Source organism: Tachyglossus aculeatus, chromosome 5 (genome assembly GCF_015852505.1).
Source record: "Tachyglossus aculeatus isolate mTacAcu1 chromosome 5, mTacAcu1.pri, whole genome shotgun sequence".
Classification (NCBI taxonomy): Eukaryota; Metazoa; Chordata; class Mammalia; order Monotremata; family Tachyglossidae; genus Tachyglossus; species Tachyglossus aculeatus.
The window spans coordinates 38,486,273-38,558,361 of NC_052070.1; the positions used below are offsets into that span (position 1 = coordinate 38,486,273).

The 72,089-nt window shown below is 45.9% G+C and overlaps 2 protein-coding genes across 2 annotated transcripts in view; both read right to left on the minus strand.

The window, feature by feature from the left end:
- Window positions 1-6,543, minus strand: part of PINK1 (PTEN induced kinase 1) — a 34,526-nt gene extending 27,983 nt beyond the window's left edge. The window contains 1 exon segment of the mRNA XM_038747278.1: window positions 6,537-6,543. Coding sequence (XP_038603206.1) covers window positions 6,537-6,543 — 7 coding nt within the window.
- Window positions 6,544-9,734: 3,191 nt separating this feature from the next.
- CDA (cytidine deaminase) lies at window positions 9,735-50,877 on the minus strand. Its single transcript, XM_038746701.1, has 4 exons — window positions 50,631-50,877; window positions 31,042-31,153; window positions 13,795-13,852; window positions 9,735-10,080 (listed from the first exon to the last, which is right to left on the minus strand). Exons 1-4 carry the CDS (start codon window positions 50,800-50,802, stop codon window positions 9,967-9,969), a joined length of 456 nt encoding a protein of 151 aa, XP_038602629.1. The 5' UTR covers window positions 50,803-50,877; the 3' UTR covers window positions 9,735-9,966.
- Between the last annotated feature and the right edge of the window lie 21,212 nt (window positions 50,878-72,089).

The window sequence follows — 72,089 nt, forward strand, 5'->3', positions numbered from 1 at the left end:
GACAACAAAACAAAATGTATTAACAAAATAAAATAAATAGAATAGTAAATTTGTACAAGTAAAATAGAGTAATCATTCTGTACAAACATATATATAGGAGCTGTGGGGAGGGGAAGGAGTTAGGGCGGGGGGGGATGGGGAGGGGGAGAGGAAGGAGGGGGCTCAGTCTGAGACGGCCTCCTGGAGGAGGTGAGCTCTCCCTTCCCCTCCCTATTCATCTCTCTGTCTTTCCCCCTCCCCTCCCTCTTTCTCTCTCCCTCCCCTCCTCCCTCTCTTCCTCTCATCTCTCTCCCCCTTCCCCTCCCTCTTGATCTCTGTCTCTCCCCCCCGCCTCCCCCCTCTCTCCCGCCCTTCCCCTCCCTCTTTATCTCTGTCCCCCTCCTCCCTCTCTTCCTCTCCTCTCCCCTTTCCCCTCCCTCTTTATCTCTCTGTCTCTGTCCCCCTCCTCCCTCTCTTCCTCTCCTCTCCCCTTTCCCATCCCTCTTTATATCTCTGTCTCTGTCTCTCTGTGTCTCTGTCTTTTCCTCCCCTCCCTCTCCCTCCTCCTCCCCCTTCCCTCCCTCCTCTTTATCTCTGTCTCTGCCTCTCTCTGTGTCTCTCTCCCCCTTCCCTCCTCCTCCCCTCTCCCCCCCCTTTCCCTCCCTCCTCTTTTAGACTGTGAGCCCACTGTTGGGTAGGGACTGTCTCTATATGTTGCCAACTTGTACTTCCCAAGCGCTTAGTACAGTGCTCTGCACACAGTAAGCGCTCAATAAATACGATTGATGATGATGATGATCCCTCTGTCTCTGCCTCTCTGTGTCTCTCTGACTCTCTCCCTCCCCTTCCTGTCTCCCTCTCCGTCTCTCCCCCTTCCCCTCCCTCCTCTTTATCTCTCTGTCTCTTTCTCCCTCCTCCTCTCTCCCTCTCCTTCTCTTTCCCCCTCTATCTCTCTGTCTCTGTCTCTGTCTCCCTCCCTTCCCCCTCCTTCTCTCTCTCCCCCCCACTCCTCTCTATCTCTGTCTCCCTCCCTTCCCTCTCCTTTTATCTCTCCCTCCCTTCCCTCTCCTTTTCTCTCTCCATTCCTCCCCCTCCCTCTCTCCCTCTCCTTCTCTCTCACTCCTCTTTATCTCTCTGTCTCTATCTCCCTCACCCGCTTTCCCTCTCCTCTTTCCCCATCTTCTCTCCCCCTCACTCCTTGTTATCTCCCTGCCTCTGTCTCCCTCCCCCTCTGCCCTTCCCTCCATCTCTCTCCCCCTTCTCCTCCCTCTTCTTTATCTCTGTCTCTCTCTCCCCTCTCCCTCTCTCACTCCCCTTCTCTTTCTCCCCTTCCCCTCCCTTCTCTTTATCTCTGTCTCTCTCCCCTCCCCTTCTCTTTCTCCCCCTCCATCCTCTGTATCTCTCTGTCTCTCTCCCTCTCCCTCCTATGTCTTTGTCTCTGACCATTTCTTTCCCTTAATACCTTCCCATGTGTGATGAAATGTCCATGTGTGTTTGTGAACCTGACGTATGAAATTGTGCTCAGAGTATGACTTGTGTACCACTTGTGTGATCCCCATTTGTACGTGTGCAATGGACACCATTGACTGTTCACCCTTGGTATTTGTATTAAATACTATGTGAGAAAGACATGCGGGTTTCCTCCTTCCTCCTTCACAATCCACCACCAAAACGACATCCTTTCCCAACCTGAGGTAGTGTGGTCCAATGAAAAGAGCACAGGCCTAGAAGTCATTCATTCATTCATTCAATCATATTTATTGAGTGCTTACTGTGTGCACAGCACTGTACTAAGCGCTTAGGAAGTCCAAGTTGGCAACATATAGAGACGGTCCCTCCCCAACAGTGGACTCACAGTCTAGAAGGGGGAGACAGACAACAAAACAAAACATATTAACCAAATAAAATAAATAAAATAGTAAATATGTACAAGTAAAATAGAGTAATAAATCTGTCCAAACATATATACAGGTACTGTGGGGAGGGGAAGGAGGCAGGGCGGGGGGATGGGGAGGGGGAGAGGAAGGAGGGCGGTCAGAGGACCTGGGTTCGAATCCTGATTCTGCTACTTGTCTGCTGTGACCTTGGGCAAGTCACTCAGCTTCTCTGTGCCTCAGTTTGCCTAATCTGCAAAATGGGGATTCAATGCCTGTTCTTTCTCCTGCTCAGACTGTGGGACCAAATTATCTTGTTTCTACCCCAGTACTTAGTGCTTGGCACATAGTAAGGGTTTAACAAATACTTAAGAAAATAGTCATTATTTCTCTTGAAAAACCACCAGAGGAATGAACCCCCACCTCCCCCATCATAACATCCTTTCAAACACTCTTCACACGTCAATGTTCTATCTCTTAGTTATTAATAAATTATGTATTTATTTCATTCACTTTTTGTCATTAAAGAAGCAATTGCTTCTACATTTTCCCCCGTTTCCTCTTTATCTACCCAATTTGTGCGTGCCTATCCCCCCAACTAGATTGCATACTCCTATATACAGCGCTTAGAACAGTGCTCAGAGCTTAGAACAGTGCTTTGTACATAGTAAGTGCTTAATAAATGCCATTATTATTATTATTATTATATGGCAGGGACCATGTCTGCAGTTCTTGCTACCAAGTACCTATTACTCTGACCAGAGTAGGTGGTTAAAGAATATTAATGAATAAATGAGTGAATGAATGAATGAGTGAATGAACTAGGACGGTGTGACCATGCCTGTGATCCCTTTGAGAGACACTGTGTGCTGTGAATGTGAGAAAATACGTGACTCTGTGTTATGAGAGAAGCAGCCAGAGAAGCAGCGTGGCATATTGTGGAAAGAGCACGGGCTTTAGAGTCAGAGGTCATGGGTTCAAATCTTGGCTCTGTGAATCTTGGCTTCACTTCTCTGGGCCTCAGTTACCTCATCTCTAAAATGGGGATTAAGACTGTGAGCCCCTCGTGGGACAACGTGATCACCTTGTAACCTCCCCAGCGCTTAGAACAGTGCTTTGCATATAGTAAGTACTTAATAAATGCTATTATTATTATTATTATTATTATTATGGCTCTTGAGTAAGCAGGAGGACAAGGGGGCTTTCACTCAGCATTTGCCAAACAGACTTTCCAAAATCTGGGCACCAAAAGCACTTGTAATTAAGCGCTTAGTACAGTGCTCTGCACATAGTAAGCGCTCAATAAATACGATTGATTGATTGATTGTAATTAAGGAGGCGTATATTATGGCCGTTCTCCTGTCAGGATCACTCTTTTTTCCCCCTTCAGGCCAGACTTCAGCCTCTCAGTGTGTTTATGTTGTGAGTGAGGTAGGGGAGAGGTTGCAACCCAGCTTTATGACATCCAATCTGCATGTCTGAAACGAGGCAAGTGTGACTCAGTGAATGTGGGAGAGATAGACGTGACATAATATCCACATTGGGAAATAAATACTATATTTAGTGCTTCTGACACTGAAGCACTAAGGCTCAAAAAGTGAAAAATGGAACCTAAAATACCCAAAACTGAACCCTCTCCTCTTTTTTTCCTCATCATATCAACACTACTATTCTCTTTATCCTACATGTTTACAACTGAGGAGTCTTTTTTGACTCTTGTCTCTCTTTGCCTCCCTCATTCATTTTGTTATCACTGACTGACTTTTTTTTCTCATAATAATTTTGGGATTCTCCAGTGCCTCTCTTCTCTCTCAGAAGCCCCCAAATTCACACCGTTCACCTCCTGCAACAGCCAACTTGCAGGGTTCTTTTTTTAAATGTTATTTGTTTAGTGCTTTCTATGAGAGAGGCACTGTAGTAAGCACTGGGATAGATACAAACTAATCAGGTTGGACACAGTCTATATCCCACATGGGGCTCAACAGTCTTAGTCCCCATTTTTCAGATGAAGTAACAGGCACAGAAAGTTTAAGCAAATTGTCCAAAGTCACACAGCAGACAAAAGAGCTGGGATTAAAACCCAGGTCCTTTGACTCCCAGGCCACAATGCCTTCTCAGTGCTTCAGTTTCCTCATCCAGACAATAGGGACTAAATAACTATTCTCCCTCCTGCTTAGACTGTGAGCCCCAGGGACTTTGATCTTGTTTAATAATAATAATAATAATGGTGTTTGCTAAGCGCTTACTACTCCCCTCCTCGAAAATCTCCCGTGGCTACCAGTCAACCTACTCATCAAGCAGAAACTCCTCACCCTCGGCTTCAAGGCTGTCCATCATCTCACCCCCTCCTACCTCACCTCCCTTCTCTCCTTCTCCAGCCCAGCCCACACCCTCCGCTCCGCTCACCTCCTCACTGTACCTTGTTCTCACCTGTCCCACCGTCGAACCCCGGCCCATGTCCTCCCCATGGTCTGAAATGCCCTCCCTCCGCACATCCATCAAGCTAGCTCTTTTCCTCCCTTCAAAGCCCCTGAGAGCTCACCTCCTCCAGGAGGTCTTCCCAGGCTGAGCCCCCTTTTTCCTCTCCTCTTCCCCATCCCCTCCCGCCCTACCTCCTTCCCCTCCCCACAGCACTTGTATATATGTTTGTACAGATTTATTACTCTATTTATTTTACTTGTACATATTTGCTATTCTATTTTGTTAATGATGTGCATCTAGCTTTAATTCTATTTATTCTGATGACTTGACACCTGTCCACATGCTTTGTTTTGTTGTCTGTCTCCCCCTTCCAGACTGTGAGCCCGTTGTTGGGTAGGGACCGTCTCTATATGTTGCCAACTTGTACTTCCCAAGCGCTTAGTACAGTGCTCTGCACACAGTAAGCACTCAGTAAATACGATTGAATGAATGAATGAATAAATACTATGTGCCAAGCACTGTTCTGAGCGCTGAGGTAGATACAAGGTAATCAGGTTGTCCCACATGGGGCTCACAGTCTTAATCCCCATTTTACAGATGAGGGAACTAAGGCACAGAGAAGTGATTTGCCTAAGGTCACACAGCAGAAAAGTGGCGGATCCAGAATTAGAACTCATAACCTCTGACTCCTAAGCCAGCGTTTAGTACAGTGCTTGTCAAATAGTAAGCATTTAGCAAATACAACAATTATTCTTCTCCTGTTTAACTTGAGGAGCCCAAGTCACCTTGTTCAAAAGTCAAGCTGTGGGCCTCATTTCCTTACTCAGAAATCTTGGGTGGCTCCCAATTACTGCTTGTGTCCATCTAAAACTCTTCCCCTTCAGCTTCAAGACTCTCAATTAGCTGCCTCCCTCTTACTTCCCAAATCATGCCCAAGGCAGAAGGGACAGTGTCTGCAATCTCTTCTGCCCTCGCCTCCCTGAGCCAATTTTTTTTCAGGTATTTGTTAAGCGCTTGTTAAGTATTTTCTAGTCACTGTGCTAAGCCCTGGGGTAGATTCAGATTGGACAAAGTCCAAGTCCTACATGGGGCTCACCTCTTAAGCCCCATTTTACTAATGAGGTGACTGAGGATCAGGAAAGTTAAGTGACTTGCCCTAGGTCACACAGCGGACAAGAGGCAGAGCCAGGATTAGAATTCAGATTCTCTGACTACCAAGCCCATGCTCTCTCCACTATAATAATAATAATAATGACGATGATGATGGCATTTGTTAAGCGCTTGCTATGGGCAAAGCACTGTTCTAAGCACTGGGGAGGATACAAGGTGATCAGGTTGTCCCATGTGGAGCTCACAGTCTTAATCCCCATTTTACGGATGAGGCAACTGAGGCACAGAGAAGTGAAATGACTTGCCCAAAGTCGCACAGCTGACAATTGGCGGAGCCAGGATTTGAACCCATGACCTTCAGGAGGCCTTCCCAGAATGAGCCCCTTCCTCCCTCTCCTTCGTCCCCCTCTCCATCCCCCCCATCTTACCTCCTTCCCTTCCCCACAGCACCTGTATATATGTATATATGTTTGTACATATGTATTACTCTATTTATTTTACTTGTACATATCTAGTCTATTTATTTTATTTTAATACATTTGGTTTTGTTCTCTGTCTCCCCCTTCTAGACTGTGAGCCCACTGTTGGGTAGGGACTGTCTCTATATGTTGCCAACTTGTACTTCCCAAGTGCTTAGTACAGTGCTCTGCACACAGTAAGCGCTCAATAAATACGATTGATTGATTTATTGATTACCTCCTTCCCTTCCCCACAGTACCTGTATATATGTATATATGTCTGTACATATTTATTACTCTATTTATTTTACTTGTACATATCTATTCTATTTATTTTATTTTGTTAATATGTTTGGTTTTGTTCTCTGTCTCCCCCTTCTAGACTGTGAGTCCACTGTTGGGTAGGGACTGTCTCTATATGTTGCCAACTTGTACTTCCCAAGTGCTTAGTACAGTGCTCTGCACACAGTAAGCGCTCAATAAATACGATTGATTGATTGATTGACCTCTGACTCCCAAGGCCGGGCTCCATCCACTGAGCCATGCTGCTTCTAAGGCCATTTTACTTCTCAAAAAAATTATCCCACCCCACTGTCAGGAAGGCTCCCCCCACTTCTCCTTTACCAAATCACATCCCTTCTCTTTAAATCCCTTCTAAAAGCTCAGGTCCCATCTAAAGCCTTCCTAGACCAACGCTCCATGGTCCTGAGCTCACCATCTACTACAGTTTCTCAACACTTATCACAATGTCTACAACTAGCTACTCCCTCTGCATGTCAATTCTTTCATTCATTTATTCATTCAATCAAATTTACTGAGCACTTGCTGCGTGCAGAACACTGTACTAAGCACTTGGGAGAGTACAATACAATATACAGACACATTCCCTGCCCACAGTGAGCTTACAGTTTACTATGCAGTCAATGCACTGTGAGCCTAACATCTGATAGCTTGGATTCTTCTGTTAATATTGAATCTCTGCTTTGTGTCTTCAGGTTGCACAATTTATTTTCAGGGGAAATTGGGATTATAGCAGGGATCTTTAGGTTTCTGGATCGTGTGGGTAGAAAGGAATCCCTGTCGATTCATATTCAGGCAGTAGATTCTGTAAACACTTTCAAGCCTGGCGTGGGAAACTGCATGACTTTATTTATTTTTACACCACACTAGACAGGATGAGGAATTTGGAAATCCATACCACACACTTGTTCTCATTTGTTATGACTGTACGCTAGCCAGAACACTGGTTTTGGACCATGAGCCTCGGAGTCAGAAGGACATGGATTCTAATTCAGGCACTGTGACACATCTGCTGTGTGACCTTGGGCAAGTCACTTCATTACACCTCAGGCTGTGTGACCTCGGGCAAGTCCCTTCATTGAGCCTCAGTTACCTCATCTGTAAAAAACGTGAATGAAGAGTGTGAGCCCAATGTGGGACAAAGACTGTGTCCAACCTGATTAACTTGTGTCTAACGTAGCGCTTAGAACAGTGGCTTGACACATGCAAAGTGCGTAACGAGTACCGTAATTATTATTACAAACACCACTTCCAGAGTCGAACGCTGTCTTGAAATGCCTAGCATTTTCTTTTTTGCAGTTCCATGACCTTCACCAGTTCTAATTTTACCACATCAGCTTCTCAGGTGGCCAACTCTGTGGAGATTTCCAGGGGCTTTACAGGTGTTCCCGAACGAAGTATTCTCTCCATTTTGGAGGTGGTGAAATGGCTTCTGAGAGTGGATGTGACACGTTTGAGTTCAGTGGCAGAGCTTAGAATCAGTTATCTAGGAATCCTCACATATATATGTCTGCTGAAATGCATTTATTTTGACCACTCTAAACAGTAAATAGTATATAGTAAATTGTAAATAGTTTTAAGTTTGTCTTCCCCTTTAGGCCTTCCCAGACTAAGCCCCACTTTTCCTCATCTCACACTCCCTTCTGCATCGTCCTGACTTGCTCCCTTTGCTCTTCCCCCCTTTCATTCATTCATTCATTCAATCATATTTATTGAGCGCTTACTGTGAGCAGAGCATTGTACTAAGCGCTTGGGAAGTACAAGTTGGCAATATATAGAGACGGTCCCTACCCAACAGTGGGCTCACAGTCTTCTAGACTCCCCCTCCCTGTCCCACAGCACTAACGTTTATATCTGTAATTTTATTTATTTACTTTGATGTCTGTTTATTTGTATTGATGTCTGTCTCCCCCACTCTAGACTGTGAGTTGGCTGTGGGTAGAGATTGTCACTCTTTATTGCTGTATTTTACTTTCCCAAATGCTTAGTACAGTGCTCTGCACATGGTAAGCACTCAATAAACACAATTGAACGATTGAATAAGTTCCTTGAGGGCAAAGAATGTGTCCCTTCTTTATTCTGCACTGTCCAAGCAGCCAGCATACTGCATTGCACTGCACCAAACGGGTGCTCAAAAAACGCTACTACAATTCATTTGCAGGAACCGTGTCTACCGACTCTGTTGTATCGTTTTTTTCCCCAAGCGCTTAGTACAGTTCTCTGCACTCACTAAGTGCTCTGCAAAAACCACTGATGGATGGATTTGCAGCCCAGAAAACCCAGTAACATTTCAGCTAAGGCAAGAATGTCGCCAAGCGCTTAGTACAGTGCTCTGCACACAGTAAGCGCTCAATTAATATGATTGAATAAAATAATGTAGAAGACCCTGTTTTCAATGTTTGGTGGAAAGTTGAAGTCTAAGAATCCTGAATCTCTATCAACTTGGTGATCGGTCCACCAACAGCCCCCTGCTCCCGGCCATTTTCCCATCCTTGCTTAACACTCCTGTTTTGCAGAGACAAATTGCTGTAGTCCTCCAAGGAGACGTACGTGGTAATCTAGTCAAAAACAAAATGAGCTTGAGGCCAGCTCCTGCAGACAGGATGTTCTGTGATGTCTATAATTAGAAAGTCACTCCGAACGGACTGGGACGCACGCACTGCTGCTCGGGAAGCAGCGGCAGAAAGCCCCTGGGAGGATTTGGAGGTGAGCTCGGGAAATAATCATTCATTCATTCATTCAATCGTATTTATTGAGCGCTGTGTGCAGAGCACTGTACTAAGTGCTTGGGAAGTACAAGTCAGAGACATATAGAGACAGTCTCTACCCAACAACGGGCTCACAGTTTAGAAGGGGGAGACAGACAACAAAATAAAACATGTGGACAGGTGTCGAGTCGTCAGAACAAATAGAATTAAAGTTAGATGCACATCATTAATCAGACCCTCCAAGACAGAGGGAGAGAGATGGGGTGTCCCTTCAGGGACTCTGGGCCCTGGGGAGAAACGAGGTGCTAGGCGTGAACCCCAGGGGGAAGTGCTTGACCTGATGACTGGCATAAGAATCGCACTGGCCTCTTCTTGCCCTGATAATCCCACAGCCTTAACGTTAAGCCTGCTAACATTTACGTTTGGCTTGGCACATTCAACTCCAGGCAAGTCTCTTCAGGCAATCAATGGTATTTATTGAACATTTACTATGTGCAGAGCACTGTACTAAGCGCTTGGGAGAGTAAAATACAATAGAATTAACAGACACATTCCCAGCCCATAACAAGTTTATGCTCTAGAGGTCTCGGCCTTGGATCGTAGTGAAACTGCTCTCTCAGTTCCAATATTGCAGGACTTTGGAAACACACACATACACAAACACACACACAAATCACGCACTACCTATATCTCCCTTTCTCTCTCTTTCTCTCTCTCTATATATACATATATACACACCCACATCTTTGGAACATGCAGAGAACCTCTTAACAAGCTAGAAAGCATATTTAGCAGAGGTTTTTTTTTATGGTATTTGTTAAGAATTTACTGGGTGGCAGGAACTGTTCTAAGCACTGGAATAGATACAAAGTAATTAGGTTGGACACAGTCCATGTCCCACATGAGGCTCACAGTCTTCATCCCCATTTTACAGATGAGGTAACTGAGACACAAGAGAAGCGAAGAGAAGAGGAGACTTGCCCCCAACAGACAAGCGGAGGAGCTAGGATTAGAACCCAGGTCCTTCTGGCCTGGTTTGAGTAATGATGATGATGATAAATCCAATCCCAGGAGGAGGGAAAAGGCCTCAAGCAGACAGTCTTTCACGGCTGGTACTCAGAGAGTCTTCAGGTCTTCCGGTCCAAACGATAACGGCAGCAGCTCCTGAAGATTTTGGGTGATATAGGAACCATCTGGCTTCGTCAGGAACACAGTCCAGTCTTTCCCAAACTAGAAAAGAGGTGAGGGAATCATAAAAGAATCATTGCAAAGACTTTGTAAGAACAAGGGCCACCGTAGATTTGAGAGGCCTGAAAGGATGAAAATAGAAATAGGCTGAGGAGTTCTTAGGCAAAGCTCTAAGATGACTTGATGGCTCCAGTGTGGCCTAGTAGGTAGAGCGTGGGCCTGGGAGACAAGAGGACCTGCATTCTAATCCCAGCTCTGCCACTTGTCTGCTGTGTGACCTTGGTCAAGTCACTTCCCTGTGCCTCCGTTTCCTCAACTGTAAAATGGGGATTAAGACTGTAAGCCTTTTGATGGGACAGGGACTGAGTCCAACCAGACTATCTTGTGTCTACTCCAGAGTTTAGAACAGTGCCTAGCAATTAGAAAGCACTTAACAAATACCATCATTATTATGACCGAACAAGGGATTCTAGGGAGTACAAGGGGAAGGGGTTGGAGGGGGCCCTTCTAATGCACCCCCTCCCTCCTCACAACAATTGGCCAACTGTCGGAGAGGAGAACCTCTAGACTGTAAGGTTGTTGTGGGCCGAGAACGTCTACCAACTCTGTTTTACTTTACTCTCCCAAATGCTTAGTATAGTGCTCCGCACACAGTAAGAGCTCAAAAAATACGAATGATTGAGGTAGCTGGGTGGATGGGAAGCTGGGCAAGGAGCCTAGCCATAATCATACTAATAATAATCATTATGGTATTTGTTAAGTGCTTCCTATGTGCCAGGCATCATCATCAATCGTATTTATTGAGCGCTTACTGTGTGCAGAGCACTGTACTAAGCGCTTGGGAAGTACAAATTGGCAAATTGGTACAAATTGGTTTAGTACAGGCACTGTACTAAACGCTGGGGTGGACACAAGCAAATTGTAGCGGACACAGTCCCTGAACCTGTGGGGCTCACAGTCTCAATCCCCAATTTACAGATGAAGGAACTGAGGTCCAGGGAAGAGAAGTGACTTGCCCAAGGTCACACAGCAGACAAGGGGGGGGAGCCGGGATTAGAACCCATGACCTTCTGACTCCCAAGCCCGTGCCCTATCCACTGTGCCATGCTGCTTCTCTTGACCCATGACTCACGCTGGCAGCTCCACTTAATTGTTTCATCCTCAGCCTGAAAGTCAACCCTGGGCCTTTTCCCACTCAAAACAGGGCTCCGTTCCCAAATTCCTCTTTGAATTCTCAGAGTGGAGAATTCAGAGAAAATTGAAAAGGTGAAAGTGAGCTCCAATGATTTAAAAAAAAAAAAGAACAAAAATGCCCTGGAATAATTGTGTCTTACCCTAGGACTCCCTGTCCTACCTTGCAGAGAAAGCACTGATTGAGGTGGCGAGGGGGTGAGGAGCCCAGCCGTGACCCATGCTGGCGGATCACTTGATTGCTTCGTCCTCAGCCTGGAAGTCCATCCTGCACCTCTTCCTCCTCAAAATAGGGCTCCATCCCCAATTTCGTCTTTGAATTCTCAGAGTAGAGAATTCAAAGGAAACATGGAAGGTGCAAGGCATCTCCAATGATTAAAAAAAACCCCAAACTCCCAAGAAATAATTGTGCCATTTCTCCTGGGTTCTAACCTTTCTCTTATCCTAGGACTCCCTGTTTCCCTCTAGGGAAAGCACCCAGTATAGTGCTTGGCACATAAGAAGTGCTCAATAAATACCATTGGTTGATTTATAGAGCTGCTGTGCAGTTAATTCACATACCACTTTCCATCCAAGAGATCGATGTGGGGCTTCATCCCTCACTGAGCGGTTGTTACGCTTAGATAGTCATCTGGGTTGAGATTTATTCTTCGAGAAGGGGAACTTTTCTGTTTGGCAAGATAATCATTCTTGTAGTGGTTGGGGCAGGGCCGAGTTAGACGAATCCCACTCCCGGCTCCTGGTGGCACCTCGCTCAGAATCCTTTCCTTTTTATTCGCATTTTGGTTTCAAATTAGATTTCCCTCTTTAAAGGCGGTCTACTTATTCTCAAGCCTATGCCACGAACCAGTTTGTTAGGACGGCTGTTCAGCAACTGGAAAAGGCACAGCACTGGGAAAGAGGAGCTTAAAATTTGAATCCCAGCTCCTCCGGAGAGGTGAAAGACCAGAGGCAAAGCTGTAGGCTTCACTTTCTCCTTCTCTGGAAGGATGCTAATGCCATAGGAATGCTGCTGGAATAGGCTTGTCGATATTCAAGGCATCCAAGCTGTAGGAGTTCCAAGCACTGTACTTTTGGAGCTGGAAAATGTGCTTTGCAAAATGTAGCACAGGGCCTAGTGGAAAGAGTTGGGTTTTAACCCCAGTTTTGTCGCTTGCTGTGTGTGTCCCCAAGCCCTCATTTCCTCTTCTCCCACACCCTTCTGCATCGCTTCTTATTCTTGGATTTGTACCCTTTATTCACCCCTCCCTCAACCCCCCAGCACTTACGTACATTCCCATAATTTATTTATCTATATTAATGTCTGCCTCCCCCTCTAGATTGTAAACTCATTGTGGGCATGAAACACTTCTGCCAGCTCTGTTACACTGTACTCCTCTAAGCTCTTAGTACAGTGCTCTGCACAGAGTAAGCCCTCAATAAATACAATGGATTGGTTCATTCATTCATTCATTCAATCATATTGAGCGCTTACTGTGTGCAGAGCACTGTACTAAGCGCTTGGGAAGTACAAGTTGGCAACATATAGAGACGGTCCCTACCCAACAGCGGGCTCACAGTTGTGTGGCCTTGGGCAAGTCACTTAACTTCTTTGTGCTTCAGACTCCTCATCTGAAAAATGGGGATAATGGGGGAAAATGGGGATTATCTGTTCTCCCTTCTACTTAGACCGTGAGCCCCATGTGGGACAGGGATTTTGTTTAATCTAGTTATAGTAATAATAATGGTATTTGTTAAGCACCTACTATGTGCCAAGCACTGTTCTAAGAGCTAGAGGGGAGCGGGAGGAGGGATACAAGGTAATCAGGTTGTCCCACGTGTGGCTCATAGTCTTAATCCCCATTTTACAGATGAGGTAACTGAGGCACAGCGAAGGTAAATGACTTGATCAAAGATTATATTGTATCTATCCCCAAACTTTATACAGTAATAATAATAACAATAATAATTATGGTATTTCTTAAGCGATTCTGTGCTAGACACTGTACTGAGCGCTGAGGTGGATACAAGCAAATTGCGTTGGACACAGTCCCTGTCCCAATTGGGGCTCACAGTCTCAATCCCCATTTTACAGATGAGGCCGCTGAGGCCCAGAGACGTGAAGTGACTTTAAAGTCATACAAGACAAGCGACAGAGCCGAGATTAGAAACCACGAGCTTCTGGCTCCCAGGCCGATGCTCTATCTTTTATTCAGTGCTTGGCGCATAATAAGCTTTTAAATACAATTATGATAATGACAATGCTGAGCCAAAGGGAAATGAAGAGACTTGTGTGTATGTGCATATCAGGTGCATCAAAACCCCAAGGAAAACCAAGCTAACCCTGAAAGCCACAAAGGGTTTCCTTCCCCCTCCACGGAAAACATTTTTGATTCAAATGTTTATTTCTTGACTGTGCTGCTCTCAGCCTGTGGATTGTTTCCAGCTTGGCGAGGTGTGATGTCGACACCCATAATATGTCACAGCTCAGAAGCGTAACTCCATCTCCGGCTACGGAAGGGCTTCTCTTGGAAGAGGACAAGTGCTTGCGGAAGGTGGAAAGCAGGGAAAAAAGGAGCTGCTTACCTCTCTCATGACTTGTCTGCAGGCTCCACATGGTGCAACAAACTCATCTTGCTTGTTACTGGGGAAAGAAAGCATAAAATTCAGATTTTCTATGACATAAAAAGCGTAGGCCGTAGCCACATCTGCTCCAAGCGTTTCAAAATTGAAAGCAACACATTAGGAGCGAATCCATTAAAAGATTCATGATTCATATGCGCCGTGTCCAGATGGGAAGAAGTCCACATATCAGCTTTCTACCATAAATTTTGGAAGACTGGTGCAATGCAATTAAAAAAATAATCTTCTTGGGATAACTAAATCTCCTGGTACTTGTAGAAAAGCAAGTCACTTAGCTTCTCTGTGCCTCACTTCCCTCATTTGTAAAAGGGGGATTAAGACTGTGAGCCCCATGGGAGACATGGATGCCATCCAACCTGATTAGTTTGCATCTACTCCAGCGCTTAGTACAAATATCACAGTTATTATTATTATTTAAATCTGAACAAAAGAAGGAGGGAAGGATTTTTTCTCGTTTTCTGCTCTCAACCATAGCCTTGTGGCCCCGAAGGAAGCCACTGCCGTCAGATCTGTAGCCCCTTCCTTCCTCTCCCCCTCGTCCCCCTCTCCATCCCCCCCATCTTACCTCCTTCCCTTCCCCACAGCACCTGTATATATGTATATATGTTTGTACATATTTTTTACTCTATTTATTTATTTATTTATTTTATTTGTACATATCTATTCTATTTATTTTATTTTGTTAGTATGTTTGGTTTTGTTCTATGTCTCCCCCTTTTAGACTGTGAGCCCACTGTTGGGTAGGGACTGTCTCTAGATGTTGCCAATTTGTACTTCCCAAGCGCTTAGTACAGTGCTCTGCACATAGTAAGCGCTCAATAAATACGATTGATGATGATGATGATGATCTGTACAAGTCCTCTTCCAGGTCAGAGTAGATTGTAGGTCATTAGACTGTAATTTTCTTGAGGGCAGGAGACATATGTGTCTGGCTTCTGTCGTACTCTCCCACGCGCTTAGTACAGTGCTTTGCACTTAACCTGTACTCAATCAATCAATAGTATTTATTAAATACTTACTGTGTGCAGAATACTGTACTAAGTGCTTGGGAGAGTACAATACAATAGAGTCGGCAGAAATGTTCTCTTCCCACAATAAGCTTACTGTCTAGACGGGGAGAGACTGCTCACCAAATAGCATTCATTGAGGAGAATTCATTCATTCATTCAATGAATGAATGAATCAATGAGAAGCAGCGTGGCTCAGTGGAAAGAGCACAGGCTTGGGAGTCAGAGGTCATGGGTTCAAATCCCCGCTCTGCCAATTGTCAGCTGCGTGACTTTGGGCAAGTCACTTCACTTCTCTGCGCTTTGGTTACTTCATCTGCAAAATGGGGATTAATACTGTGAGCCCCACATGGGACAACCTGATCACCTTGTTTCCTCCTCAGGGCTTAGAACAGTGCTTTGCACATAGTAAGAGCTTAACAAATGCCATTATTATTATTCAATCATACTTATTAAGTGCTTACTGTGTGCAGAGCACTGTACTAAGCGCTTGAGATGGTAAAATATAACAATAAACAGTGACATTCCTTGCCCACAGCGAGCTCACAGTCTAGAGGGGGGAGACAGACATCAATACAAATGAATAAAATTGCAACTATATAGACATATAGTTGCAATTTTATTTATTTAAATAAATTATTTATTATTGCAATTATTTATTATTTAAATAAATAATAAATTTATTTATTTATTTACACATATATATTTAGGGACTGTCTCTATATGTTGTCAACTTGTACTTCCCAAGTGCTTAGTACAGTGCTCTGCACACAGTAAGCACTCAATAAATGTGATTGAATGAATGAATGAATGAATAAGGGTAGTGGGGCTGAATAATAACAATAATAATGATGATGGCATTTGTTAAGCGCTTACTATGCACAAAGCACTGTTCTAAGTGCTGGGGAGGACACGAGGTGATCAGGTTGTCCCACATGGGGCTCCCAGTCTTTATCCCCATTTTACAGATGAGGTAACTGAGGCCCAGAGAAGTGAAGTGACTTGCCCAAAGTCACAGAGCTGACAAGCGGTGGGCCGGGATTTGAACTCATGACCTCTGGCTCCCAAGCCCGTGCTCTTTCCACTGAACCACGCTGAATTGCGGGGGGGCGGGAGGGAGAGCAAAGGGAGCAAGTCAGGGCAACGCGGAAGGGAGTGGGAGATGAGGAAAAATGGGGTTTAGACTGGAAAGGCTTCTTGGAGGAGATGTGCCTTCAATAAGGCTTTGAAGCGGGGGGAAAGTGTGTGTCGGATTTGAGGAGGGAAGGCATTCCAGGCCAGAGGTAGGACGGAAGTCTTCTACTCCCCTACTCACTAGACTGGGAACTCTGGGAACTCGTTGCGGGCAGGGACTGTGTCTGTTTATTGTTGTAGCGTACTCTCCCAAGCGCTCAGTACAGTGCTCTGCACACAGTAAGCATTCAATAAATACGACTGAATGAATGAAATGCGCTTGGATCTGTAATAATAATGATGATGGCATTTACTAAGCGCTTACTATGTGCAAAGCACCGTTCTAAGCACTGGGGAGGTTGCAAGGTGATCAGGTTGTCCCACCGAGGGCTCACAGTCTTCATCACCTATTTATAGATGAGGTAACTGAGGCACAGAGAAGTGAAGTGACTTGCCCAAAGTCACACAGCTGGCAATTGGTGGAGCCGGGATTTGAACCCATGACCTCTGACTCCAAAGCCCGGGCTCTTTCCACTGAGCCATGCTGCTTCTCTGTACCCTTTAAGTATTACATTTAAGCATTACCCTTAAGCATTACATTAAGCATTTACAGGGTAAATCTGTACCCTTTAAGCATTTGCTATTTACCCTTCCATCAGCCCAAAAGGACTTTTATATATTTTACTCTCCCAAGCACTTAGTACAGTGCTCTGCTCATCAGCGCTTAGAACAGTGCTCTGCACATAGTAAGCGCTTAATAAATGCCATCATTATTATAAAAGTGTTCAATAAATACCATGGATTGACTTTATACCTGGCCACTTCCTCCATCTGTACTGCTTTCAATGTCTGCCTCCCTCCTGTGGGCAGGCATTATAATAATGATGGCATTTATTAAGCGCTTACTACGTGCAAAGCACTGGTCTAAGCGCTGGGGAGGTTACAAGGTGATTGGTTGTCCCACGGGGGGCTCACAGTCTTAATCCCCATTTTACAGGTGAGGTTACTGAGGCACAGAGAAGTGACTTGCCCAAAGTCACACAGCTGACAATTGGCAGAGCTGGGATTTGAACCCGTGACCTCTGACTCCAAAGTCCGTGCTCTTTTCCACTGAGCCACGCTGCTTCGCTATGTTTACTAACTTTATTGTACTGTACAATAATAATAATAACAATAATAATGGTATTTAATCACTTTCTATGTGCCAAGCACTATTCTAAACACTGGGGTAGACACAAGTCATTCATTCATTCATTCAATCGTATTTATTGAGCGCTTACTGTGTGCAGAGCACTGTACTAAGCGCTTGGGAAGTACAAGTTGGCAACATATAGAGACGGTCCCTACCCAATAGGGGGCTCACAGTCTAGAAGTGGGCTCACAGTCTAGAAGCATTCATTCATTGAATTGTATTTATTGAGCACTTACTGTGTGCATTCATTCATTCATTCAATCGTATTTATTGAGCGCTTACTGTGTGCAGAGCACTGTACTAAGCGCTTGGGAAGTACAAGTTGGCAACATATAGAGACGGCCCCACCCAACAACAGGCTCAGTCCCTGTCCCACGAGAGGCTCACACTCTTAATCCCCATTTTACAGATTGAGGCCCAGAGACTAATAATAATAATGATGGTATTGGTTAAGCGCTTACTATGTGCAAAGCACTGTTCTAAGCGCTGGGGAGGTTACAAGGTGATCAGGTTGTCCCACGGGGGGCTCACTGTTTTCATCCCCATTCTACAGATAAGGTGAGGCACAGAGAAGTTAAGTGACTTGCCCAGGGTCACACAGCAGAAATGTGGTGGAGCTGGGATTAGAACCCAGGTCCTCCTGACTCTCAGGCCTGTGCGTTCTCCGGTAACGGACACTGCTCCTCTGAGTATTCTCCCAAGTGCTTAGTACAACACTCAGTACACAGCAAACTCTTCATAAATACTATTGATGGATGGATTGATTAGGGTCTTTGGCTGATTACCCCCAGCCCGTGGAAATCCCTCTTTCCTGTCCACCTGGTCGCTCAGTTAGTAGCTGAAGGGAGGCTCACCTCCCAGGACCAGGCCAGAGGGGAATCAATTAATCAATTGTATTTATTGAGCGCTTACTGTGTGCGGAGCACTGTACTAAGCGCTTGGGAAGTCCAAGTTGGCAACATCTAGAGACGGTCCCTACCCAACAGCGGGCTCACAGTCGAGAGGGGAAGGCTCCAGCCTGCAGCCGAAGGAGCTAGCAAACACCAGGAAGATTGGATTCCCATAGGCGATGATCAAATCAGGGGTGGGGTGCTGCTACTAAGGGCCACAGAGCCAACTCTGCCTCTGCTTAGGCCTGGGGCAAGTCACTTCACTTCTCTGTGCCTCAGTGACCACATCTGTAAAATGGGGATTAAGATTGTGAGCCCCATGTGGGACGGGGGCTATAGAGAAGCAGCGTGGCTCAGTGGGAAGAGCCCGGGCTTTGGAGTCAGACGTCGTAGGTTCAAATCCTGTCTCTGGCAACTGTCAGCTGTGTGACTTTGGGCAAGTCACTTCTCTGGGCCTCGGTTACCTCATCTGTAAAATGGGGATGAAGACTGTGAGCCCCCCCGTGGGACAACCTGATCACCTCGTAACCTCCCCAGCACTTAGTGCTTTGCACATAGTAAGCGCTTTAGACTGGGAGCCCACTGTTGGGTAGGGACTGCCTCTATATGTTGCCAACTTGTACTTCCCAAGCGCTTAGTACAGTGCTCTGCACACAGTAAGTGCTCAATAAATACGATTGATTGATTGATTAATAAATAATGCCATTATTATTATTATTATTTAACCCTATTTGCTTTTATCCACCTCAATGCTTAGAAGAGCGTCTGGCACATGGTAATAATAATGATAATGGTATTTGTTAAGCACTTACTATGTGCGGGGCGCTGTACTAAGTGCTGCGATTGATACAAGATGATAGGGTCACACAGAGCCCCGTCCCACAGTCTTTGTCACCGTTTTACAGATGAGGTAACTGAGGCCAGGGAGAAGTGAAGTGACTTGCCCAAGGTCACACAGCAGACAAGTGGAAGTGAGTGCTTAATAATAATAATGATAATGCCATTTATTAAGTGCTTACTATGTGCAAAACATTGTTCTAGGCACTGGGGAGGATACAAGGTGATCAGGTTGTCCCACGGGGGGCTCACAGTCTTCATCCCCATTTTACAGATGAGGTAACTGAGGCACAGAGAAATTAAGTGACTTGCCAAAAGTCACACAGCTGACAATTGGTGGAGCTGGGATGATAATAATAATAATGCTGGCATTTGTTAAGCGCTTACCATGTGCCAAGCACTGTTCTAAGCACTGGGGTGGATACAAGGTAATCAGGTTATCCCATGTGGGGCTCACAGTCTTCATCCCCATTTTACAGATGAGGGAACTGAGGCCCAGAGAAATTAAGTGACTTGCCCAAAGTCACAAAGCTGACAAGTGGCAGAGCCGGAATTTGAACCCACGACCTCTGACTCCCAAGCCCGGGCTCTTTTCACTGAGCCACGCTGCTTCCCGTGGCTTGCATGGATTTGAACCCATGACCTCTGACTCCAAAGCCCCAATTATTATTATCATTATTCCCTTCAAACCCTGTCTCCAGGACACTGCTGATGCAGAGAGAGAGAGAGAAGAGGGCAGCCTATTTGATGGAACCATTCATTCATTCATTCAATCATATTTATTGAGCACTCACTGTGTGCAGAGCACTGTACTAAGCGCTTGGGAAGTACAAGTCGGCAACATATAGAGATGGTCCCTACCCAACAATGGGCTCACAGTCTAGAAGGGGGGAGACAGACAACAAAACAAAACAGGTGTCAAAACCGTTAGAATAAATAGAATTATAGCTCTATGCACAGCATTAATAAAATAAATAAGTAGTAAATGTGTACAAGTAAAATAGAGTAATAAATCTGTACAAATATATACAAGTGCTGTGGGGAGGGGAAGGAGGTAGAGCGGGGGGGGATGGGGAGGAGGAGAGGAAAAAGGGGGCTCAGTCTGGGAAGGCCTCCTGGGGGAGGTGAGCTCTCAGTAGGGCTTTGAAGGGAGAAAGAGAGCTAGTTGGCAGATGTGTGGAGGGAGGGCATTCCAGGATTCGAAGTCAGGTCCTTTGACGCCCAGGCCTGTGCTCTTTCCACTAAGCCACGCTGTTTATCTCCTATAATAATAATAATAATTTTGGTATTTGTTAAGCGCTTACTATGTGCCAAGCACTGTTCTAAGCACTGGGGGAGACTGAGCCCCCTCTTTCCTCTCCCCCTCCTCCCCCTCTCCATCCCCCCTGCCTTACCTCCTTCCCTTCCCCACAGCACCTGTATGTATGTATATATGTTTGTACGGATTTATTACTCTATTTATTTTACTTGTACATATCTATTCTATTTATTTTATTTTGTTAATATGTTTTGTTTTGTTCTCTGTCTCCCCCTTCTAGACTGTGAGCCCACTGTTGGGTAGGCTCTCTATGTGTTGCCAACTTGTGCTTCCCAAGCACTTAGTACAGTGCTCTGCACACAGTGAGCACTCAATAAATACGATTGGTTGATTGATATAATAATAATAATAATAATTTTGGTATTTGTTAAGCACTTACTATGTGCCAAGCACTGTTCTAAGTGCTCGGGGAGATACAATAATAATGATGATAATAATAATAATGGCATTTATTAAGCGCTTACTATGTGCAAAGCACTGTTCCAAGCGCTGGGGGAGATACAAGGTAATCAGGTTGTCCCACATGGGGCTCACAGTCTTAATCCACAGACACCCCCCCCAACATGGAGGTGCTCTGGTGTGGCCCCGGCCTCAGAGAGCAGCCCGAGGGGTCTCCTGCAGCTGCTGCTACCGCAGGACACCGCTAATCCTCTTCCATCGTAGCTTGAGAGTGACCCTAGTGCCCTGTGTTTCCTCAGTGCTTTGGTATTTTGGGGGTAGGGCCCCCCAACCTCAGGCCATATGGCTCCAAGATGGCAGACCAGGCCACGAAGTGACGATCAAAGGGGCCACCATCGGAGGAGGGACTAAGAGCAATGAACAGACACCAGTGGAGACCAAGGGATGCCAACTCCCTGCTCGATCACCGATGAGAAGATCCAGGGAACCCGACGATGGGTCAGGGAGCAATGATCATCATCATCATCAATCGTATTTATGGAGCGCTTACTATGTGCAGAGCACTGTACTAAGCGCTTGGGAAGTACAAATTGGCAACATATAGAGACAGTCCCTACCCAACAGTGGGCTCACAGTCTCAAAGGGGGAGACAGAGAACAAAAACCAAACATACTAACAAAATAAAATAAATAGGATAGATATGTACAAGTAAAATAAATAAATAACTAAATGATGATTTGTGTGGGTGGAGGCGGGGACCATCTTTGGGAGGGCTGCCCGTATCAATTTGGGGTGGGCTTAGGCAAGTGAACAGACGGGCCGAGACCCCATTGATGGGGGAAGGATTGGACTTGAGAAGCAGCATGGGCTTCAGTAGAGCACAGGCCTAGGAGTCAGAGGTCATGGGCTCTAATCCTGTCTTGTCTGCTGTGTGACCTTGGGCAAATCACTTCTCTGTGCCTCAGTTCCCTCATTCATTCATTCATTCAATAGTATTTATTGAGCACTTACTGTGTGCAGAGCACTGGACCTGTATATACGTATATATGTTTGTACATATTTATTACTCTATTTATTTTACTTGTACATATCTATTCTATTTATTTTATTTTGTTAGTATGTTTGGTTTTGTTCTCTGTCTCCCCGTTAGACTGTGAGCCCACTGTTGGGTAGGGACTCTCTCTATATGTTGCCAACTTGTAATTCCCAAGCGCTTAGTACAGTGCTCTGCACACAGTAAGTGCTCAATAAATATGATTGATTGATTGATTGGATGAAGCACTTGGGAAGTACAATTCAGCAATGAAGAGAGGCAATCCCTGCTCAGAACGGGCTCATCAGTAAAATTGGGAGTGAAACTGAGAGCCCCACGTGGTACAGGGGCTGTATCCAACCCGACGTGCTTGTATCCACCCCAGTGCTTAGAACAGTGACTGACATACAGTAAGTGCTTAACGAATACCATACTTATTATTATTATTAAGACGTCTGACTTGGAACGAGCTGTTGTCTGTGCTTTCCACATTACGTCCCTCAGAGAATGGTAGCAATGAACACTTAATGGACACCACAGTTATTCATTCATTCAGTCAGTCGTATTCATTGAGCACTTACTGTGTGCAGAGCACTGTACTAAGCGCTTGGGTTATTATTAAGGGGTTGCTCAGAGCTGACCCCAGCTGCCTCTTCAAGGGAGGCAAGTTGGATAAACACTGGGTGGGCTTCAGGGGGGAAAAGTTTTTCTTCTGTCGCTGCTGGGAACTGTCTTCGCCTTCATAGTGCACCTTGCGGTTGGACGGTAGGTCAAAATCACCCTTCTGACTTTGCCCTTCTCTGACCTGGGAAAGCCACTGACAGACTCACCAGGGTTTGCAGAGCAAAGCATAAGAATCAATCAATCAATCAATCAATCGTATTTATTGAGCGCTTACTATGTGCAGAGCACTGTACTAAGCGCTTGGGAAGTACAAATTGGCATCACATAGAGACAGTCCCTACCCAACAGTGGGCTCACAGTCTAAAAGGGGGAGACAGAGAACAGAACCAAACATACCAACAAAATAAAATAAGTAGGATAGAAATGTACAAGTAAAATAAATAAATAAATAAATAAATAGAGTAATAAATATGTACAACCATATATACATATATACAGGTGCTGTGGGGAAGGGAAGGAGGTAAGACGGGGGGATGGAGAGGGGGACGAGGGGAGAGGAAAGAAGGGGCTCAGTCTGGGAAGGCCTCCTGGAGGAGGTGAGCTCTCAGCAGGGCCTTGAAGGGAGGAAGAGAGCTAGCTTGGCGGATGGGCAGAGGGAGGGCATTCCAGGCCCGGGGGATGACGTGGGCCGGGGGTCGATGGCGGGACAGGCGAGAGCGAGGTACAGTGAGGAGATTAGTGGTGGAGGAGCGGAGGGTGCGGGCTGGGCAGTAGAAGGAGAGAAGGGAGGTGAGGTAGGAGGGGGCGAGGTGATGGAGAGCCTTGAAGCCCAGGGTGAGGAGTTTCTGCCTGATGCGCAGATTGATCGGTAGCCATTGGAGGTTTTTGAGGAGGGGAGTGATATGTCCAGAGCGCTTCTGGACAAAGATAATCCGGGCAGCAGCATGAAGTATGGATTGAAGTGGAGAGAGACACGAGGATGGGAGATCAGAGAGAAGGCTAGTGCAGTAGTCCAGACGGGATAGGATGAGAGCTTGAATTAGCAGGGTAGCAGTTTGGATGGAGAGGAAAGGGCGGATCTTGGCAATGTTGCGGAGCTGAGACCGGCAGGTTTTGGTGACGGCTTGGATGTGAGGGGTGAATGAGAGAGCGGAGTCGAGGATGACACCAAGGTTGCGGGCTTGTGAGACGGGAAGGATGGTAGTGCCATCAACAGAGATGGGAAAGTCAGGGAGAGGACAAGGTTTGGGAGGGAAGACAAGGAGCTCAGTCTTCGACATGTTGAGCTTTAGGTGGCGGGCAGACATCCAGATGGAGATGTCCTGAAGGCAGGAGGAGATGCGAGCCTGGAGGGAGGGGGAGAGAGCAGGGGCAGAGATGTAGATCTGGGTGTCATCAGCGTAGAGATGATAGTTGAAGCCGTGGGAGCGAATGAGGTCACCAAGGGAGTGGGTGTAGATTGAGAACAGAAGGGGACCAAGCACTGAACCTTGGGGAACCCCCACAGTAAGAGGATGGGAGGGGGGAGGAGGAGCCTGCAAAAGAGACTGAGAAAGAACGACCGGAGAGATAAGAGGAGAACCAGGAGAGGACGGAGTCAGTGAAGCCAAGGTCAGATAACGTGTTGAGGAGAAGGGGGTGGTCCACAGTGTCAAAGGCAGCTGAGAGGTCGAGGAGGATTAGGACAGAGTAGGAGCCGTTGGATTTGGCAAGCAGGAGGTCATTGGTGACCTTTGAGAGCGCAGTTTCCGTGGAATGAAGGGGACGGAAGCCAGACTGGAGGGGGTCGAGGAGAGAGTTGTTGTTGAGGAATTCTAGGCAGCGCGTGTAGACAACTCGTTCTAGGAGTTTGGAAAGGAATGGTAGGAGGGATATGGGACGATAACTAGAAGGTGAGGTGGGGTCAAGAGAGGGTTTTTTTAGGATGGGAGAGACATGGGCATGTTTGAAGGCAGAGGGGAAGGAACCAGTGGAGAGTGAGCGGTTGAAGATGGAAGTTAAGGAGGGGAGAAGGGATGGAGCGAGAGATTTCATAAGATGAGAGGGAATGGGGTCAGAAGCACAGGTGGCCGGAGTAGCACTTGAGAGGAGGGAGGAGAGTTCCTCTGAGGATACCTCTGGGAAGGATGGGAGAGTAGCAGAGAGTGTTGAGAGCCGGGGGGTTGGAGAAAGGGGGGAAGAGACTTTGGGGAGGTCGGACCTGATGGATTTAATTTTGTTAATGAAGTAGGAGGCCAGATCGTTGGGGGTGAGGGAAGGAGGAGGGGGAGGAACCGGGGGCCTGAGAAGGGAGTTGAATGTACGGAAGAGCTGGCGGGGGTGATGGGCATGGGTGTCAATAAGGGAGGAGAAATAGTTTTGTCTGGCAGAAGAGAGGGCTGAGTTAAGGCAGGAAAGGATAAACTTGAAGTGAACGAGGTTGGCATGGTGTTTAGACTTTCGCCAGCAGCGTTCAGCAGCTCGAGCATAAGAGCGAAGGAGGCGGACAGTGGCAGTGATCCAGGGCTGTGGGTTAGTGGTGCGAGAGCGGCGAAGGGAAAGGGGAGCGAGCGAGTCTAGCTGAGTAGAAAGGGTAGAGTTGAGAGCAGTAATCTGATCATCAAGACTGGGTAGAGAGGAGAGGGCGGCGAGGTGGGGTGTGAGGCACTCCGAAAGATGGGTGGGGTCCAGAGAGCGGAGATCTCTGTGAGGGAGTAAAATGGATTTACAGGGGAAAGGAGTGTGAGTGAGGAGGCAGGTGAGAAGATTATGATCAGAGAGAGGGATCACAGAGTTGGTGAGGGTGGACACAGTGCAGCGGTAGGAGATGATGAGGTCGAGGGTATGACCAAGTTGGTGAGTGGGTGAGGTGGGGTGGAGGAAGAGGTTGGCAGCGTCAAGGAGAGATAGAAGAAGTGTGGCCTAGTGGCTAGAGCACGGGCCTGGGAATCAGAAGGACCTGGGTTCTAATCCCCGCTCCACCACTTCTCAGCTGCGTGAGCTTGGACAAGTTACTTTGGTTTTCTGGGCCTCCGTTACCTCCTCTGTAAAATGGGAATTAAGACCGTGAGCCCCATGTGGGACAGGGATTGCGTCCAAACTGACTGCTTGTATCTACACCGGTGCTTAGTACAGTGCCTGGCACATAGTAAGTGCTTAAATAACAGTTATTATTATTATTAACTCTGTCCTAGAAACAGGTCTGCACCCAGCACATAGCAACGCCTAAATTCATCTGGTGCTTCAGTTGCTTTAAATGTCCGGAAAATGGACCGGAAAATGACTGAGAGCTTTTTGCTATTTGCGGGTCCATGGCATTTTCTACAGTTTTTCAAATCTGTGATCACAATGAGCAAATGGTCAGAGCGATAAGTGCCGAATTTCCGGCCGTGGAAAAATCAGCCCAACCCAGCAGCATGTAGGAGCCCAATTGGATGATGATTTCATGTAAAGACTTTGGCAAATCATCCCTGGAAACATTCATCTCCACACGTGATTAAGCAGCCAGAGAGTCGTCCGTTCGTAAACATCTAAACCTCACAATGCTGCCTCGCCGTTACCCTTTCTGTGACTTTGGACTTGTTTTTCTGAATACAATTAATTTCTTGGATCCGGCTATTGAAAATGCATTTTCTGCGAAGCGTAATTCGCATCCTGGTTTCAGTCCATTGGTACAAAATGTTCCCAGCACTTCCTAATTTGCTCTGCCGCAAGCCAGAGCTGACATTGAAATCCAGTCACGGACCAGGGCTATGTATAGCTGAGTTGTGTCTCCACTACAGAACATCCGGGACTTTGGCCGGTCAGAAACTCTTCAAATCGGCCACTACAGATGCTGCCCGGAGGGAAAAAAGGAAATGGTCTCTCTCAAAGCCCCACCCTTCTCCTAAGCAGAGCCCAAGAAGAGAACCAGGGAATCTCAGACTTTTGACTCCATGATGGACTCTCACTGGAGAATGGTGATTCTCAAAAGTTGCCAATAATAATAATAATTGTATTTGTTAAGCATTTTGAGAAGCAGCGTGTCTCAGTGAAAACAGCACGAGCTTTGGAGTCAGAGGCCATGGGTTCAAATCCCTGCACCGCCACTTGTCAGCTGTGTGACTTTGGGCCAGCCACTTAACTTCTCTGTACCTCAGTTCCCTCATCTGTAAAATGGGGATTAAGACTGTGAGCCTCCCGTGGGACAACCTGATCACCTTGTAACCTCCCCAGCGCTTAGGACAGTGCTTTGCACATAGTAAGAGCTTAATAAAATGCCATCATCATCATCATGTCAAGCCCTGAGGTAGATAGATGTTAATCAGGTCAGACACATGGGGCTCACAATCTAAGTTCGAGAGAGAACAGGTGTTGAATTCCCATTGTGGAGATGAGAAAACTGAGGCACTGAGAAGTGAAATGACTTGTCCAAGGTCACCCAGGAGTAAGTGGTAGTGCAGGGATTAGAACCCAGGTCCTTCCGACTCCCAGGCCTGTGCTATTTCCATTAGGCCAGACTGCTTCCTGGGACCTCCAAGCACCTATGGTTCCTATTTGAAACCAATAAAAGGTCCCCAGGTAGGAAGCGAGTTTCATATTGCTCTCAAGATCATCATCATCATCACCATCAATCGTATTTATTGAGTGCTTACTATGTGCAGAGCACTGTACTAAGCACTTGGGAAGTACAAATTGGCAACATATAGAGACAGTCCCTACCCAACAGTGGGCTCACAGTCTAAAAGGGGGAGACAGAGAACAAAACCAAACATACTAACAAAATAAAATAAATAGAATAGATATGTACAAATAAAATAAATAAATAAATAAATAGAGTAATAAATCTGTACAAACATATATACATATATACAGGTGCTGTGGGGAAGGGAAGGAGGTAAGATGGGGGGGATGGAGAGGGGGACAAGGGGGAGAGGAAGGAAGGGGCTCAGTCTGGGAAGGCCTCCTCAGTCTGGGAAGGCCTCATCCCCCACAGCCGACCGTAATCGCTTAAACAATTCCCCTCCCGGGTGAGGATGATCGCTCATCACAGGTCCTCCCGGCATCTCTGCTGGAGTGGTGGGGGAACACAAATTGGGACCCTCATTTTGCCAAGAGAGAAATGCGTTTGTTCAAAGCAGGATCAATCCTGGAAAGGGGGAGGAGACGGGGACTGGGACAAACCAGGAGTCCGAGGCTGTGGTTCTGACCCAGTCCAGGGAGGAAGTTTACGGAGAACAATAATAACAACAACAATATTTGTTAAAGCACTTACTATGTGCCAGCCACTGGTCTAAAGTGCCGGGGTGGATACAACTAAATCGGGCTCACGGTCCTAATCCCCATTTTCCAGATGAGGGGACTGCGGTCCAGAGAAGCCAAGTGACTTGCCCAAGGTCTCACAGCAGACAAAGTGGCAGAGCCAGGATTAGAACCCAGGTCTTTCTGACTCCCAGACTCTAGCCACTAGGTCATGTTGCTTCTCTATACTGGAAATAGTTAGTGCCAAGATTCTGCTCCTGAAGACCAATCAATCAATCATATTTATTGAGCGCTTACTGTGTGCAGAGCACTGTACTAAGCGCTTGGGAAGTATAAGTTGGCAACATCTAGAGACAGTCCCTACCCAACAGTGGGCTCACAGTCTAAAAGGGGGAGACAGAGAACAAAACCAAACATACTAACAAAATAAAATAAATAGAATAGATATGTACAAGTAAAATAGAGTAATAAATATATACAAACATATATACATATATACAGGTGCTGTGGGGAAGGGAAGGAGGTAAGATGGGGGATGGAGAGGGGGACAAGGGGGAGAGGAAGGAGGGGGCTCAGTCTGGGAAGGCCTCCTGGAGGAGGTGAGCTCTCTGTAGGGCCTTGAAGGGAGGAAGAGAGCTAGCTTGGCGGATGGGCAGAGGGAGGAGGGCATTCCAGGCCCGGGGGAGGACGTGGGCCGGGGGTCGACGGCGGGACAGGCGAGAGCGAGGTACAGTGAGGAGATTAGCGGCAAAGGAGCGGAGGGTGCGGGCTGGGCTGGAGAAGGAAAGAAGGGAGGGGAGGTAGGAGGGGGCGAGGGGATGGATGGACAGCCTTGAAGCCCAGGGTGAGGAGTTTCTGCCTGATGCGCAGATTGATTGGTAGCCACTGGAGATTTTTGAGGAGGGGAGTAACATGCCAGCACGTGAACCACTGGCTCCAGGAGCAGATTGGGCTGAAGTTCCCAGAAAGCGTGTTAATGCTGGGCTAGTCGAGAAAAGTCTTGAGTCCTGGGGCCCTATTTTCCGTTTCCTAGGGCTGACCCTGGCTCCAGGGTCACGAGGCATAGGAAGGGCAGAGCTGGGGTGAGAACCAGATCCTTCTTCTCTCAACCCAGGATTCTGTATCTTGGGACGAAGGGAGGTGGGCTAGCAGGGGATGAGGCTCAGGGGATATTGCAGCGAGTCCTAGTTTCTCTGGGCCTCAGTTACCTCATCTGTAAAATGGGGATTAAGACAGTGAACCTCTCAGGGGACAGGGATTGTATCCAACCCCGTTACTTTGTTTCCACCCCAGAGCTTAGTACTGTGTTCATGGGTTCTAATTCCGCCTCTGCCGCTTGTCTGCTGTGTGACCTTGGGCAAATCACTTGACTTCGCTGTGCCTCAGTTACCTTATTTGGAAAATGGGGATTTAGACTGCAAGCCCCACATGGGACAGGGACTGTGACCAACTTTATTTGCTTATATTCACCCTAGCACTTACTGCAGTGCCTGGCACATAATAATCATTTAACAAATACTGTTATTATTATTATTGTTATCATCATCATCACGGTGCCAGACACATAGTGAACACTTAAGAAATAATAATAATAATAATAATGATGGCATTTGTTAAGTGCTTACTATGTGCAAATCACTGTTCTAAGCTCTTGGCGGGGGATACAAGGTGATCAGGTTGTCCCACGTGGGGCTCATAGTCTTAATCCCCATTTTACAGATGAGGAAGATGAGGCTAAAAAGAAGTTTAAGTGACTTGCCCAAGGTCACACAGCAGACACGTGGTGGAGCCGGGATTTGAACCCATGACCTCTGAGTCCGAAGCCCGTGCTCTTTCCACTGAGCCACGCGGCTTCTCTACCATTATTATCGTTATTATTACTGAGCAGATTACTTAATAATAATAACGATGGCATTTGTTAAGCGCTTACTATGTGGGAAGCACTGTTCTAAGTGCTGGGGGGATACAAGGTGATCAGGTTGTCCCATGTAAGCCTCACAGTCTTAATCCCCATTTTCTAGATGAGGTAACTGTGGCTCAGAGATGTTAAGTGACTTGCCCAAGGTCACACAGCTGACAAGCGGCAGAGGCAGGATTAGAACCCATGACCTCTGACTCCTTGTACTGAGCGCTGGGATAAATACAAGATAATCGGGTTGGACACAGTCCCTGTTCTAGTGTATGTTAATCCCTATCAGACAGATGAACTAGTTGAGGCAAAGAGAAGTGACATAATTTCATTCAATCGTATTTATTGAGCATTTACTGTGTGCAGAACACCGTACTGAGCGCTTGCCCAAGGTCACAAGGCAGACAAATGGCAGAGCTGGAACTAGAACCCAGGTCCTGTAACTCCCATGCTATGGGCAGGGAAATGTGTCTGTTTATTGTTGTACTGTACTCTCTCAAGTGCTTAACACAGTGCTCTGCACACAGTAAGTGCTTAATAAATACGATTGACTGACTTTCCACTAGACTATACAGCCTCTCCTGGGAAGTCTTGGTTCAGGGGTGGGATTGTGCATGTAGATGCACTGTTTTTTAGTTTCTCTTTTCCCAAAGAGAAGTTGCGGGGAAATACCCCTTCAGTTGGAGAATGGTTTTAAGGGGAGGAAGAGTGGAATTTTTTAACCATAAATACATACCCTCTCCATCCAAACTGCTAACATGTTAACGCAATCACTCGTCCTATCCCGCCTGGATTACTGCATCAGCCTCCTTGCTGACCTCCCAGCCTCCTGTCTCTCCCCACTCCAGTCCATACTTCCCTCTGCTTCCTGGATCATTTTTCTACAAAAACATTCAGAATGTGTCAATCCGCTTCTCAAAAAAAATCCAGTGGCTGCCCATCCACCTCTGTATCAAACGAGAACTCCTCTTCATTGGCTTTAAAACTCTCCATCACCTTGCCGCCTCCTCCCACCTCACCTCCCTTCTCTCCTTCTACAATCTAACCCACACACTTCGCTTTTCTGGAGCCAACCGTCTTACTGAGCCTCGATCTCACCAGTCTCACAGCTGACCCCTCGCCCACGTCCTGCCTGTGGCCTGGAATGCCCACCCTCCTCAAATCCGACAGACAATTACTGATCCCCCCCACCAAAAAACAGACTTATTGAAGACACACCTCCTCCAAGAAGCCTTCCCAGACTAAGCCCCTCTTTTCCTCATCTCCCCCTCCCTTCTGCGTCGCTCTGACTTCCTCCCTTTGCTCTTCCCCCTCTCCCAGCCCCACAGCACTTATGTACGTAGCTGTAATTTTATTTATCTTTATTGATGTCTGTCTCCCCATCTGTAGACGGTAAACTCACTGTGAGAAGGGATTGTTGTATTGTACTTTCCCAAGCATTTAGTATGGTATTCTGCACACAGTAAGCGCTCAATAAATACGATTGAATGAATACCATAATAATAATAATGATATTCCCTCCTGTTTTCCATCAAAGTTACTAAATTCTACAAGAACCCAACCTTAGAACTCAACACCCACCACTCACCTTGCAACAGCCATGGCTTTGAACTCCTTGTACCCTTCTGATACGGCCTTCTGGATGGCATTGCGTTCGGCACAGATGCCCAGAGGGAAGCTGGCATTTTCTACGTTGCACCCTGGCAAATACAAAATATGCAGTTGGTCAGCTGAGTAAGAGCAGGCTCCCTGAAGCCAGAGAGGGAATCCTGTGGCTTTAATAATAATAATAATAGCATTTGTTAAGCGCTTACTATGTTCCAAGCACTGTTCTAAGTCCTGGAGTAGATATGGAAATGCTCTGGGCATGTCATTCCCCTCCTCAAAAAAATCTCCAGTGGTTTCCTGTCAACCTACGAATCAAGCAAAAACTCTTTACTCTCAGTTTAAAGGCTGTCCATCACCTCGCCCCCTCCTACCTCACCTCCCTTCTTTCCTTCTCCAGCCCAGCCCGCACCCTCCGCTCCTCTGCTGCTGCTAACCTCCTCACTGGGCCTCATTCGCGCCTGTCCCACCGTCAATCCCCGGCCCACATCCTTCCCCTGGCCTGAAATGCCCTTCCTCCGTACATCCGCCAAAATAGCTCTCTTCCTCCTTTCAAAGCCCTACTGAGAGCTCCCCTCCTCCAGGAGGCCTTCCCAGACTGAGTCCCCTTTTTCCTCTCCTCCTCCCCATCCCCACTGCCCTACCTCCTTCTCCTCCCCACAGCACTTGTATATATTTGTACAGATTTATTACTCTCCATTACTTGTACATAGTTACTACTCTATTTTGTTAATGATGTGCATATAGCTATATTTCTATTTGTTCTGACGGTTTTGACACCTGTCTACATGTTTTGTTTTGTTGTCTGTCTCCCCCTTCTAGACTGTGAGCCCGTTGGTGGGTAGGGACCGTCTCTATATATTGCCGACTTCTACTTCCCAAGTGCTTAGTACAGTGGTCTGCACACTGTAAGCGCTCAATAAATACAACTGAATGACTACAGGGTAATCAGGTTGTCTCACATGGGGCTCACACTTTTAATTCCCCCTTTTACAGATGAGGTACCTGAGGCACAGAGAAGGGAAGTGACTTGCCCAAGGTCACACAGCAGACAAGTGGCAGAGGCGGGATTAGAACTCATGTCTTCTGACACCCAAGCCCAGGCTCTTTCCACTAAGCCACGCTGGTTGCACACCTGGGTCTCTCCTCAACATAAAAAGGGAGAAAATGGGGTCATGGTGGAGGGGCCGGGTCATTACTCGTTCATGCAATTCATTCAATAGCATTTATTGAGCACTTACTGTGTGCAGAGCACTGTACTAAGCACTTGGGAGAGAGACATTCCCTGCCCACAACGAGCTTACTGTCTAACGATTCCATTTCTTCCCCCAGAGTGTTGTCTGGAGCAAGGCAACCTGGGCAGTGTGAAAAAGTGATGCTCTCAGCTCTGCCATACTTAAGTTAGGCAAATGAATATCCTCTCACAATCAGTGAGATCTTCTTTGAATACAAAGGACAATCATTTCTGTTTCTATATAGAGATAAAAAGATAGCAAGATAGATGGACAGAGAGATAGATGAGAAGCAGCACGGCCCGGTGGAAAGAGCAAAGGCCCGGGAATCAGAGGATCTGGGTTCTAATCATAGCTCCACCATTCATTCATTCAATCGTATTTATTGAGCGCTTCCTGTGTGCAGAGCACTGTACTAAGCGCTTGGGAAGTACACCACTTCCCTGCTGTGTGACCTTGGGTAAGTCACTTCACTTCTCTGCTATTCAGTTCTCTCATCTGCAAAATGGGGACTCAGTACCTGTTTTCCTTTCTACTTAGACTGAGAGCCCTCTGTGGGAACTGATTATCTTGCATTCATTCATTCAATCGTATTTATTGAGGACTTACTGTGTGCAGAGCACTGGACTAAACGCTTGGGAAGTACAAGTCGGCAACATCTAGAGACGGTCCCTACCCAACAACGGGCTCACAGTCTAGAAGGGGGAGACAGACAACAAAACAAAACATCTACCCTAGCGCTTAGTAAAGTACTTGACATATAGTAAGCACTTAATACAATTATTAATATTATTATTATTATTATATGCCTCCAGGAAGTCAGCCTTCCCATGGTTTCATTTGATTGCATTTACTGAAGGCTTGCTGTACGCAGAGCACTGTACTAAGCACTTGGGAGAGTACACTATAACAAAGAACAGACACATTCCCTGCCCATAATAAGCTTACAGACTAGTGGGGAGACAGACACTAATATAAAGAAATTGCAGATATAATACATAAATTACAGATATGGTTTCTCCAAGCCCCCTGTTTCTACTGTCGGAGGTGGAATACTGGACTGGATGGACTATTTGGTCTCAGCCAGGAATAGCATAGCTTATTTGTTGTTGTTGTTGTTGTTTTTAATTGTATTTAAGAGCTTACTATGTGCCAGACACTGTACTAAGCACTGGGGTAGACACAAGAAAATCAGGTTGTACACTCCCTCCCATATAGGGCTCACAAATCTTAATCCCCATTTTACAGATGAGGCCCAGAGAAGTTAAATAATAATAATAATAATGATGGCATTTGTTAAGCACTTACTATGTGCGAAGCATTGTTCTAAGCACTGGGGGGGATACAAAGTGATCAGGTTGTCCCACATGGGGCTCATAGTCTTTATCCCCATTTTACAGATGAGGTAACTGAGGCCCAGAGAAGTTAAGTGACTTGCCCAAGGTCACACAGCCGATAAGTGGCGGAGCCGGGATTAGAACCCATGACCTCGGGCTCTTTCCACTGAGCCACGCTGCTTCTCACGCCCACGGTCACGCAGCAGACAATTGGCAGAGCCAGGATTAGAACCCAGGTCCTGTGACACCCAAGCCTGTGCTCTTTCCACTTAGGTCATGCTATTTCTCACGAGGCCATGTTGCTTCTCATGTTATTTTGTCTTCCTATTTACATAGCTTAGATTCCTCCAAGACTCAAATTCCTCATCCGTCACAGGACTTGCGAAAATGAAATACAGGGATGGTAGGAGATGACAGAAAGAATAATGATGATAATAATTACGATACTTGGTAAGTGCTTACTATGTGCCTGCTACTGTACTGAGCACTGGGGTGGATACAAGCAAATCGGGTTGGACACAGTCCCTGTCCCAACTGGGGCTCACAGTCTCCATCCCCACTTTACAGATGAGGTAACAGGCACAGAGAAGTTAAGTGACTCGTCCAAGGTCACACAGCAGACAAGTGGAAGAGCTGGGATTAGAATCCATGACCTTCTGACTCGCAGGCCCTAGGTTCTGGCCATTACATCACGCTGTTAAGTCAAGAAGAAACCTTGAGGGGCAGAGAGGATGGCGGTATAAGGAAAAACATCAGTGCCATCTATTTCCATACGGTTGTTTTAGCAGAGGTGACTGGTTGCTCAAGAAGAAAACGAGGAACAAGAAGTGTTGCAAGATTCGTGCAATTTGTTGTCTTGCCAGAAAAGATTTCACAAAGATTGAAGAGAAACAATAAGGACACGCCAGTCGTTTCCTTCCCTTCCGGTTTGGGGAAACAGACGGCACATGGTTCAGTTAAAAACCCAGTATTTGTCCTGCAGAAAGTCAGTCAGTCTGTAGAAAGCGGAGATCTTTTTCATCATCATCAATCGTATTTATTGAGCGCTTACTGTGTGCAGAGCACTGTACTAAGCGCTTGGGAAGTACAAGTTGGCAACATATAGAGACAGTCCCTACCCAACAGTGGGCTCACAGTCTTTTACTGCCTAACCATCACCTCTAGAGTTAGATGACCCGGATTCTAGCAAATTTTAACTAGAATTTCCTGCTCTGATTCTTTGCTCATAAATTGGATGTGAACTCTAGACTGTGAGCTCGTTGGAGGACGGAATGTGTCTGTTTGTTGTTCTATCGTCCCCTCCCAAGCGCTTAATACAGTGCTAAACATACATCAAGCACTTAATACGACTGAATGAATGAACGAACTCACAGATACATTTGGTGCTTTACAGTGTTTAGGGACCATGTAGATTTCCTACTTGGCAATTCAATCATGCAGGCATCCCAAAGGCCTACACAGAACAGCCTTCTCTGTGTGTTTAAAATGAAACATTTTCACCAGTCATGTGTGAGGCACATCAGCAGAGCAAATAAGAAATTAGACATCCATTTTGAAGTTACCAATGAAGTCATTTTGACCAGAGACTCTGTGAAGTGTAATATAGAAAAGCAGCGTGGCTCAGTGGAAAGAGCTCGGGCTTTGGAGTTCAAATCCCAGTTCCACCAATTGTCAGCTGGGTGACTTTGGGCAAGTCACTTAACTTCTCTGTGCCTCAGTTACCTCATCTGGAAAATGGAGATGAAGACTGTGAGCCCCTCGTGGGACAACCTAATCACCTGGTATCCCCCCAGCACTTAGAACAGTGCTTCACACATAGTGCTTAACAAATGCCATTATTATTATTATTATTATTATTATTATATATCCCCTCTAGAAGGTAAACTGGTCAGAGAACATGTCTCTCAACTCCGCTGTATTGTACTCTCGCAAGCACTTAGTAATAATAATAATTTTGGTACTTGTTAAGTGCTTACTATGTGCCAAGCATTATTCTAGGTGCTGGAGCCCACTGTTGGGTAGGGACAGTCTCTATATGTTGCCAACTTGTACTTCCCAAGCGCTTAGTACAGTGCTCTGCACACAGTAAGCGCTCAATAAATACGATTGATGATGATGATGATGGAGTAGATACAAATTAATCAGTTCCTGTCCCACATGAGGCTCACACTCAATCCCCATTTTCCAGATCAGGTGACTGAGGCACAGAAGAGTGTAGTGGCCCACCAAGATCACACAGAAGAAAAGCGGCCCAGTCGGGATTAGAACCCAGGTCCCGCTGACTCCCGGGCTCGTGCGCTATCCGCTAAGTCACGCTGCTTCCCAGTGTTTTGCACACAGTGAATACTCATTAAGTATGACTGATTGATATCCAGGGGCAAGGCTTCATGCCAGTTTTCCAGGTTTGTGTTCCAACAAATGGTAGTTACCCCAGAAAAATTGGAAAAATTGACACCTCGGGAGCTGAGCTTGGCTCTCAGCCCTGCTCAGTGAAGAGATTGGCACACCCCAAATTCACCCGACCCAACCCCTGGGGTCCACACAGCAAAAATGTGGGTTGGAAAAATCACAATGCTCAATTCATCCACCCTTCCCACCCTCAACACTGGTCCTCTCCTTCTTGCTTCTACCCCATGGCTCAGTGGAAGAGAGCACGGGCTTTGGAGTCAGAGGTCATGGGTTCAAATCCCAGCTCTGCCAATTGTCAGCTGTGTGACTTTGGTCAAGTCACTTAACTTCTCTGTGCCTCAGTTCCCTCATCTGGAAAATGGGGATTAAGCCTGTGAGCCCCCCGTGGGACAATCTGATCACCTTGTAACCTCCCCAGCACTTAGAACAGTGCTTTACACATAGTAAGCGCTTCATAAATGCCATCATTGTTATTATTATTACATTATTATTATTATTATTATTATTATTATTATTATTATTATTATTACCCTAGAGAAACAGTGTGTCCTAGTGGATAGAGCATGACCCTGGATGTCAAGAGGTCATGGGTTCTAATCCCGGCTCCACCACTTGTCTGTGAGCCCACTGTTGGGTAGGGGCCGTCTCTATATGTTGCCAACTTGTACTTCCCAAGCGCTTAGTACAGTGCTCTGCACTCAGTAAGCGCTCAATAAATGATTGATTGATTGTCTGCTGTGCGACCTTGGGCAAGTCACTTAACCTCTCTGTCCCAGTTCCCTCATCTGTAAAATGGGGATTAGGACTATGTGGGACAGGGACTGTGACCAACCCCATTATCTTGTACCGACCCGAGCACTTAGAACAATGCCCAACACATAGTAAGCGCTTAAAAAATACCATTATTATTACTCTGTATACAGCACTCTGCCCCAGAGGGGTGAACGGCAGGGCTGGGAGGGACAGAAAGGCAAAAAAGGAAATTTGTGAGCTTCATACTCTTTTTCCATGGTAGCCATCCTCCTTCAGCCCCACTTATGAACTTATCTGTAATTTATTTATATTAATGTCTGTCTCCCCCTCTAGACTTTAAGCTCGTTGTGGGCAGGGAACGTGCCTACCAACTCTGTTGTAGTGTACTCTCCCAAGCGCTTAGTATGGTGCTCTGCACGCAGTAAGCGCTCAATCATGGCTCAGCGGAAAGAACCCGGGCTTTGGAGCCAGAGGTCATGGGTTCAAATCCCAGCTCCACCAATTGTCAGCTGGGTGACTTTGGGCAAGTCACTTCACTTCTCTGGGCCTCAGTTCCCTCATCTGGAAAATGGGGATGAAGACTGTGAGCTCCCCGTGGGGCAACCTGATCACCTTGTTACCTCCCCAGCGCTTAGAACAGTGCTTTGCACACCGTGAGCGCTTAATAAATGCCATCATTATTATAAATCCCAGTGATTGATTGACCGACGGGGTGGAGGTACCAGGCTTCCCAGGAAGTCACCCCCTTATTTGTTGAGCTAAGTCACTGTAGGGCTATGGAGGTCAAAAGAAAAAGATCATATACAGAATTGATTTACCTTGCTTGCTGGCCTTTCCCTTCCTAATCCTGAGTCTCTGATACTCTGAAATGTCAGAATTGCACTTTGGCCTGTACCCATTAGGCATCTGAGAGATAACATCGTCATTATTATTATTATTATTATTAGGCACCCTCAGCCCCACAGCACCTTATGTCCACATCCACAACTTATTTGTTTGTTCACATTAATGCCTGTTTTTCCCTCTAGACTGCAAATTGCCTGTGGGCAGGGAATGCATCTACCAACTCTGTTGCTTTGGACTTTCCCAAGCACTTAGTACAATAATATTAATTATGGTATTTGTTCATTCATTCTATCGCATTTATTGAGTGCTTACTGTGTGCAGAGCACTGGACTAAGCGCTTGGGAAGTCCAAGTTGGCAACATATAGAGACGGTCCCTAGCCAACAGCGGGCTCACAGTCTAGAAGGGGGAGACAGACAACAAAACATTAAGCGCTTACTATGTACCAGGCGCTGTACTGAGCACTGGTGTGCTTAGCTCCATCTTACCTCCTTCCCTTCCCCACAGCACCTGTATATATGTATATATGGTTGTACATATTTATTACTCTATTTATTTATTTATTTATTTATTTTACTTGTACATTTCTATCCTATTTATTTTATATTTTTGGTATGTTTGGTTCTGTTCTCTGTCTCCCCCTTTTAGACTGTGAGCCCACTGTTGGGTAGGGACTGTCTCTACGTGTTGCCAATTTGTACTTCCCAAGCGCTTAGTACAGTACTCTGCACATAGTAAGCGCTCAATAAATACGATTGATTGATTGATTGATTGGTGTGGAGGCCTTCCCAGACTGAGCCCCCTCCTCCCTCTCCCTCTTCTCCCCCCTCCATCCCCCCTGCCTTACCTCCTTCCCTTCCCCACAGCACCTGTATATATGTATATATGTTTGTACATATTTATTACTCTATTTATTTTACTTGTACATATCTATTCTATTTATTTTATTTTGTTAATATGTTTGGTTTTGTTCTCTGTCTCCCCCTTCTAGACTGTGAGCCCACTGTTGGGTAGGGACCGTCTCTGTATGTTGCCAACTTGTACTTCCCAAGCGCTTAGTACAGTGCTCTGCACACAGTAAGCGCTCAATAAATATGATTGATTGATTGGATGCAAGCTAATCAGGTTAGACACAGTCCCTGTCCTATGTGGGGTCACAGTCTTAATCCCCATTTTACCAATGAGGTCTCTGAAGCGACTTGCCCAAGGCTACCCAGCGGACAAGTAGCAGAGCCGGACTCCTCCAAGTTGCACTGAGGGTTGGGATTAGAACCCAGGACTCGGGATCCACAGCGACGGTCCCTCCCCCGGGACCTGTCCCCCAAGGCTGTTCTGCTTGGAGTAAATGCTCAATACACTGGAGAAGCAGTGTGGCTCAGTGGAAAGAGCCCGGGCTCAGGAGTCAGAAGTCACGGGTTCGAATCTCCGCTCCACCACATGTCTGCTGTGTGACCTTGGGCAAGTCACTTAATTTCTCTGAGCCTCAGTTCCCTCATCTGTAAAACGGGGATTAAGATTGTGAGCCCCACGTGGGACAACCTGATTACCTTGTATCCCCCTCAGTGCTTAGAACAGTGCTTTGCACATAGTAAGCACTTAACAAATGCCATTATTATTATTATTATTATTGATTGATTGACAGATGGGTTCCAAATGACCTAACTAGTTTTACTTTCTCTCTGCACACAGTAAGCGCTCAATAAATACGATTGATTGATTGATTGATTGATTGACACTGGTTCAGTCCTGAGTCAAACTCTGCAAGCCCAAGGACCTGGATTCTAACCCTGGCACCTCCACTTGCTTGCTGTGTGATCTGGGGCAAGTCATTTCACTTCTCTGTGCCTCAGCTTGCTCATCTGTAAAATGGGGTTGAGACAACTGTTCTCCCTCCCCCTTAGACACCGAGCTCCATGTGGGGCAAGGACTGTGTCCAAGGTGTTGACCTTCTTGGCACATAGTAAGGGCTTACCACCTACTAAGTGCTTAATACAGTGTTCTGCACACAGTAAATGCTCAGTAAATGCCACTGATGAGCAAATACCACTATTATTAGTAATAGTAATTGAGAAGCAGCGTGGCTCAGTGGAAAGAGCACGGGCTTTGGAGTCAGAGGTCATGGGTAAGATTTTGGAGTCAGGGGTCATGGGTTCAAATCCCGGCTCTGCCAACTGTTAGCTGTGTGACTTTGAGCAAGTCACTTCACTTCTCTGGGCCTCAGTGACCTCTTCTGGAAAACGGGGATTAAGACCGTGAGCTCCCTTTGGGACAACCCGACCACCTTGTAACCTCCCCAGCGCTTAGAACAGTGCTTTGCACATAGTAAGCACTTAATAAATGCCATTATTATTATTATTATTATTATTATTATTATTATTATGGGTTCAAATCCCAACTCTGCCAATTGTCAGCTGTGTGACTTTGGGCAAGTCACAACTTCTCTGGGCCTCAGTTCCCTCATCTGGAAAATGGGGATTAAGACTGTGAGCCCCCCGTGGGACAACCTGATCACCTTGTAACCTCCCCAGCGCTTAGAACAGTGCTTTGCACATAGTAAGTGCTTAATAAATGTCATCATTATTATTATTAGTAGTAGTAGTAATAAAGTTGCAGCAGTATGAGCCCTCAACATTTAAGAACATTGAGAATCTTTGAATGTGACAGGACTCATGACTGATCTCCACCCTTTGAGCTCCCTAAAGCCTCCTTTTTCATTCACTCAGTCACTTGTATTTAACTGAATGCTTATTGCGTGTGGAACACAGTACTAAGCGCTTGGGAGAGTCCAATATAAGGATAAACAGACACATTCTTTACCTCTAGACTTGTTGGACTCCCATCCTTCGCCTTTTAGGAAGTTCTTTCATTTATATTATTTCATTTTTCCTATTGCTTTGGTTGCCAAACGCCCCTCACCTTACCCTGGAGGGGCAGGGACTGTGTCCAACTCTCCCCTGTGAGTTTTTAATCCAGAGCTTACTACAGTGCACTGCGCACACAAGCCATTTAATGAAGCAGCGTGGCTCAGTGAAAAGAGCCCGGGCTTTGGAGTCAGAGGTCATGGGTTCAAATCCCGCCTCCACCAACTGTCAGCTGTGACACTTCGGGCAAGTCACTTCACTTCTCTGGGCCTCAGTTCCCTCATCTGTAAAATAGGGATGAAGACTGTGAGCCCCCCGTGGGACAACCTCATCACCTTGTAACCTCTCCAGCGCTTAGAACAGTGCTTTGCACATGGTAAGCGCTTAACAAATATTATCATTATTATTATTATAATTACTATTACTCCATTCATTCAATTGTATTTATTGAGCGCTCATTGTGCGCAAAGCACCATACTAAGAGCTTGGGAGAGTACAATACTCCCTGCAATACCCACAGTTTGTGAAACCCCCCAGTATTGTAGGTACCTGTGGCAAAGCTTTGGGCTGGGCCAGGCAAGTAGCTTTTTTGTGGTATGTATTAGGCAAGGCAAATAGCCTTTTTTGGTTGGTACGGGCCGGATGTCGGTGAAGAACCAGCGGTTGCAGATCTCGAACTCAGATCTTGGGGCAAGTAAGGAGCTTCTCAGAGCCAGCTAGAACAAAGAAAGGACCCCCCCCCCCCCCATTTTTAAGCAGTTTCCCTTTCACTGTAATAATAATTATGACATTTGTTAAGCACTTACTGTGGTCAAGCAGTGTTCTAAGAGCTGGGGTAGATACAAGGTTGTCCTACGTGGGGCTTCCAGTCTCAATCCCCATTTTACAGATGAGGGAACTGAGGCCCAGAGAAGTGAAGTGACTTGCCCAAGGTCACACAGTAAGCATGCAGCATAGCCGGGAATAGAACCCATGACCTCTGATTCCCAAGCCTGGGTTCTTGCCATTATTAGGCCTTGCTGAGCTAGCCCATTTCTAAAATAATAATAATAATAATGATGGCATTTATTAAGCGCTTACTATGTGCAAAGCACTGTTCTAAGCGCTGGGGTAGATACAAGGTAATCAAGTTGTCCCAGGTGGGGCTCACAGACTTAATCCCCATTTTCCAGATGAGGGAACTGAGGCCCAGAGAAGTGAAGTGACTTGCCCAAAGTCACACAGCTGACACGTGGTGGAGCCGGGATTTGAACCCATGACCTCTGACTCCAAAGCCCGAGCTCTTTCCACTGAGCCACGCTGCTCAAACTCCAATCAGGGCTTCCTTAAGAGCTACCTATAAATTCAACTTCATGCAGTGAGCTACTCTTGGGATCAGTCTGGTAAATCAATCAATGGGTATTTATTGAGACTCTACTGGGCTCAATAATTTTTTGCTGTTGTTATTGGTATTTGTTAAGCATCTACTATGTGCCAGGCACTGTACTAAGTGCTGGGGTATATACAAAATACACAGTCCATGTCCCGCATGGGGCTCACAGTCTCAATCGCCATTTTACAATGAGGGAACTGAGGCACAGAGAAGTTTAGTGACTTACTCAAGGTCACACAGCAGGCAAGTGGCAGAGTCATTCATTCATTCAATCAATCGTATTTATTGAGCACTTACTGTGTGCAGAGCACTGTACTAAGCGCTTGGGAAGTACAAGTTGGCAACATATAGAGCTCACCTCCTCCAGGAGGCCTTCCCAGACTGAGCCCTCTCCTTCCTTTCCCCCTCTTCCCCATCTCCATCCCTCCCGTCTTACTTCCTTCCCCTTCCCACAGCACCTGTACATATATATATGTTTTTACGTATTTATTACTCTATTTATTTTACTTGTACATATTTATTCTATTTATTTTGTTAATATGTTTTGTTTTATCTGTCTCCCCCTTCTAGACTCTGAGCCCGCTGTTGGGTAGGGACCATCTCTATATGTTGCCCACTTGTACTTCCCAAGCGCTTAGTACAGTGCTCTGCACACAGTAAGCGCTCAATAAATACAATTGATTGAATGAATGAATGAATATAGGGACGGTCCCCACCCAACAATGGGCTCACAGTCTAGAAGGGTCTAGAAGAGTCAGAATTAGAACCCGGGTCCTCTGATTCCTAGGTGTGTACTCTTTCCACTACACCACAATGCTTCTCTCATTGCTTGGGAAAGTACAACTTGTCCTTCCCAAGCGCTTAGTGCAGTGCTCTGCACACAGTAAGCGCTCAATAAATACGATTGAATGAATGAATGAATGTATATATTTTTGTGCATATTTATTACTCTATTTTTTTATTTATTTATTTTACTTGTACATATCTATTCTATTTTATTTGGTTTATATGTTTTGTTTTGTTGTCTGTCTCCCCCTTCTAGACTGTGAGCCCACTGTTGGGTAGGGACCGTCTCTCTATGTTGCCAACTTGTCCTTCCCAAGCGCTTAGTACAGTGCTCTGCACACAGTAAGCGCTCAATAAATACGATTGAATGAATGAATACAACAGAACTCAGTCCCTGACCTCAAGGAGCTTACAATCTAATAGGAGAGAGAGAAAAAAATACTTCCAGTCAGCAGGAGGAAGAACCAAGAGACAGGAAGAAATCGTACAGATAAATTAATCTCCCTTCAATTAAGGAACTCAAATCACGCGGAGTAGGTGAGAATGCAGATGTGGTCAGACAAGGGTTAAGATAAAATGGGATGGACAGATAATAATAATAATAATGATGGAATTTGTTAAGCGCTTACTATGTGCCCAGAACTGTTCTAAGCGCTGGGGAGGATATAAGGTGATTCACTCATTCATTCATTCAAGCTGTGTGACCTTGGGCAAGTCACTTCACTTCTCTGGGCCTCAGTTCCATCTGTAAAATGGGGATGAAGACTGTGAGCCCCGCGGGGGTCAACCTGATCACCTTGTAACCCCCCAGCGCTTAGAACAGTGCTTTGCACATAGTAAGCGCTTAATAAATGCCATTATTATTATTATTATTATTCAATCCTATTTATTGAGCACTTACTGTGTGCAGAGCACTGTACTAAGCGCTTGAAGCAAACCGCGACTCTGGCGGGACGCGAACTCACAACCTTTGAATGGCCTCTTCCACACTAGAAGTCCGATGCGCTATCCATTGCGCCACAGAGCCAGATGGCGATCAGGTTGTCCCACGTGGGGCTCACAGTCTTAACCCCCATTTTACAGAGGAGGTAACTGAGGCACAGAGAAGTTAAGTGACTTGTCCAAAGTCACTCAGCTGACAATTGGCAGAGCCGGGATCCTGGCAGGCCGGGTCTTGAAGTAATAGCAGCAGTAGCAATGGTTATTGGTGCAGTGTACTCTGCACAGAATAATTAAATATTATTAGAGAATAAATATTATTAGAGAACAGAATAATTAAATAACCCATTCCCTGAGGTTACACGTATGTCACTGAGCTGGCCCTTAAAGTGGTTAGAAGTTCCCAGGAAGGGGTCGTCACTGATGCCTCAGCAGTTCACTGGTCACGGAAATGTGTGTGTTGTCACACGTGTAATGCCGGGCATAAGAGAAGCAGTTTGGCCCCGTGGAAAGAGCACGGGCCTCCGAGTCAGAGGACCTGGGTTCTAATCCTGCTCTGCCATTTGTCTGCTGGGTGACCTAGAATATTCTATTCAATCGTATTTATTGAGCGTTTACTGTGTGCAGAGCACTGTACTAAGCGCTCAATGTGGTGTAAGGGACAGTGCTCTGCACGCAGTAAGCGCCCAATAAATACGATTGAATGAATGCCTGAATGACAGAGCAAGGGCCTGGGAGACGAAAGGTCATGTGTTCTAATCCCGGCTCTGCCACTTGTCTGTTGTGTGACCTTGGGCAAGTCACTTCACTTCTCTGAGCCTCAGTTGAGGTAATCTGCAAAATGGGGATTGAGACTGTGAGCCCCGTGTGAGACAGGGACCGTGTCCAACCCATATGTCATTGAGCCGGCCCCTAAAGTGGTTAGAATTTCCCAGGCCTTCCACCTCCTCCAGGAGGCCTTCCCAGACTGAGCCCCCTCCTTCCTCTCTCCCCCTCCCCATCCCCCCCGCCTTACCTCCTTCCCCTCCCCACAGCACCTGTATATATGTATATATGTTTGTACATATTTATTACTCTATTTATTTTATTGGACATATTTATTCTATTTATTTTATTTTGTTAATATGTTTTGTTTTGTTGTCTGTCTCCCCCTTCTAGACTGTGAGCGTGCTGTTGGGTAGGGACCGTCTCTAGACGTTGCCAACTTGTACTTCCCAAGTGCTTAGTCCAGTGCTCTGCACACAGTAAGTGCTCAATAAATACGATTGAATGAATGAATGAATTTGCTTCTATCCATTCCAGCTCTTAGTATAGCAGCTGGCACATAGTAAGCACTTAAATATCACAATTATTATTATTATTATTATTGTTTCTCTGGCCTCAGTTTCCTCAACTGTAAAATAAGGTTTCTATGCTTGTTTCTCCTCCTACTTAGACTGTGAGTCCCATGTGGGACAGGGACCGTGTTTAACCTAATTAACTTGTATCTATCCTAGTGCTTAGAACAGTGCTTGGCACAGAGAAGCAGCATGGCTCAGTGGAAAGAGCATGGGCTTTGGAGTCAGAGGTCATGGGTTCAAATCTCAGCTCCGCCACATGTCAGCTGAGTGACTTTGGGCAAGTCACTTCACTTCTCTGGGCCTCAGTTACCTCATCTGGAAAATGGGGATTAAGACTGTGAGCCCCCCGTGGGACAACCTGATCACCTTGTAACCTCCCCAGCGCTTAGAACAGTGCTTTGCACATAGTAAGTGCTTAATAAATGCCATTATTTTAATAAGCACTCAATATAAGCACTTAATAAATGCCATTATTATAATAAGCACTCAATACAGTAATAATGATAATAACAATGATGTCACAGACACCTTTTAAAAATAGTATTTGCTAAATCCTTGCTATATGCCAGGCACAGTACTGAGGGCTGGGGTAGATACAAACTAATCAGGTTACAAACAGTCCATGTCCCACATGGGGCTCACAATCTTAATCCCCATTTTACAGATGAGGTAACTGAGGCCCAGACAAGTTAAGTGATTTGTCTAACGTTCCACAGCAGACAAGTGGTAGAGCCTGGATTAGAACCAGGTCCTTCTGATTTCCAGGCCTGGGCTCTATCCACTAGTTCACACTGCTTCTCTTTTGGTGGAAGCACATGGATTTTGTATGATGCTAGAATGTTTCTCCAGGGGGATCCCTGAATGCTCCCTGCCGACCACCACTTGTTCCAAGGCCTTTGCATTTCCCTTCTGGGTTGGTGGAAATTCTGGCACAGATCTCACCAGCTGGGAGACCCTATGCCTAAAATAATAATAATAACAGCATTTGTTAAGTGTTTACTATGTGCCAGGCACTGTACTAAGTGCTGGGGTAGATACAAGATAATCAGGTTGGACACAGTCCCTGCCCCACATAATAATAATAATGATGGTATTTGTTAAGCGCTTGCACTGGTGGGGCTCACAGTCTTAATCCCCATTTTACAGTTGAGGTCATTCATTCATTCAATTGTATTTATTGAGTGATTACTGTGTGCACAGCACTGTACTAAGCACTTGGGAAGTACAAGTCAGAAACATATAGAGACGGTCCCTACCCAACAACGGGCTCACAGTGTAGAAGGGGGAGAGGGGAGGTAATAACAATACTACTAATAATAATGATATTTACTAAGCATTTACTATGTGCCAGGCACTGAACTCATCAATGGAGTGGTTACAGGCAACTCGGTTGAACACAATCCCTGTCCCATGTAGGGCTCACAGTCCTGTTTTCCAGATGAGCGAACTGAGGCTCAGAGAAGGGAAGTGACTTGCCCAGGGTCACACAGCAGACAAGCGGCAGAGCCAGAATTAGAGTGTACATCCTATGACTCGTAGGCCTGTGCTCTTCCCACTTGGACGCACTGCTCCCCGTGACGTACAAAAGTGTCCCATGGTGAATCAGAACCAGAGAGGAGGCAGGCCAGCTGAGAAGCAGCGTGGCTCTGTGGAAAACAGCACTGGCTTTGGAGTCAGAGGTCATGGGACCAAATACCAGCTCCACCAATAGTCAGCTGTGTGACTTTGGAGAAGTCATTTAACTTCTCTGTGCTTCAGTTACCTCATCTGTAAAATGGGGATTGAGACTGTGAGTGCCCCTTGGGACAACCGGATCACCTTGTAACCTCCCCAGCACTTGGACCAGTGCTTTGCACATAGCAAATGCTTAATAAATGCCAGTTAACAAAAAAAGACTGGTAAGCTTACATTCTAGTAACTCAGTGTGCAAATTAACCTCCACCAGCTGGGCACTCATAATAACAACACAAAAGTAGTATTTGTTAAGTGCTTATTATGTGCCAGGCAGTCGCACATAGTACTAAGCACTGGGGTAGAAGCATGGTAATCAGATCAGATATATTGTTCCACATAGGGCTCACCATGTAAAAGGAAGATAACTCATCTCCATTTGACAAATTAGGAAACTGCGGTTCAAAGAAGTTCAGTGACTGGCCTGAGGTCACAGAGTAGACTGCTAGGTGGTGGTGATAAGTAGCAGAATAGGCTGCTAGATGGTCCTGCTCTGCCCTTTTGAACACCAGAATGGCTTTGGGGGCTCCTAGAGAGGTCCCAGGGATTCAACCAGGATTGGAGGAGGCCAAGTTGGATTAGGATTTTCGGCTCAGTCCTGCAAGGCTCGGGCTGGAAAACTGCTGACAGAGTATCTTGCTCACTATAAAGCCTCAGAACATTGTGTAAAAAGAGTCTGGTTCTGTAGTCTCCCTCATGTTCCCTCCTCCTCGGCTGAGTAGATCTCCCCTTTTCCCTGACCTTATCAGCTCCTGGAGGCACTGATTTTCTCAGATGCACTCCAGCTCCTTTAAATGTTTCTCATTTCCTCCTCCACTTTTCTTTCTTCCTTTCAGATTTTCTTTACTCTGTCCCCCCACCCCCACCCAGCCGCAACATTCCCCTCTTCCCTTTCACCTTGCCATTCTCTTTTCTTTATGAACTTATCAACCCCCTCCTCCTTATCTCATCCCACCCCCACAAGCTAATGGCCTTGCTGGAATTTCTATTTGCAGAATCCCATGAGAGAATAGCAAGTAATGAGAATTTAATTGTGGTTATTAATTATTGTTGTATATAGCACATCTGCGGGGCTGCCTAAGGTCCTGAGCCCAGCAGAGGGTGTGAAGAAAGTGATGATGGTGGTTATTATGAGTGATACAATAAACATCAGCCATGCTCTTTCCAGATTAGAAGGGGCACCGAACTGCCTTGGGGCGGAGCGTGAGTTTGCCGACTTAGTTCTTCTATATCCAAGGCCTGGTCCCCTAGGTAATAACTGTAGTATTTATTAAGTGCTTACTATGTGATGATGATGATGGCATTTGTTAAGCGCTTACTATGTGCAAAGCACTGTTCTAAGCACTGGGGGAGGTTACAAGGTGATCAAGTTCTCCCACAGGGGGCTCACAGTTTTAATCCCCATTTCACAGGTAACTGAGGCAACTGAGGCACAGAGAAGTGAAGCGACCAGGAACTGTACTAAGCACTGGGGTGGATACAAGCAAATTGTGTTGGACACAGTCCCAGGTGGGGCTCACAGTCTCAATCTCCATTTTACAGATGAGGTAACTGAGGCACAGAGAAGCGAAGTGACTTGCTGAAAGTCACACAGCAGACAAGTGGTGGAGCCAGGATTAGAATCTATGACCTTCTGACACCCAGTCCTGTTGAGCTACCCACTGCACCACAGAAACATCAGCCACTTTCTCTCCCGATTAGATGGGGCACGCAAGTGTCTCTGGAATGGGGGTTTAAAATTGCAAAGTGCCACCCTCCCTTTGGTGACAGTGATTCCTGGTCAAGGGGCAGTTTCAGGGTTAATATTTAATTGAGATTGTGCTAGTTAGTAGAATTCGAATGTCAGGGAGGAATCTGTATTTAGAAGTCCCTTAGGCCCTGGGGGAAACCTGTAATGATCCGACCTGTCTGTTCTTATGAATTGGTTCCGAACCAAAGGGATACGCTACATAAAGTCTGTAAAAGATCTCCATGATGCTGGGGCTGGAGTAGGAAACATGTCATAGTAAGCAGGGCACAGCTGTGCCACCCTGTGACTTGTTATCTAGGCCTCAAGGCAAACCCCAAAGTCCAAGCAGCCTGGACGGTGGAGTGAGAGGGCAGCTCCGAACTGATAGCACAACCTCCCCAAAGTGGCAGATTGTCAGCGAGGAGGAATCAAGACCAATCCACAGAAGACACTCACCCCCAAAAGAAACAGTACCCTGGCTGCTGGACTAATGCTTTTCAGCCCTTTGGTGTTGAACTGCAGTAAAAAGAATTCAGTTCAGATAGTTCCCTTAAATGTTAACTGCTTAACAGGTTAAATCCTTCATATCCTCCCAGATTTCAGTTCCCTTCAAGTTCAAAGCCCGCCTCTCCCAGGAGGCTTTCCCCAATACATTCTGTGCTTCTTTCTCCTGACTCTAAATCATTTTGTGTCAGTCTCCTATACTAGACTGCAATCTTCTTGAGAAGATTGTGTCTTCTACCTCTATAATACTCTCCCAAGTACTTAATGCAGTGCACTGTACAAAACAAGGGCTCAAAACAGAAAACTTAATTGAGTCACAAATGTGGATTTTTGGAACCATCTTCAGCAGAAGCAGTGTGGCCCAGTGGAAAGAGCATGGGCTGGGGAATCAGAGGACCTGGGTTCTAATCAGGATTCAATACCCACTTTCACTCCCACTTAAAACATGAGCCCCATGGGGGACCTAATCATCTTGTACCTACTCTAGCACTTATTACCGTGCTTGACACATACTATTATTATTAGAAAAAATCCAGGGGCAGGCTGGATGTCAGAAGCTAGAAATGTTCTGTCCCAGGAGTTGGAGTTTAAGCAGTGATCATGAAGAAAGAATAGTCAGTTGTATTTATTGAGTGCTTACTGTGTGCAGAGCACTGTACTAAATGCTGAAGAAAGAACAGAAAGGAAGGATCTCTCTGGGAGTCTCTTCCCCATGAGTTGGGTCCGATATAGTTATTTATAATCTGGACTGTTTTCTGACTGTGAGCCCCATGTGGGAAAGGGACTGTGTCTGACCTGATTAATTTCTATCTCCCCCAGAGTTTAGAATCAGTCAATTGCATTTGAGTGTTTACAGTACTGAGCACTGTACTAAGCACTTGGGAGAGTACAATATAACAGAGTTGGTAGACATGTTAGAACAGGGTTTGGCACATAGTGTTTAACAGATACCATAATTATTATTATTATTATTTTAGAGGTGTCAGCTGTCCTGAACAGGTGGATGTTGGACGGATCTCTACCGTGCCTGGATCTCTGCTCTCGTAATATAAGGCTTCAAATTATTTCTGTTTACCCATTCATGTTTTCCTCATCTGTAAAATGAATCCCTGTTTTCCCCTCCTACTGACAGACAATGTGAGCCTTGTGCGGGACCTGATGATTTTAAATCTACCCCAGCACTTAGTACAGAGCTCGGCATAAAGTGCTTAACAAATACCACGATTATTATTTTTTATGTACCTAAGTGTGGTGTGCTCCTTTAAGAATTTCTCAACCATATCTTCTTCCCCAGTTAACCCCACAATCAATCATATTTGTTGAGCACTTGCGTGCAGAACACTGTCCTAAGCGCTCAGGAGAATACAACACAATTAGCAGCTACATTTCCTGCCCATAACGCCGGTTCCCAATGTTCTAATCCCAGAAGAATTTCTCCTCCGTCACTAATCTATCTCCAGTCAGATGGCACTTCCAACCTTCTCCTTTCCACCCTAACAGTTCTCTTTCAAGAGGGGATGGAGGGTCAGAGTTGGGGACAGAGATTATCTTCTAGACTGTGAGCCCCATCTGGGACAAGGATAGCTCTGAGCTGATGATCTTGTTTCTACCCCAGTGTTTAGCACATAGTAAACATTTAAATACCACAATTATCATAGGTCTCCTTAAAGCACAACTAGCTTCCCAAAAGCAGGCTTCCCCCCAGGGCTCAAGATGAACTTTGACCTTACTTACCGGAGAAGATCTTCCCATCTCTGGTTAGCAAAGCTGCTCCAACTGGGAAGTTGCTATAGGGGCAGTGAGCAAATTTCTTGGCTTCCTGGCAAGACCCCACAAGCTGTTGGATTTGTTCTGCTCCCACTTGAGGCAAATTTCTCAGAGGACTGAGGGCATTCACTTGGGCCATTTCTCCAAGCACCTCTAATGCCACGGGTCCTGGCTCAGGCAAGCTACAGCTGGAGGAAATGCTTGGGGGTTGAACGGTGTCAGCCAAAGTCATCTCGATTCTGGAACTGTGGAGCCAAAGTCTCCTCCCACTACGATGGGTGTGTCTTAGTTATAAGGTACCATGTTTGGATGGACGTGTGCCCTCCCCTGTTTCTCTCTCTCTGACAGGTAGATAGTTAGTGAGAGAGAAATAGTGACACTTCCCTCTCCAGCTAGAGGTGAGGTGTGCTTTTTCACTCTCCAGAGACAGGAGACAAAGACTTGTGGTCTGTTTTGCAAAGTGTGAGTTCCCATAAGCTTGCGGAATTTCCGTTTCTGGTGTTCTGTGTGGCTTTTGCTTTTTTTTGTTTGTTTCTGATTGCCACTGAGTATTTCCGACTGGGCTGTCTAAGGATGAGTCAACATTGGGTGTGTGTTCTTGTTCCAGGAGGGGCTCTCCACATTGTTGGGGTGTGGGTAATCTCTTCTGAGTCTGCAGTCTGAGTAAAAATTGCCACATTTGGGGTAGGAGAGTGTGGAAGTTTGTCTCTGCATGTACATGTGACCCAGGAATCTCTTGTCAGAGACTCAGAAAACCTGTTTTCTGGGTGGTTCAGTCGGGAGGCCAAACCCAACAATAGTAGCAGCCAGGTTGAGATGCCAGAAGATGTAATAATAATAATAACTGTGGAATTTAAATGCCTACGATGTGCCAGGCATTGTATTAAGTGCTGGGGTAACACGGGGTAATCTGGTTGTACGTAATCCCTGTCCCATGTAGCGTTCACAATCTCAATCCCTAGTTTACAGATGAGGGAACTGAGGCCAAGAGAAGTGAAGTGACTTGCCCAAGGTCACATAACAGACAACTGGCAGAGCTGGGATTAGAACTCAGGTCCTTGTGACTCTCGTAATAATAATGATAATGATGGCATTTGTTAAGCACTTACTATGTACTGAGCACTGTTCTAAGCACTGGGGTAGATGCAAGGTAATCAGATTGTCCCACGTGGGACTCACAGTTTTAATCCCCATTTTCCAGATGAGGTAACTGAGGCCCAGAGAATGATAACAATAATAATAATGGCATTAATTAAGCGCTTACTATGTGCAAAGCACTGTTCTAAGCTCTAGGGAGGTTACAAGGTGATCAGGTTGTCCCACGGGGGGCTCACAATCTTAATCCCCATTTTCAGATGAGGTAACTGAGGCCCAGAGAAGTGAAGTGACTTGCCCAAAATCACACAGCTGACAATTGGCAGAGCTGGGATTTGAATCCATGACCTCTGACTCCAAAGTTCGTGCTCTTTTCCACTGAGCCATGCTGCTTCTCCATGCTGTGGCAGAGCTTAATTATTTCCTACCCACGAGTGGACTCAGTCTTCAACTTAGAGTTGCTGTACCCTCCACCCTGATTGGCTCAGTGTAGATGGATTAACTTTCCAAAGCATGCTCACTCCAGGACTCCTGTTGGCTGGAGCGCCCTTAGACTGGGTTGGCAGAGGAATTTGAATCCGGAATTGGAACCAACTCTGAGAGTCTGGAAAGGAGCGGGGAAAGGGTTCTTCTCTGCCCCAGGTCTGGTTCCTAGGGTTGGAGAGCTGAAAGCCCCCACCAAAGACCCAGTACGGTACACTGACTTAAGCACTACAGGAGAATATATAGGTGAAAGAATTAGATGTGGTCCCCGTATCTCAGGGGGTGCTTGGGGCTTTTCATAGGTGTGGCTTGGGTAAACCCAGATCATCGTGACCGGGAAAGTGTTACAGTCAACATCCAAGAGGAAGGGTGGAATTACTTTGTCACCTTCCAAGGCTTCCTTTCTCCTCCCCTCCCCACACAAATGCTCCTTCACAGCTAGACAAGGGTATGGCAAATCTGACATTTTCTCTCCTCTCTTTCTAACTCTCTTCCTCTATCCTGTCTTTCTCTTCCTATCTCATCCTCTCTCTCCTTTTTCTTTATCTCTCTTTTTTTCTTCCTTTCCTCTAGTCACGACTTTGCCGATCCCCACTGCTTCATGAAGGAGGGGGCAGAAAGCTTATCTGGTTGCCCTCCAAACCCCATGATTTCTGCTCTTGCGATTGAGTAGTGAGGCAGAATTTCTCCCCATCTCTTCCCCTCCCCGCCATATCTATTTATTTATTTTATTTGTACATATCTATTCTACTTCATTTTGTTAGTATGTTTGTTTTTGTTCTCTGTCTCCCCCTTCTAGACTGTGAGCCCACTGTTGGGTAGGGACCATCTCTATATGTTGCCGACTTGTACTTCCCAAGCGCTTAGTACAGTGCTCTGCACACAGTAAGCGCTCAATAAATATGATTGAATGAATGAACCCTGAGAGGGAAGCACAGATATAGCCAGCCCAGGCTCTAAACTCCTTCATACCTGACCCAATAAGTAACAGGAGACTTTATTCATTTCAAGATTAATGAACAATGAACCCTGGGAACAAACTCGTACTAGGTCATGAAGTTCTACTGGAACTGAGCCTAAGAATGGAGGTAGTGACCTTGATTCAGCTGCTGAGGTTACTTAGCATTTTACTGTTTGTTTTTTTCCCCTGTCAACCTCCTCCGTTTGCCAATCCCTCTCCTCACGTTCACCTAAAAAATACAACCTACAGAACCTAGGACTGCAAACCAACTGGCTTTCCAGGGTTTGGGGGCTGAGGGAAATTGGGCCCTTACCAGTGGCTTAGTGGAAATAGCCCGGGCTTTTCATTCATTCATTCATTCATTCAATCGTATTTATTGAGCGCTTACTGTGTGCAGAGCACTGTACTAAGCACTTGGAAAGTACAAGTTGGCGACATATAGAGACGGTCCCTACCCAACAGCGGGTTCACAGTCTAGAAGGGGGAGACAGACAACAAAACAAAACATATTAACAAAACAAAATAAATTGAATAAATATGTAGAAATGAAATAGAGTAATAAATATGTACAAATATACATACATACATATATATATATATATATATATATATATATACGGGCTTGGGAGTCAGAGGTCATGGGTTCCAATCCCTGCTCCACCACTTATCAGCTGTGTGACTTTGGGCAATTGAACTTCTCTGCACCTCTTACCTCATCTGTAAAAAGGGGATTAATACTGTGAGCCTCATGTGGGACAACCTGATTACCTTGTGTCTACCCCAGTGCTTAGAATAGTGCTTTGCACATAGTAAGCGCTTAACAAATACCATTATCATGATCCCCACCACTCCTGTGGCACAGAGATCTCATGGCCTAGTGGAAAGACCAGGGGTCTGGCAGTAAGAAGCCATGGGTTTTAGCTCACAGCTCCGCCACTTATCTGCCATGTGACCTTGGGCAAATCATTTGACTTCTCTGAGGCTCAGTTCCCTCATCTGCAAAGTGGGGATTCAATACTCTTTCTCCCTCCTACTTAGGCTGTGAGCTCCATGTGGGACTTGATTATCTTATATCTATCCCAGTGCTTAGTACAATTCTTGGCACATAGTAAGTGCTTAAAAAAATACCACTACTATTACTACTACTACTAATAAATAGCACCCTTCCCACAGTCCTTAAGAAACTGGATTGATAATAATAATAATAACTGTGGCATTTTTTTAAGCGCTTACTGTGTGCCAAGCACTATCCAAAAGGCTGGGTTACATACAGGATAATCAGGTAATAATAATAATAATAATAACAATGGTATTTGTTAAGTGCTTACTATGTGCCAAACACTGTTCTGAACACTGGGGTGATACAAGGTAATCAGGTTGTCCCACAGTCTCAATCCCCATTTTACAGATGAGATAACTGAGGCACAGAGAAGTTTAGTGACTTGCCCAAAGTCACACAGATGACAAGACATGGAGCAGGGATTAGAATCCATGACCTCTGACTCCCAAATCTGTGCTCTTTCTGCTGAGCCACGTTGCTTCTCTGATAGGATACAGTCCCTGCCCCACAAGGGGCTTACAGTCTAAGTAGGAGGCAGAATATGTATTTTATCCTCATTTTACAGATAAGGAAACTGAGGCCCAGAGCAGTTAAACGACTCTCCCAAGATTATATAGCAGGCAAGCAGTAGAGCCAGGATTAGAACCTCGGTCCCCTCATTTCACTAGGCCACTTAGAATCCTGGAGGGGGAGGAAGATATAGATCATGGGGCTCTGCTGAGCAATCTGTTTGAGTAGAACTTGTCTTAATGCTTAAAAGCTTTTTAAGTGCTTAAATCTAAATGACTTACATACCTCTGTGTTCCCTCTCTCCCTCGAGATTCTGGGCTTCTGTGGACTCTAGGATTGCCTTTTATTCAATTTCTTTAGGGATAGTACCAAGTGTCTAGCACACGGAGAAGCAGCGTGGTTCAGTGGAAAGAGCCCGGGCTTTGGAGTCAGAGGTCATGGGTTCAAATCCCGGCTCTGCCAACTGTCAGCTGGGTGACTTTGGGCAAGTCACTTAACTTCTCTGTGCTTCAGTGACCTCATCTGTAAAATGGGGATTAAGACTGTGAGCCCCCCGTCGCACAACCTCATCACCTTGTAACCTCCCCAGTGCTTAGAACAGTGCTTTGCACATGCTAAGCACTTAGTAAATGCCATTATTATTATTATGTTGTAGGTCAATCAATCAATGGTATTGGAGTGCTTACTCTGGGCAAAGCACTTTGCTAAGCACTTGGAAATGCACATTAAATTAGTAGACATGACCCCTTTCCTCAAGGAGTTTACAATCTATCAGGGAAGACAGATACTAAAGTAAATTACAGGGGGTTCAAAGTCCAAGTAAGAGGGAGGGTGCGTTTTGAATCCCCATTTCACAGATGAAGAAACTGAGGCACAGAGACATGAAGTGACTTGCCCAAAGTCACACAGCAGGCAAGTGGCAGAGCCAAGATTAGACCCGACGTCATTTAGCTCTCAGGTCCTGCTCTTTCCACTAGGCCACATTGCTTGGCTTGAAACTTAAAAAAAAAATCAGAGTGGGTTTACGAGAAATCACGCAGAGTGGCTAAGCTTTTTCATGAATGCTACTGAAAATTCAAGCCCTTCAGGCTTTGGCTGACTCTCACCAAAGGGTGCATCATCATGATATTATGGAATGAATTGATCAGACCTTGTCCAGACTGAGCTTCCTTTGGTTCTCCCTGCAGGATTGCCTGCATTTACTGATTAGTTTCTATTCCTCTTCATTCCCAGAACAAAAGGACATAAGAAAAGCCATTGTCCTTCAGATCAATATGAAGCAGGCTGACCTAGTGGAAAGAACGTGGGCTTGGAGTCAGAGGACCTGGGTTCTAATCCCCACTCCATCACTTACTTGCTGTGTGACCTTGTGCAAGTCAGTTTACTTCTCTGTGGCTCAGTTTCCTCCGCTGTAAAATGGGGTTGAAATATCTGTTCTCCCTCTTAGATTGTGGAGCTCTGTGAAGGCCAGGGATTGAGCTCTGTCTGGTTATCTTGTACCTAACTCAGCTTTTAGTGCTGTGCTTGGGACATAGGAAACACTTTACAAGGTCTACTTTACAAGGTTTACAAGGTATTTGTCTCAACCATAGGAAGTTTTAAAGAACAAGGAGTGGTGGAATGGATACAATTTGACTCCCACTTCTTCCAAATCCTCCTGGCTGAGATTCCCCAAGCTGTTAATGAGAATGAGGTGGTGTGGTTTGGTTCTCCATCCCCCCCATCTTACCTCCTTCCCTTCCCCACAGCACCTGTATATATGTATATATGTTTGTACATATTTATTACTCTATTTATTTATTTATTTATTTATTTTACTTGTACATATCTATTCTACTTATTTTATTTTGTTAGTATGTTTGGTTTTGTTCTCTGTCTCCCCCTTTTAGACTGTGAGCCCACTGTTGGGTAGGGACTGTCTCTATATGTTGCCAATTTGTACTTCCCAACTGCTTAGTACAGTGCTCTGCACACAGTAAGTGCTCAATAAATACGATTGATGATGATGATGATGATGATGTATTCTCTCTCTCTCCTTCCTCCTTTGTCTTTCCCATTTTGCAGATGGAGAAACTGAGTCACTGAGCGGGCAGGTGGTTTGATCACGGCCCTATGGGCTGCACCTAGACAGTGCAAATACTATCCATAAAAGAAAAAGAAAAAAAATATTGAACACATCCTTCCTGGTGTTTGCTGGCTATCGTGGTCCCCACCTCATCTTCATTTCAACAAAAGGGAGTGGGTGGCAAGTGCTTTTTTCCACAATTCAATCCTTGAGAACAGTTGATTGGACTCACAGAGATTGGGTCTTGGGTGGGAGGCCTGAGGGCTGGAATAGATTCATTCAATCGAATTTATTAAGTACTTACTGTGTGCAGAGCTTATATTATAGATATAATATGAGCAGATTTGATCCAGTCTTTCCTACGTGGGGCTCCCAGCCTATGTGAGAGGCCTCAGGTCAGTATCTCAGATCAGACTTTGGATTAGAGAAGCAGCGTGGCTCAGTGGAAAGAGCCTGGTCTTTGGAGTCAGAGGTCAGGGGTTCAAATCCCGGCTCCGCCAATTGTCAGCTGGGTGATTTTGGGCAAGTCACTTCACTTCTCTGTGCCTCAGTTACCTCATCTGTAAAATGGGGATGAAGACTGTGAGCCCTTCGTGGGACAACCTGATCACCTTGTAACCTCCCCAGCACTTAGAACAGTGCTTTGCACATAGTAAGTGCTTAATAAATGCCATTATTATTATTATTATCAGGTCTGGCCTAGTTCATTCATTCATTCAATCGTATTTATTGAGCACTTACTGTGTGCAGAGCACTGTACTAAGCACTTGGGAAGTACAAGTTGGCAACATAGAGACGGTCCCTACCCAAAAGTGGGATCACAGTCTAGAAGGGGGAGACAGTTTGCCTCACTCTTGGGGGTGGAGAGGGCAAGAAACCTTTTCAAACCATCAGGTCGGTCCAGTGTCCTGGAACGTGCAGGCTTTGGGTGATGAACTAATAATAATAATAATAATTGTGGTATTTATTAAGCACTTATTATGTGCCAAGCACTGTGCTAAGCGCCAGGGTGGATACAAGCAAATCGGGTTGGACACAGTCTTAATCCCCATTTTACAGATGAGGTAACTGAGGCACAGAGAAATAAAGTGACTTGCCCAAGATCCCACAGCAGATGTGATGGAGCCAGAATTAGAACCCTTCATTTATTCATTCAATCGTATTTATTGAGCGCTTACTGTGTGCAGAGCACCGGACTAAGCGCTTGGTAAGTACAATCAGCAATAAAGAGAGACAATCCCTGCTCACAGTGGGCTTACAGTCTAGAGGTGGGGAGACAGACATCCAAACCAGTAAACAGGCCTCAATATAAATAAATAGAATTATAGATACATAAGTGATGTGGGGCAGGGGGAAGAGCAAAAGGAACAAGTTAAGTGGCGCAGAAGGGAAGGGGAGCTGAGGAAGAGGGGGCTTAGTCTGGGAAGGCCTCTTGGAGGAGGTGCGCCTTCAGTAGGGTTTTGAAGGGGGGAAGAGTGATTGGCAGATTTAATAATAATAATAATTACATTTATTAAGCACTTACTATGTGAAAAGCACTGTTCTAAGCACTGGGGAGGATACAAGGTGATCAGGTTGTCCCACGTGGGGCTCACAGTCTTCATCCCCATTTTACAGATGAGGGAACTGAGGCACAGAGAAGTTGAGTGACTTGCCCAAGGTCACACAGCTGACAATTGGCAGAGCTGGGATTTGAACCCATGACCTCTGACTCCCAAGCCCGGGCTTTTTCCAATGAGGAGGGAGGGCTTTCCGGGCCAGAGGTAGGGCATGGGCCAGCGGTCTGCGGCGAGAACGAGGCCGAGTGAGGAGGTTGGGATGGAGAAGGAGAGAAGGGAGGTGAGGTAGGAGGGGGCGAGGTGATGGAGAAGCCATTAGTGAGGAGTTTTTGTTTGATACGGAGGTTGATAGGCAATAAGTAAGGTCCTTCTGACTGTCAGTCATATTTATTGAGCACCTACTATATGCAGAGCACTGTACTAAGCGCTTTGGAGAGTACAAACTGGGAAGCAGCGTGGCTCAATGGAAAGAGCCCGGGCTTTGAAGTCAGTGGTCATGGGTTCAATTGTCAGCTGTGTGACTTTGGGCAAGTCACTTCACTTCTCTGGGCCTCAGTTCCCTCATTGGTAAAATGGGGATTAAGACTGTGAACCCCACGTGGGACAACCTGATTACCTTGTATCCTCCCCAGCGCTTAGAACAATGCTTTGCACATAGTAAGCGCTTAATCAAATGCCATTATATATACAATATAACAACAAACAGAAACATTTCCTGCCTATAATGAGCCTTCATTATGTCCCCGCCACTGATACAAAACAATCAAATCAGATCCAGTTTCTGTCCCACATGGGACTCACAAGAGGAAGGGAAGAAAAGGTCCAGGTTTTATCCCCTCAGCCAAGCTGCTTCTCTTGGAATCTTGACTCTCCCAAGCCTTTAGCACAGTGTTCGGCACCCGGAAAGCTCCCAGGTAATACCACTGCCCAATGTTGGGTAGGGACTGTCTCTATGTGTTGCCAATTTGTACTTCCCAAGCGCTTAGTACAGTGCTCTGCACATAGTAAGCGCTCAATAAATACGATTGATGATGATGATGATGATTGCCTGGCTTTCTCCAGCAGGAGAGCGGAAAGTCCCTGCCTGGTTAACTTTTAACGTGACTTTACCGGAGTGGGTCCAAAGTGCTCTATTTTCATTTTTTATCTTACTCTGATTTCCGCTTAATTGGGCCACTTGGGGATATTTTGCTTCCCTTCCACCTGGCCACCTTCAGAGTTCAGGAAGATTAAAGGACCTGTTGGGGTGGGTTTCCTGGGGCGGTGCTTGGCACATAGTAAGTGCTTAACAAATACCATAAAGAGAAAGGAAAATGAGTGCTCAATAAATACCGCTGATTAATAATAATAATGACATTTGTTAAGCACTTACTGTGTCTCAAGCACTGCCCTAAGAGCTGGGAAAGATACATCATCATCAATCGTATTTATTGAGCGCTTACTGTGTGCAGAGCACTGTACTAAGCGCTTGGGAAGTACAAGTTGGCAACATACAGAGACAGTCCCTACCCAACAGTGGGCTCACAGTCTAAACGATAATCAGGATAATACAGGATAATCAGGTCAGACACAGTCCCTGTCCCACACAGGGCTCACAGTCTAAGTAGGAAGGAGAATAGGTATTGGAGTCCCATTTTACAGATGGTGTAACTGACGCACAGAGAAGTTAAGTGCCTTGCCCGAGGTCACACCGCAGGCAGGTGGCGGAGCCAGGATTAGAACACAGCTCCTTTTATTCCCAGGTCTGTGCTCTATCCATTAGCCCGCACCGCTTCTAATTGACTACAGAAGTGGAAATTGAGGCAGAGGGACGGGAAGGTGAGTGTTCATTGTCACCCAGAGAAGCACGTGCCTCAGTGGAACGAGCACGGACTTGGGAGTCAGAGGCCGTGGGTTCTAATCCCGGCTCTGCCACTTGTCAGCTGTGTGACTTTGGACAAGTCACTTCACTTCTCTGGGCCTCAGTTGCCTCATCTGTAAAATGGGGATTAAGACTGTGAGCCCCACGTGGGACAACCTGATCACCTTGTATCCTCCACAGCACTTAGAACAGGGCTTTGCACATAGTAAGCACTTAACAAATGCCTAGGTGGCCTCTGCTTCCTGGGTTTCCACCCTTTACAGATCAATCAATCAACCAATGGCACTTATTGAGTGCTTACTGTGTGCAGAGCGCTATACTAAGCACTTGGGAGAATACAGTAAAATAGAGTTGGTAGACACATTCCTTCCCTACAAGGAGTATAGAGTTTAGAGGGAGAGACAGATATTTAAAAAAATAAGAGATGTCTATAAGTGCTGGGAGCCTGAGGGTCAGATGAATATCATGTCTTTAAGGGGAACAGATCCAAGTGAAAGAGCCAAGATCATCTTCATCATCAGCGGTATTTATTGAGCGCTTACTGTGTGCAGAGCACTGTACTAAGTGCTTGGAAAGTACAATTCAGCAATAGAGACAATAATAATAGTGGCATTTATTAAGCACTTACTATGTGCAAAGCACTGTTCTAAGAGCTGGGAAGGTTACAAGGTGATCAGGTTGTCCCACGTGGGGTTCACAGTCTTCATCCCCATTTTACAGATGAGGTAACTGAGGCACAGAGAAGTTGAGTGGCTTGCCCAAAGTCACACAGCTGACAATGGGCGGAGCCGGGATCTGAACCCATGACCACTGACTCCAAAGCCTGTGCTCTTTCCACTGAGCCACGCTGCTTCTCTGCAGCGTGCCCTGCCCACACCGGGCTTGCAGTCCAGAAGTGGGGAGACAGACAACAAAACAAGTAAACAGGCATCAATATAAATAAATAGAATTATGGATATATACAGATATACGTCAGTGCTGTGGGGTGGGGAGAAGGGGGAAGAGCGAAAGGGAGAGAGAGGTGACCCGGAATGGAGGGGGAGCTGAGGAAAAGGGGGCCTTAGTCTGGGAAGGCCTCTTGGAGGAGGTGTGCCGTCAGTAGGGATTTGGAGGGGGGAAGAGTGATTGTCTGGCAGATTTGAGGAGGGAGGGCATTCCAGGCCTGAGGTCGGACATGGGCCAGGGATCGATGGTGGGACAGGCGAAGTTGAGGTGCAGTGAGAAGGTAAGGCATTCCCTGCCCACAATCAATCAATCAATCATATTTATTGAGCGCTTACTGTGTGCAGAGCACTGTACTAAGCGCTTGGGAAGTACAAGCTGGCAACATATAGAGACGGTCCCTACCCAACAGTGGGCTCACAGTCTAGAAGGGGGAGACAGAGAACAAACAAAACATATTAACAAAATAAAATAAATAGAATAGACATGTACAAGTAAAATAAATAGAGTAATAAATATGTACAAACATATATACAGGTGCTGTGGGGAAGGGAAGGAGGTAAGATGGAGGGGATGGAGAGGGGGACGAGAGGAAGAGGAAGGAGGGGGCTCAGTCTGGGAAGGCCTCCTGAAGGAGGTGAGCTCTCAGTAGGGCCTTGAAGGGAGGAAGAGAGAGAGCTTGGCGGACGGGTAGAGGGAGGGCATTCCAGGCCCAGGGGAGGACGTGGGCCGGGGGTCGACGGCGGGACAGGCGAGAACGAGGCACGGTGAGAAGGTTAGCGGTGGCAGAGTAGCAGAGGGTGCGAGCTGGGCTGGAGAAGGAGAGAAGGGAGGTGAGGTGGGAGGTGGGGGCGAGGTGATGGACAGCCTTGAAGCCGAGCCCACAGCTCAAGCTTATATTCTAGAGGAGGTAAGTGTCTTCTCCAAGGGGCTCAGAGCCTCACTGGCCAAGTTATGCCAAGCTGCCTGTACTTCCTGGTGAGACATGTTGTGCATGCAAGCCACGGGTGTCACAGAACCTGCCCTGTCAGAAGCCAACACCCAGCCACAGGTTCTGGTTGGGTCATGAACTTTCAACCTTCACCCAGGCACCAGTCTCTTCCTAGAAACAGAAGTAGTTTAAAGGGCACTGGGCGTCACCAAAGATCTGGCACCAGAGAAGCAGCGCGGCCTTGGAAAGGGCACGGGCCTTGGAGTTGGAGAAGCTGGGTTCTAATCCCGGCTCTGCCGCTTGCCGCCTGTGGGACCTTGGGTGAGTCACTTAATTTCTCTGTGCCTCAGTTGCCTCATCTGAAAAAAGGGTGATTCCATACCCATTCTTCCTCTTACTTGGACTGAGTCCCCTTGTGGGATATGATTATCTTGTTGCCTGATTATCATGTGCTTAGGACAGTGCTTGACCCATAGGAAGTACTTAACAAATACCACAGTTATTATCTGACCAAATGACTCTCCCTGCCTCTCCACCCTTCAGGGCTTTGTGATTGGCACTAAGCAGTAAAGCCAGGTTGCGGCTTTCATTCATTCAATCATCATTCGTATTTGTTGAGCACTTAACTGTGTCCAGATCACTATACTAAGAGCTTGGGAGAGTACAATATAGCAATAAACAGGCACATGTCAATTCTGTTGCATTGCACTCAGTCAATCATTGGTATTTCTTGAGTGCTTACTTTGTGCAGCACGCTGTATTAAGCACTGGGGAGAGTACAATACAACCATATAACCAAATAACAGATAGTTTAAGAGAGCGCTCTGCACATAGTAAGTGCTTAATACAAACGATTGATTGATGTGATACATATGAGCTTTGTCCAAAATGATTATCTTTTATCAACCCCAATGCTTAATACAGTGCCTGGCACATAGTAAGTGCTTGATAGATACCATAAAAAGAGGCTCAAATCCCCTGAGTGCTTTCCCCCTAGGAGGGCAGATGGTGGGAAGATTGACAGTCTTCCCCACATCCCGCTGTAGTTTAGCAGTCCTATCTGTTGGAGAAACAGCATGGCTTAATGGATAGAGCAGAGGCCTGGAGGTCAGAAAATCATGGCTTCTAATCTTGGCTCCGCCACGTATCTACTGTGTGACCTTGGACAAGTCACTTGGCTTCTCTGGGCTTCAGTTCCCACGTCTGTGAAATGGGGATTAAGCGTGTGAGCCCCATGTGTGACAGGGACTGTGCCCAACCCGATTATCTTGTGACTACTCCAGCACTTAGAACAGTGCTTGGCACATAGTAAGCACTTAACAAGTACCGTAATTATTATTATTGTCTGCAGCTGGCTGGTTCCAGCTGGAGATTCTGTTCCCTCAGTTGTATTTTTGGGGCGAGGGAGACGTCCTCCCCCGTATCCTCCGCAGTGGCTGTCAAAGAGACAAGTGGCAGAAGGAGAGCATTCCCATTGCAGCTCATTGTCTGAAACACAGTCTACAAAATATAGGAGACTGCTGGGGCCCTCTCTCGGTGGGGCTTTCTCCAGAGTCTGCTGGATCCTGTGTTATTAAGGAAAATCAGTGGGGAAGCATGCCGGGGGGATGTGGGACTTGGTGTGATGAAGAGCTTCTTCTGGGAGCCAGCCTCTCTGCTTGGCCAAGGAATGGAGCGGCCACTGCTGATGTCAATGAAAAATTCCCTCAGATTTCAGGCCCTTTTTCTATTTCAGATGCTTCCTTGGTTCAGTTGGGAATTGTTTACTGATTTTCTGAACTATCTTCCCCTTTCTGGATCTGCTTATGTTGAAGAATGCCCTGGCACCACCTGATCTCAGACTTCTGGGAGGGAGAGGAGGAGAGGAGTGTGTTTGTGTGTGTATGGATGGAGATGGGAGGGGTGGAGTTGGGAGTCTCAAGAGATCTGTTCCTTCTTCTCCATCCTTACTGAGCGCTTACTGTGTGCAGAGCACTGTACTAGGTGCTTAGAAAGTACAAGCATGTACTTACCCTGGGCATGTTACTCCCCTCCTCAAAAATCTCCAGTGGCTACCAATCAACCTACGCATTAGGCAAAAACTCCTCACTCTCGGCTTCAAGGCTGTCCATCACCTCAGCCCCTCCTACCTCACCTCCCTTCTTTCCTTCTCCAGCCCAGCCCGCACCCTCCGCTCCTCTGCCGCTGACCTCCTCACTGTGCCTCGTTCTCGCCTGTCCCGCCGTCGACCCCCGGCCCACGTCCTCCTCCTGGCCTGGAATGCCCTCCCTCTGCGCACCCGCCAAGCTAGCTTTCTTTCTCCCTTCAAAGCCCTACTGACAGCTCACCTTCTCCAGGAGGCCTTCCCAGACTGAGCCCCCTCCTTCCTCTCCCCCCCATCCCCCCGCCCTACCTCCTTCCACTCCCCACAGCACCTGTATATATGTTTGTACAGATTTATTACTCTATTTTACTTGTACATATTTACTATTCTATTTATTTTGTTAATATGTTTTGTTTTGTTGTCTGTCTCCCCCTTCTAGACTGTGAGCCTGTTGTTGGGTAGGGACCATCTATATGTTGCCAACTTGTACTTCCAAAGTGCTTAGTACAATGCTCTGCACACAGTAAGCGTTCAATAAATACGATTGAATGAATGAATGAATACAATTTGGCAACAGAGACAATCCCTACTCAACAACCGTCTCACAGTCTAGAAGGGGGAGACAGACAACAATACCAAACAAAGCAAGTAGACAGGCATCAATAGCGTCAGTATAAATGAATAGAATTATAGAGATGTACACATCATTAATGAAATAAATAGACTAATAAATATGTACATATATACACAAGTGCTGAGGGGCCGGGAGAGGGGTAGAGCAGAGGGAGGGAGTAGGGGCGATGGGGAGGGGAGGATGGCTAAAACCCTTTTTTTTCCCTTAATGGAATTTGTTAAGCACTGACTATGTGCCAGCCCTGAACTAAGCACTAGGGTAGATACAAGATAATAAATCTGGGCACATTTCCTGTTCTACATAGGGCTCAGTCTTAATCCCCATTTTACAGATGTGGTAACCGAGGCACAGGGAAGTTGAGTGATTTGCCCAAATTCACACAGCTAAATGGCAGAGCCAGGATTAGAACCTCCCACTCCCTTCTGTATCACCCTGACTTGCTCCTTTGCTTTTCCTCCTTCTCCCCACCCCACAACACTTATGTATATATCTGTAATTTTATTTATTTATACTGATGTCTGCCTCCCCACCTCTAGACTGTGAGCTTGTTGTGGGCAGGGAATATCACTGTTTATTGTTGTACTGTACTTTCCCAGGCGGTTATTGCAGTGCTCTACATGCAGTAAGTGCTTAATAAATACGATTGAATGAAAGAACGCAGATCCTTCCAACTCCCAGGGCCCATTCTCTTTCCACTAGGCCGTATTGCTTCTCATCCTGGGCCAGGTGCTTGTCATAGGCTGGCTAGAACACCTGAGACTCCTTGCTGGTCCCCGACTCTCATTTCCAGGCCATACTTCACTCTGCTCCCCGGGTCATTTTTCAAAACTGCCTCTTCACACCTCAAAAACCTTCAGTAGTTGCCTATTTCTCTCCGGATGAAGTAGAAACTCCTGACCCGTTGGCGTTAAGGCACTACATCATCTCTCTCCCTCCTTCCTATTCAGTTTCTTCTCCCAATACATCCCAGCCTGCACTCTTTGTTCTTCTGAAGCTAACATCACGGTGCCTTTTTCTTAATCTTCTCTGGTCCCTTGCTTTCACCCGCCCTTGAGGTTGGAACTCCTTCCTCACAGGTAAGGGCTTTACAACCCTCCCTGTCTTCAAAGCCATCCTGAAATCCCACTTCCTGGATTTCCCTGATTAGTTTTTTTCCTTCCAGGTTACAACCTGCCAATTACCACCTCAAAATCGATTAACTTGACTGTGAGCCCACGGTTGGGTAGGGACTGTCTCTATATGTTGCCAACTTGTACTTCCCAAGCGCTTAGTACAGTGCTCTGCACACAGTAAGCACTCAATAAATACAATTGATTGAATGAATGAATGAATGAATAACACATTCTACCATTTAAACACTAGTTTATTCACCCCTCCATTTTCCCAATCTCTTTCCGTTCCTATCCGCACTTTGAACCAGTGGATCAATCAACCTTATGTATTGAGAACTTACGTTTAGCGGCACACAGTACTAAGCACTTTGGAGAATACAGTATGACAGTGTTGTCAGACTTGCTGCCTGCCCACAAGGAGCTTACAGTCTACAAGGAGGTCAGACATTAAAATAAATTGATAATAAAAGGTACAAATCCAAGGGCAATTTATTCTGTGTCTGTCTTCCCTGTTAGATTGTGTCTCCCTGAGGACAGTGACAGAGTCTCTTTATTTTACGCTCCCAACTGCTTAGTTAAGTTCTTTGAACTTACCTCCTTCCCCTCCCCACAGCACCTGTATATATGTTTGTACATATTTATTACTCTATTTATTTTACTTGTACATATTTGCTGTTCTATTTTATTCATTCATTCACTCAATCGTATTTATTGAGCGCTTACTGTGTGCAGAACATTGGACTAAGCGCTTGAGAAGTACAAGTCGGTAACATATAGAGATGGTCCCTACCCGACACGGGCTCACAGTCTAGAAGGGGGAGACAGACAACAAAATAAAACATGTAGACAGGTGTCATAATCATCCCATGTGGGGCTCACAGTCTCCAACCCCACTTTACAAGATGAGGCAACTGAGGCAGAGAAGTGACTTGCCTAAGGTCACACAGCAGAAAAGGGTGACCTTGGGCATTGACCCCCTAACCTAGGTGCCTTCGACTAGGTCATGCAGACTGTCTAAACTATGAGCTCCTTGTGGGCAGGGAATACGTCTATCAGCTCGACTGTTTCGTTCCATCCCAGACACCTAGTCCTAATTACCCGGTTTTATTTTGTTAATATGTTTTGTTTTGTTGTCTGGCTCCCCCTTCTAGACTGTGAGCCCGCTGTTGGGTAGGGACCGTCTCTCTATGTTGCCAACTTGTACTTCCCAAGCGCTTAGTACAGTGCTCTGCACAAAGTAAGTGCTCAATAAATACAATTGAATGAAAGAATGAATGTACTCAGTAAATATTTTATTTATTTATGATGGCATTTATTAAGCACTTACTATGTGCAAAGCACTGTTCTAAGCGCTGGGGAGGTTACAAGATGATCAGGTTGTCTCAAGGGGGGCTTACAGTCTTAATCCCCATTTTACAGATGAGGTAACTGAGGCACAGAGAAGTTACGCGACTTGCCCAGAGTCACTTGGCTGACAATTGGCGGAGCCGGGGTTTGAACCCATGACCTCTGACTCCAAAGCCTGTGTACTTTCCACTGAGTCACACTGCTTCTCAATATATAGCTTCTTCTCAGTATATAGGCTGATCACCTACATCAGAAATCCTCTAAAAGGCACAGTGAGCTCTCTTAGCTACGCAAGAGTTATATTTCTGGAAGAATATAATTTAGAAAACTCAGGCTATTGTACACTCCCAGGCTCTCACTACAGTACTCCGCACACAGTAAGCACCCAAAAATAGCTTTGATTTATTATCGGAGTCACACCTTGGCCAAGGCTGAGCACAGCCACAAAATCGTTGCTTCCTACCCCACACCTGGATCCAGCAGACGTGTGTTGTGGGAAAATATCCGGTAATTCCCTAATAACTTTCTATCTACAACTCATAATGAAGGCACATGGAGAAGATATGGCTGAAAAACACAAATTAGATGAGAATTTCATGATGTGAGGTGCAGACCTACCTTTGTAGAAAAGCATCTAAGAATGCCAAGTATAAATTCATTATTATTCCAAAAAGACTTTCATAATTCTGTTTTTTTTAAGTCACTACTACAGTGCTGCGCACTATGAAAAGTACTGAGATAGAAACCAATCAATCAGTGGTATTTGTTAAAGGGTTTTCTTTGTGCCAGGCACTGTACTGAACACTGGGGTGGATACAAGCAAATCAGGTTGGATGCAGTCCCTGTTTCACATGGGGCTCACAGTCTTAACTCCCCTTTTACAGATGAGGCAACTGAGGCACAGAGAAGTTACGTGACTTACTCAAAATGACACAGCAGGCAAGTGGTGGAGCCAGGAATCGAACCCAGGTCCTTCTGATGCCCAGGCCCATACTTTCATTCACTAGGCCATTTACTGAGCGCTTATTAGGTGCAGGGCACTGCATTAAGCGCTTGGGAGAATACAATAAGCAGACCTGGTGAATAAATTTCCCGCCCACCAGGAGCTTATAGTCTTGAGGGAGAAACAGACATTAATGTAAATAAATGAACTGCATGCATGTACAGAAAAATATTACTGGTTGATTGAGACGAATCATTGACAGTTTTCAATAGACCTTCAGACAGTAAGATCCCCGTGGGCAGTGTAGATCAACTCTGTTGCAGTGTACTCTCCCCAGCGCTTAGAACAGTGCTCTGCACACAGTAAGTGCTCAATAAATACGATTGAATGAATGAATGAGTGCACTCAGTAAATATTACTGGTTGATTGAGACGAATCATTGACTGTTTTCAGTAGACCTTCAGGCAGTAAGATCCTCATGGGCAGTGTAGGTCAACTCTGTTGCAGTGTACTCTCCCCAGCGCTTAGGACAGTTCTCTGCACACAGTGAGTGCTCAATAAATTAATCAATAAATACCATTGATTGATTAATTGATTGAGTTGGGAAGACAGTTGGGGCCCCACAGGGGAAGAAGGCCCTACGGAGCCACTAGATGTCACTTTTGGGTAACTTTATGAGAATTCCCTCTTTCCACAATCCCAGTTTTCACCAGCTGGAGTTGGGGAAAGTGGATGGGAATAATAATAATAATTAATAATAATAATAATAGTGATGACATTTATTAAGCACTTACTACGTGGAAAGCACTGTTCTAAGCGCTGAGGGGAAGGCTCTGGGATTGGGAGCAAAAGGTGGCGAGGGAGAGATAGGGAATGGTCCCCAGGATATTCTGCCACTGCCTGAGCTGAGTATCTAAGTTGAACTATAATAATAATAGTGATGGCATGTGTTAAGCGCTTACTATGTGCAAAGCACTGTTCTAAGCACTGGGGGGATACAAGGTGATCAGGTTGTCCCACGTGGGGCTCGCAGTCTTCATCCCCATTTTACAGATGAGGGAACTGAGGCACGGAAAAGTTAAGTGACTTGCCCAAAGTGTCACACAGCTGACAATTGGTGGATCTGGGATTTGAACCCATGACCTCTGACTCCAAAACCCGTGCTCTTTCCACTGAGCCATGCTGCTTTTATACATATACCTGATCACCTTGTATCCCCCAGCGCTTAGAACAGTGCTTTGCACATAGTAAGCGCTTAACAAATACCATCATTATTATTATATACTCTCCCAAGAGCTTAGTACAGTGATGATGATGATGGTGGCATTTATTAAGTGCTTACTATGTGCAAAGCACTGTTCTAAGCACTGGGGAAGTTACAAGGTGATCAGGTTGTCCCACGGAGGGCTAACGGTTTTAATCCCCATTTTACAGATCACGTAACTGAAGTACAGAGAAGTTAAGTGACTTGCCCAAAGTCACACAGCTGACCATTGGCAGAGCCAGAATTTGAACCCATGACCTCTGACTCCAAAGCCCATGCGCTTTCCACTGAGCCATGCTTCTTCTCACACAGTAACAATAGTAAGTAATTATGGTATTTGTTAAGCACTTACTACATGCCGAGCACTGTCCTAAGCACTGGGGTAGATACAAGGTAATCAGTTTGTCCCACGTGGGGCTCACGGTCTTAATCCCCATTTTACAGATGAGATAACTGAGGCACAAAGAAGTTAAGTGGCTTCTCCAAGGTCACACAGCGGACAAGTGGCAGAGCTGGGATTAGAACCTATGTCCTCTGACTCCCAAGCCTGGGCTCTTTCCACTAAGCCATGCTGCTTCTCAGTAAGCGTTCAATAAATATCATTAATGGTGAAGATGATTGTGTCCACTCAATTGTATTTTACTCTCCCAATCAGTTAATACAGTGCACTGCATGCATAAACACCCAGTAATAATAATAATAATAATGGCATTTATTAAGTGTTTACTATGTGCAAAGCACTGTTCTAAGCGCTGGGGAGGTTACAAGGAGATCAGGTTGTCCCACGTTGGGCTGACAGTCTTAATCCCCATTTTACAGATGAGGGAACTGAGGCTCAGAGAAGTGAAGTGACTTGCCCAAGGTCACACAGCAGACATGTGGCGGAGCCGGGATTCGAACCCATGACCTCTGACTCCAAAGCCCGGGCTCTTTCTCCACTGAGCCACGCTGCTCCTCTAAATACCATTGATTAATGGATTGTTCAGCTCTTTGTGGGCAGGGAGCTCTCAGTTCCTCTTCTTACACTCCCTTCTCCTTCATCCTTACACTTGGATTTGCGCCCTTTATTCACTCTTCCCTCAGCCCCACAGCATTTATGTACATATCCGTAATTCATTTACATTAATGTCTGTCTCCATTTATACACTGTAAGCTCACTGTGGGCAGAGAACACCTCGACCGACTCTGTGATACTGTGCTCTCCCAAGCGCTTAGTACGGTGCTTGGCTCACAGTTAGAGCTTAATAAGCACAATCGATTGATCGATAGGGATCATCATCATCATCATCATCATCATCAATCGTATTTATTGAGCGCTTACTGTGTGCAGAGCACTGTACTAAGCGCTTGGGAAGTACAAGTTGGCAATATAGAGACAGTCCCTACCCAACAATGGGCTCACAGTCTAAAAGATCATGACTACCAACTCTATCGTACTCTCCTGCGTGCTTAGTTCAGCGCTTTGTGCCCAGCAATCAATCAATATATACCATTCATTCATTCAATCGTATTTATCGAGCGCTTACTGTGTGCAGAGCACTGTACTAAGCGCTTGGAAAGTACAAGTTGGCAACATATAGAGACGCTCCCTACCCAACAGTGGGCTCACGGTCTAGAAACATCGATCGCTCGATTGGATTGAGTCCCTGAGAGTCCAGCTGGGTATCCATTGCATCCGAATCACAACAGGAGGTTGGTCCAGTGACTTCATCATCATCATCATCAATCGTATTTATTGAGCGCTTACTATGTGCAGAGCACTGTACTAAGCGCTTGGGAAGTACAAATTGACAACATATAGAGACAGTCCCTACCCAACGGTGGGCTCACGGTCTAAAAGTGGGAGACAGAGAACAAAACCAAACATACTAACAAAATAAAATAAATAGAATAGATATGTTGCTTCCCAGACTTGGGAAGCTGGTTTCTTGAGATGACTTTTCTCCTAGGCTCTCCTTCAATCGATGATATTTACTGAGTGCTTACTGTGTGCAGGATGTTGTATCGATCGATGGCATTTATTAAACACTTACTGTGTGCATAGCACTGTACTAAGAGCTTCGGGGAGGACAATACAACAAAATTGGTATACAAGGTCTCCGCCCACAAAGTCCCCTCGGTCCCCCTCAAGCCTGTAAACTCGTTGTGGGTAGGGAATGTTTCTGTTATTTTATTGTACCCTCTCAAGCACTTAGAGAAAAAGCCTGGCTCAGTGAAAAGACCCCGGGCTTGGGAGTCAGAGGTCCTGGGTTCTAATCCTCGCTCTGCTTCTTGTCAGCTGTGTGACTGGGCAAGTCACTAAACTTCTCTGTGCCTCAGTTACCTCATCTGTAAAATGGGGATTAAGATTGTGAGCCCCACGTGGGACAACCTGATTACCTTGTATCCACCCCAGCGCTTAGAACAGTGCTTGACACATAGCAAGCGCTTAACAAATGCCATCATTATTATTAGTAGTAGTACAGTGCTGTGCACACAAGTGCTCAATAAATATGACTGAATGACTGGCAAAATAGTTTTCAGTCTCGAGGGGGATTACATTCTAGCACCTATACTATGACGCTTGGGAAAGTATA

What these genes read in the sequence shown, in the direction of transcription:
- CDA (XM_038746701.1), bottom strand. Translation starts at nt 50,802, where the DNA reads ATGGCCCAAGTGAATGCCCTCAGTCCTCTGAGAAATTTGCCTCAAGTG. An exon ending in AAAGCCATGGCTGTTGCAAG is followed by an intron (nt 13,853 to 31,041) that starts GTGAGTGGTGGG and finishes TTCTTTCCCCAG; the next exon opens with TAACAAGCAAGATGAGTTTG. An exon ending in GCAGACAAGTCATGAGAGAG is followed by an intron (nt 10,081 to 13,794) that starts GTAAGCAGCTCC and finishes CCTCTTTTCTAG; the next exon opens with TTTGGGAAAGACTGGACTGT.